Below are 60,948 nucleotides of genomic sequence, written 5' to 3'. Positions count from 1 at the left end.
ATGGAGGAAAAGATTAATCTGAATTGAACCAAGGAATTTGAAGTGGAAAGGAGAATTAGATTTGAACATATCTGATCACATTGCAAGTTTCAAGCTAATATGATTAACAAATGAAAAATGGAGCTAGTGTGCCCTCAAGAAACAAAATTACACAAACTCATATTTTCAGAATTTTATTCTAATTGGTACATTTTCTTAAAGAAACATGTCCTAGGCAGGCTGAGTAGTGTCTGAACCACACTTCCAACCTACAAATGGCAGCTGGTACTTTTTGATGGTGCATTTGGTCCAGTTTATGACTTTCACCCACTGACATCTTCCTCTAACAGCTAAACGCATACTGCTGGTGAAGAAAATGTTTCTCCAATAGGTATGTGAGTGTAATCATAAAAAAGAACCAACCATTAAAGCATCACTCAACATACCTGAAATGTGACTTGTCTTTAGATTCTCAAATTTATGAATACAAAAGAAAAATTATAGTTGCCAGAATTCAGAGGTACAAGAATTGCTATTTTCATTCCTAGTTATCAAACAGTAATAACAGTTTGTTAGAAGTATAGCATAACAAAAAAAACTACAAGCCTTGGCTCATGATTTTACAGCATATTTAAATCAATATTTTGGATGCTTCCTTTATGAACTAATTGGTGATTACAGCTGAAAATAGTCATTACAGGCTTGAAGTTGGTGGGCATATGTGTTCATTTTGGATTCTGTAGGATTTTAAATGTTTTTTGCCTCTATGATGGAGCTTCACTGGCATTAGGAGGACTGGGCTCAAATAACAAACCTGAATCAGGAACGTAGTTGGAGCCAGAGCCAGAACCTGAGCCATCACCTGCAGGAGGTGTTGGGGGTTCATCATCAAAATAGGGATTGTAGTAATTACTTGAATCCTCAGTCATTGGGAATGATCCCCTGGAAATTACTGGAAAACAGGAATCGGGATAAAGGAGAAAGCCGCTGAACGTGCTGTCAGTATCCTGATCTGCGTATAGACCATTGAAACTAGAATCCTTCACTTGTAACCATATCTTGTCCCCTGCAGTAAGATGCAATATCACAGTTTGGGAAGCCTGATCCTGGGTAGCTCTGTTAGCTGTCTTGATAACTAATTTACGATTTTTAAATAATCCCAGTTTAATAGGATTTGTTAATATTGACAAATGGTAACTAAATAGATATGTCCCATTGACTGGGGCTATGTAAACTCCAACTGTTGGTTTAAAGTGTCCCTGTCTGTTGTAGAAGATTATCGTGAATGGAATGGGGAAAAACGGATTTGGTAACCCATTTTCGATATTTCGTCCAGCAGAGAAAGCTGATTGGATGGTAGGAGCACATGGGCCAGGAGGACCTTCTTCACCCTCATTGCCCTGTTCACCTCGGGCTCCTTTTTCACCAGTATTTCCCTGCTCACCCTTTGGCCCTTCATCTCCTTTGACTCCTGTAGTTCCAATTGGTCCAGTATTGCCATGTTCGCCTTTTTCTCCATTTACACAGTCACATGAACCTAGTTCCCCTTGGCTACCTTTCACTCCTTCATCACCTTTGCCTCCTTTAGGTCCAATGCTTCCTGTTTCACCTTTGAGGCCGGGTTGTCCCGTCAAGCCAAGTTCACCCACATCTCCCTTTGGACCATTAATACCTGGATCTCCTTTCAGTCCTTGATCTCCTTTTATGCTCTGGCATTCAGAAGGACATTGACCAGGAACACCTGAATTTCCCTTAGTGCCTGGGAATCCATTAGCACCTGGGTTACCCCTTAGACCTAAAATCAAAATTTGAAAAGATTAATATAAAAGGCATTCGCAAAATAAATAATCAGAAAATGAATTAATTTAATTACTCTATAATTTTCGAAAGAAAAATAAACTATTTTGCTGAAGCTTTTGCTTAATTGGCATTAGGATGTATTCAAAAATGTCTTAACTGTCTCCAATCTGCAAATTTAAACTATAAAGAGAACAGGAAACATTGTAAAGACTGATAGTGGACATGAGCAAATATAAAAAATTGACCAGCAAATTGAAAACTAAAACTCACACGAATTGCTGTTAATGGCAGATCTAATGTGCTTTAGGTCTCTTTCTCAGCAGACATGACTGTACTTTCTCATAGCTCACATACAAGAGAGTTAATGTGTACTTTATTGGTGGGTAAGCATTTTATGTGATGATGGTTTGGCAAAATCATCAGTTTTGCCGCTGAAAGCAGTAGGCATTTAAGAGTGACTGCTACTAGAGGAGTTGAGTATAGGAGCAAAGAGGTCCTTTTGCAGTTGTACAGGGCCCTAGTAAGACCGCACCTGAGTACTGTGTGCAGTTTTGGTCTCCAAATTTGAGGAAGGATATTCTTGCTATTGAGGGCGTGCAGCGTAAGTTTACTAGGTTAATTCCCGGAATGGCGGGACTGTCATATGTTGAAAGACTGGAGCAACTAGGCTTGTATACACTGGAATTTAGAAGGATGAGAGGGGATCTTATCGCAACGTATAAGATTATTAAAGGGTTGGACACGTTAGAGGCAGGAAACATGTTCCCAATGTTGGGGGAGTCCAGAACAAGGGGCCACGGTTTAAGAATAAGGGGTAGGCCATTTAGAACAGAGACGAGGAAAAACTTTTTCAGTCAGAGAGTTGTGAATCTGTGGAATTCTCTGCCTCAGAAGGCAGTGGAAGCCAATTCTCTGAATGCATTCAAGAGAGAGCTAGATAGAGCTCTTAAGGATAGCGGAGTCAGGGGTTATGGGGAGAAGGCAGGAATGGGGTACTGATTGCGAATGATCAGCCATGATCACATTGAATGGCGGTGCTGGCTCAAAGGGCCGAATGGCCTACTCCTGCACCTATTGTCTATTGTCTATAGTAGGCATATAAAAAGGAAGGTAGACACTAGTGGAGTAGCTGTGTTGAGATCCAAGTGCCGGGAGGAGGGCAAGTTGTGAGGCTTTGGCTCAAGAGGCTTCAGTGTAGAGGGCGATGGTGGGATAAGATACGTCTATTTTCTTTTTCCATCGTATATTTTCCTTGCTGTAAACCAGTACAGATGGCAGTTAGGACAGGAACAGTTATATGCTCTTCCTGCTGGATGTGGAAAGTCAGGAAGAATTCCAGTGTTGCTGAGCGGGCTGCTTATGGACCGTGTCTGGGAACCGGCGCAGTGGTTGGATGACCTGTGGATTATCTGGGAGACTAAGATCAACGATTGGTGTTACAGTGAGGTGGTCATGCCTACGGTACGGGCAGGAAGTAGATGGGTGACCACCAGGAAAGGAAGCAGGCCGAGTACAGCAATCCCCTGTGGCATTTTCCCCTTGACCACAGGTATGTTCCTTTGGACACTGTTGGGGGCTATGACCTGTCAGGGGAGAGTAGCAGAGGTCAGGTCTATGGCATTGGAGCCAACACTGAGGTACTGCATGGAAAGGTGAGGACAAGCAGAGCCATAGTGTTAGGAGACTTCTTAGTTAAGGAAGAAGACAAGCGTTTCTGTGATAGCAAGATACTCCAGGACGGTTTGTTTCCTCCCTTGAGCTAAGACTTAGGATATCTCAGAGTGGCTGCACAACATTCTCAAGAGGGAGGGCAAGCAGCCGGAAGTCATAATGTACTACTGTAAGTTAGAACAAATGACATTGGTAGGAAAAGGGATGCAGTCCTGCAGAGTGAATACAGGGACTAGGCAAAAGGTTAAAAAGAAGGACCTCGAGGAAAGTTACCTCCGTATTGCCCCTGGAGCCAAGTGCTAATGAGGATAAGAACAGGAAGATAGAATAGGTGAATTTGTTGGAGCATGGCGCAGGGATTCAGATTTTTCGACTATTGGGAATTACTTCTGGGGTAGTACAGAAAGCAATGTAAGCAAGTTCAGTAGACAGGATAGGCAGTAGCACGGCAGGAAGTGAGGAAGGACTGTTGGTTGAAGTTGCGTTTATTTCAATGCGAGAGGCTTGACAGGAAAGGTGGATGAACTCGGGGTATGAGTAGGTACATGCACATTATAGCTATTACAGAAACTGGGCTAAGTGAGGGATCCGTCTGACAGCTGAATGTTCCAGAGAAAGTGCCACAGGCAAGACAGTGGTGGGGGTAAAAGTTGCTTTATTAAGGAGAATGTTGCAACAGTAGTCCAAGCTGTCATTACTGATGGTTTGTCCAGTGAGGCTATATGGATGGAGCTGAGAAAAAAAAGAGAAGTTCGCCTTGTTGGGAGTGTACTAAAAGTTTACGGGAATTAGAAGAGCAAATATGCTGGGAGATTGCAACCAGCTGCAGGACTAATAGAGCCAAAAACTTGGATGGGACGGAATGTGCCAAATATGTTCAGGAAAGATTCCTTAGGCTATATGTAGAGGGCCCTACCAGGGAGAGGGCAAAGCAGAGCCTACTCTTAGGAAATTGGAAAGGCCAAGTGAATGAAGCATCCGTGGGCAAGCCTATTGTTCGAGTGACCACAGACCCTCGAAGAGTTGAGGGGACTGAGGAACATATTTAAGAAGGAAATCAGGAGTCTAAAAAGTGGGTAGGAGGGAGTTCTGGCTGATAATATTAAAATAAATCCAAAGAGATTAAGGGACAGAGGATAACTAGGGAGAGAATAGGGGCCCTCAGAAACCAAAGTGGTCATCTATGTGCAGAACTGCAGGTGATGGGCAAGGTCATCAATGAGTATCTCACTTTTATTTTAACTGTAGAGAAAAACGTAAAAACTAGAGCATTTAGGACAATTAATGGAGATGTCGAGGACAATGCTTATTACGGTCGAGGAGGTACTTGACGTCCTAGGGCAGTGGTGTCCAAACTTTTTTCAAAGAGGGCCAGATTTGATAATGTGAAAATACCCAAGGGCCAATGCCCACCCCCCCGAACCTTTAACTAATGCGCTCCCCACCCCCCTGAACCTTTAACTAATGCGCTCCCCCCCGAACCTTTAACTAATGTGCCCCCCCCCCGGACCTTTAACTAATGCGCTCCCCCCCCCACGGACCTTTAACTAATGCGCTCCCCCCCCCCCCCGGACCTCGCGTCTGACAATCCGCAGATCGGGCAGCGCTGACCGCCGGGGGATGTAGTCGCCGTCGCCTCTCCCGCTGGGGGGGGGATGCGGCACCCGCCTGACTGACGGGAGTGCCTGCCAATGAGCGTGCGGGGTGAGGAGAGCTCAGCTGCTGCTCTCCCGTCCCCCCGCCCCCCCCCCACACGCCCCCAACCCTGCTGCCGGGAAGAGTAGTCGCCGTCGCCTCTCCCGCTCGGGGGGCGGGGGGGGGGAGGTCGGGCAGCGCTGACTGCCAGGAGGTGTAGTCGTCCTCTCCCCTCCCCTCTACCCCTCCCCCTCCCCTCTACCCCTCCCCCTCCCCCTACCTTCATTCTGTTAGACAGTGCTGGCGGGCCATAAATTATAAATTTTAAGACAGAAGCTGTGGGCCGTATAAAATCTGACCTCGGGCCGCGATTGGCCCCCGGGCCGGACTTTGGACATGTCTGTCCTAGGGAGTATGAAGGTAAATAAACCTGTCAGGCCTGATCAGATATATCCAAGGCCTCTGTGGGAAGCTAAAGAAGAAATTGCAGGAGCCCTGGTTGGATACATAAATCATCGTTAGACATTGGTGAGGTCCTGGATGACTGAAGGGTGGTTAATGTTTAGCTAATGAGCCTAACATTTGTGGTAGGTAAGTTCATGGAGAAGATTCTGAGGGATAAGATATATATGCATTAGGATAGACAGGGTCTGATTCGGGATTGTCAGCATCGTTTTGTATGTGGGAGATCATGTCTCACAAATTTGATTTCATTTTTTGAAGAGATAACCAAAATGTTTGATGAAGGCAAAGTTGTGAATGTTGTCTATATGGACTTCAGCAAGGCCTATGATAAGGTTCCACATGGTAGGCTGCTCTGGAAGGTTAGATCACATGGGATCCAGGGAGAGCTAGCCAACTGGATTGAAAATTGGCTTCATGGAAGGAAGCATAGGATGGTAATGGAAGGTTGCTATTCAGACTGTAGGCCTGTGATGAGTGGTGTGCCTCAGGGACTATTGACCAGTAAGCCTAACAGCTGTGGTAGGTAAGTTAATGGAGAAGTTTCTTAGGGATAAGATATATATGCATTTGGATAGACAGGGTCTGATTAGGGATAGTCAACATGGTTTTGTACATGGGCGGCTACGTCTCACATGGGCTCTTTGCTGTTCATTATTTTCATCAATGATATGGATACTCAATCTGTAAGTTTGACATTAAAGTAGGTGGTATTGTGGATGGTGAAGACAGTTATCAATAATTACAGCAGGTTCTTGATCAGTGTGCAAGTGGGTTGAGGAATAGCTAATGGAGTTGGCTAATGGGTAAGTGTGAGGTGTTGCATTTTGAGAAGTCAACTCATGGTAGGACCGCAGTGAATGTTAGGACCCAGGGGTGTGTTGCAGAGCAGAGGGATTTAGGAGTACATATACATAGTTCCCGAAAAGTAGCATCACTGGTAGATACAGTGGCCAAGAAGTCTTTTGGCACATTGGCCTTTATAAGTCAGGGTGTCGAGCATTGAAGTTGGGATGTTATGTTACAGAACTTAGCGAGACCACACTTGAAGCACCGTTTTTAGTTTTGGTCATCCTGCTATAGGAATGATGCCTTTGAGCTGGAAAGAGTACAAAGAAAATTTACGAGGATGTTGCTAGGACTTGAGGGGATTTATTATAGGGAGTTTGGGCACCTTATTCCTTTGAGTACAGGAGGCTGAAAGGTGATCTTATAGAGGTGTCAAAAATCATGAGGGGATTTGATAGGTTGAATGCACCGAGTCTTTTACTCAGGGTAGGGGAATCAAAAACAAGAGGACATATGTTTAAAGATGAGAAGAACAAGATTTAACATGAACCTGACAGACGTTTTCATTCAGAGCGTATATAGATTTAGCTGCCAAAGAGGAAATTGAAGCTGATACTATAACAGCATGTAAAAGCCATTTGGACAGGTACATGGATAGGAAAGGTTGAAAGGAATATGGGCCAAACATGGGCAAATGGGACCAGCTTAGATGGGACATCTTGGTCGGCATGGACAAGCTGGACCAAAGGGCTTGTTTCACTGCTGTATGACTTAATAAAAGCAACAATAAAAAAGTGGAAATGCATTTAACATTTCAGTGACAGACCTCTACGGCCTTCAAAGCCACGATGTCCTCGAATCCCCTTGAGTCCCATCATGCCTCTTGGACCTCGAGCTCCTTTCTGTCCTGGAATTAAAAGCATGAAACTCAACCCAAAATAATACATAGCAATATTTCAAAAGCTTAAATTTTATTTTTGGTGCTTTTCCCTGATTAGCAATCAAACGTAAAGGAATATATGGGAATTGTAATCAGAATTATATACAAGTGGACCATATCAGAAAGATTATATGCACATCCAGTCTCCCTAAATCTACTGCGATAGAGGAGTGCAGCAAAGGTTCACCATATTAAAACCCGAGATGGTATGTTGTGTGAGAAGAGATTGAGCAAACTGAGCACATATTCTCTTGAGTTTATAAAAATAAGAGGCAATTTCATTGAAGATGCAAAATGTTTGTTGCTTGACAGAACAGAAGCAGAATACATGTTTCATGTTTCCCTTGGCTGGGGTATTGAGAACCAGGGATCATTATCTCAAAACGATGGACTGGTCATTCAGTAGAGAGGCAACTCATTAAATCACTCAGTATATTTACAATATATTCAAAGGAGGGATTGAAAGGACATGGAAGATTGAGGGAGTGTAGAAGTAAAATATCAGCCAGGATCTTTTTGAATAATAGAGCAGGCATGAGTAGCTGAATGTCCCATATCTTTACTTTTAATGTTCTTATCCCTCAATGCCTCAATGTAGCTTTCCTCAGATTAAAACAAATTATTGCAGGCAGTGTTACAGTGGTCATGGGGATTTCAATTTGCAGGTGGACTAGAAAAAAAAGGTTGGTATTGGATCCCAAGTGATCAATTTATAGAATGCCTACAAGAGCAGCTAGTGGTCTAGCCCACTAGGGAACAAGCTACAAGATGACAAGTGGCAAGATTTTTGAACCAATATGTAGATAGTCCAATGAGAGAAAAGCCTCTACTGGATTTAATCTTGAGAAATTAAAACAGACAAGTATCAGTGGTGAGAATTTCAGGAACAGTGATCATAATTCTATAAGATTCAAGCTAATTAAGATGAGGGACAAATATGATCTGCAAGAGTCTTAAATTTGTGGAAGGCCAATCTCAATAACATAAGGAAGGATCTGCTGAAAGTAGGTTGGAAATCCCAACATCCAATCAATAGGAGTACTTAAAAAAGAAGATAGTGCGAGTTTAAGGCCAAAATGCCCCTGTGTAGGTGAAAGGTAAACATAGCAAGATTAGGGAATTCTGGTTGGCAAGAGAATGCTGAGAAGTGAATAAAAATAAAGGAAGCAAATGATAGACATACGGAAGTGAAAATGGCAGAATTCCATGAGGAGTACAGAGATTGCAGGAAAGTACTTAAAAAGTTAGGAGGGCAAAAAAGGGCCTTTAAATATTATTGACAGATAAGGTTAAGGTTGATCCCAGGGTATTAGGAAGAAGAAAGTAACCAGCGAAAGAGTAGACCCCCTTTTGGGCCATAGGTACAATCTGTGCGTCAAGCCAAGGAACGTCGCTGATGTCCTAAATGAATACTTTTCATCTCTATTCATCAAAGTGAAAGACATAGCAGAAGGAGGTGCAAGCAAGGAACAAGATTGTTTTGGATGTGTCAGCATCAGGAATGAGGATATATGTCTCGGGATACAGAAATGTGGATAAATGATAAGATGCACTGTGGGATGTTATGGGGGCAAGGGAGGAGATTGCTGGGCCTTAATGGACATCTTTGTTAGCCAAGGGTGAAGTCCTGGGTCTTTGATAAATTAAAAGATTAAAAGTTGAAAATGGAAATGTAAAAATTGCAATACACTAATTGAAATCAATAAATCTGAAATATCATCTATTTAGACTAGCATGATATCTGTTTAGATATCAGATTACAAAGAGGTCCTTCTGCAGTTGTACAGGGCCCTAGTGAGACCGCACCTGGAGTACTGTGTGCAGTTTTGGTCTCCAAATTTGAGGAAGGATATTCTTGCAATTGAGGCCGTGCAGCGTAGGTTTACTAGGTTAATTCCCGGAATGGCGGGACTGTCATATGTTGAAAGACTGGGGCGACTAGGCTTAGAAGGATGAGAGGGGATCTTATTGAAACATATAGGATTATTAAGGGGTTGGACACGTTAGAGGCAGGAAACATGTTCCCAGTGTTGGGGGAGTCTAGAACCAGAGGCCACAGTTTAAGAATAAGGGGTAGGCCATTTAGAACGGAGATGAGGAAAAAACATTTTCAGTCAGAGAGTTGTAAATCTGTGGAATTCTCTGTCTCAGAAGGCAGTGGAGGCCAATTCTCTGAATGCATTCAAGCGAGAGCTAGATAGAGTTCTTAAGGATAGTGGAGTCAGAGGGTATGGGGAGAAGGCAGGAACGGTGTACTGATTGAGAATGATCAGCCATGATCACATTGAATGGTGGTGCTGGCTCAAAGGGCCGAATGGCCTACTCCTGCACCTATTGTCTATTGTCTATTTAGATATAATCTGATATCTGAGATATCAAGTGACCTTTATGGGATGCGTTGAATGTTAGTTAGTTGGTTTATTTATTTCAGTCAGTAAGGTTGATTGCATACAAGATATATATTTTAAGAAGATGTGGCAATATTGTAGAAGATGGAATTTACTTCATAACTAGATTATAAAATAATGAACAATACATGTTATGAATGCCTGACATATTAACTAATTAAAGGTAGAAACAAAATGCTGGAGTAACTTATAATGTACATGGGGAAGAAAATTGTCTTTGGCCATTAGCAAATAAATGAATGTGAAAATAATAAAATGGAATGTGCAGACATAACTAGTATGTTGAGCACTGCTGACGAAAGTGAATTTCATCCTAAATATTTCAGCAATTTAATTTTAACATTTCCTCATTAACATTTTCTCATCATGTGCATGAATAATTCAAACCAAATGAAAATAAACACAAACCTTTTATCCCTCTAAAACCACCTGGACCCCTAGGTCCTCTTGCTCCTTTGATTCCTTTCATGCCAGTCGAGCCTGGTCTTCCTGCCACACATAATAAAAGATAATGTTGTAAAAACACAAAACATGAAACATGAAACTATACAAAAGCCTTCTCAGGCTTTCTCATATTACATTATATACCAAACTGCTAAAACCTAGAATTTTAATTAGAAAAAAGGTACCTATTTTCTACATGAAATAGCTTATTATGTGTAATGTTGAGCATGATTTAAAGTATTTAAACCCATTTCTTGTGGATGCTTCATCCATCAGGAAACTGGACCAGATGATGATTCACTCAAACAATGACACATTTTCCCATCTTATTTCTTACTTTGTCATACACCGCATGTTAAGTTATTACCATGAGAAATTGGATCAAAAAGTTGTTCATAAAAATCTATCAATATAGTTCTGACCATGTTTTTTAATTCAAAAGATTCACTACTTTCTGAAGTATCATATCATCATATCATATATATACAGCCGGAAACAGGCCTTTTCGGCCCACCAAGTCCGTGCCGCCCAGCGATCCCCGCACATTAACACTATCCTACACCCACTAGGGACAATTTTTACATTTACCCAGCCAATTAACCTACAGACATATTTTGCTGAGCGTTAATTATGAACAACTTTTATGTTTTATCTCCATTGAGATATAGCTGTATCAGCCTGTGGCCCCAACTCTATGAAGGCTTGGAGACACCCAAAGCATTGGGCACCATCAGGCTCACTGCTGCAGGAGCTTGATAGTGGCACTTGGCTCAGTCAGACTATATTAAAATTTGACTGCATGTTCAAACTGGGCCATTAAATCTCCCCTCGTCCCCATCCCAATACTAACTCCACTATGTTAATGCCTTGTTTTTTTCCCTCCACTGTAGTGCTGCAAAGGGATTACTTTCACCTTTGCTGACATACTTGATTGTTTTAGCCACTTGCAGCAACTCTAATTTCAGACTTGAAAATAAGTTTCTAACAAGGACTGACCCACAATAACTATTTCTTAAAGCCAGGAACCCCCAATCTCACAACTTTTGGTGCACCTGAAGGTGTCAGTCGGCCAAAATGTAGCACTCATTTAACACAAGGAAAAAGGATGCAATCTAATCTCTGAGAATAAATCTTACACTATCATCTCATCCCCAACGGCTTTCACTCTTGCCCAAATAAAATAGTCTAGGACTGTAAAGTTTTTCTCCATCCCTTATGTTGTTTGGATGCTTATGACACCAGACTGCTTCAAATTATGATGACTAAGGTGTGTGATTATTTGTGGCACCTGTCATCATATTGAGTATAAGTATAAGCGTGTATACTAATGCCTACTGAAAGCATGTAAAGTAGCAAGTGATGCAAGGTTAATTTGATGCCAATGCTGTCAACTGGAGCTGAACACACCACCGACTCCTAAGCAGCAATATTTAAAGCAGTAATTATCTGCACATGAAGTCATGAAAACATACATCACAGAACCAGGCATTTGGTCCATTGTGTTTGTGCCAACCTTCAAGCACCTATTCACAGGTATTGACAGGTATACCTCTTTGGATGGCCTCTCAGAGGAAAGCAAACGCAGCTAGATCAATAGCATTGTGACTGACACCGTCATACAGTGGGGAGGGTCAAAGTTGAGACAGTGATAGGAGATCCTATAGTCAGGGGCACTTGTAGACATGTGGTTAAGAGAGAGACTCCAGGATGGTGTGTTGCCTCATTGGTCAAGGTCAAGGGTGTCTCTGTTCAATTATTATATGTATTTGTGCCTATGACAAAAAATCAAATAGACATATTATGTCTATTATAATACGTGACAAACAACAGCACACAAAATGTATTCCATTGCGTTTTCCAATGTAATTCTTTGAAATGAATCTATTGAATTTCTAAGTCAGTATGAAAATATAAAGAGAACTTCATACCTTGTATATGTTTTAAATCATAATCTATGGCTAGTACGTCTTTAAAGTTTTCTTTCCTGCCCCTTGTTGTACCTAAACTGTGCTTACATGTATTTTTGCTGCTTTTATTACTGTAGTTATCCCAAATCATTGCACATTGGCTCCTCATCCAGCGCAACACCCAAGATATCTGGATTCTCATCAAATTCTGGCTTCTTTGAATCTCTAACATTTTTTGCTGAAGTATTGGTGACATGCCTATATTTAACTAAGTCCTAAATTCCCAAACCTCTCTTCAAAACATTAACATACACACATTGTAATCTACTGCTGCAATGCTAACTCATCTATGTTAGTCATCACTAACATAGATGGAATACAAATGTTAGGACAAGCTGAACCTAAGCTTGTACTTATTCTATTGTGTACTGTTCTGCTCACACTATAAAAAGAATATAGAGGCAATTCATAAAGAAAGCCCATCAACGCTTCGACTTCCTTAGAAGATTGAGGAGATTTAGTGTGTCAACAAATACTCTCCTGAACTTCTATAGGTGTACAGTAGAGCATATTGACTGGTTGCATCATGGCTTGGTTCAGCAACTGGAATGCCGAGAAACAAAAAGATTCCAAAAAGTGGTGAATATTGCCCAGTCCATCATGGATATTGACCTCCCCACCATTGAAGGGATCTACAGGAGTTGCAGCCAGCATCATCAAAGACCCACACCATCCTGGCCACTCGCTCATTTCACTCTTGTCATCAAGAAAAAGGTATAGGAGACTGAAAACTGTAGTATTCAGATTTAGTAGCAGCTTCTTCCTTACAATCATCATGCTATTAAACACCACAATCTCCAAATATGTTTGTGTTTGTGTGTGTATATTGAACATATGTAGACACAAATACATTTACAGTGCCCTCAATAATGTTTGGGACAAAGACCCATCATTTATTTATTTGCCTCTGTACTCCACATTGGAGGTTTGTAATAGAAAAAAATCACATGTGGTTAAAATGCACATTGTCAGAATTTAATGTAGGCCATTTTTATACATTTTAGTTTCACCATGTAGAAAGCACAGCTGTGTTTATACATAGTCCCCTCATTTCAGGCTACCATAATGTTTGGGACAGGTGTTTGTAATTGCTCAGGTGTGTTTAAATGGCTCCTTAATGCAGGTATAAGAGAGCTCTCAGCGCCTAGTCTTTTCTCCACTCTTTCCATCACCTTTGGAAACTTTTATTGCTGTTTATCAACATGAGGACCAAAGTTGTGCCAATGAAAGTCAAGAAAGCCATTTTGAGACTGAGAAACAAGAATAAAACAGTTAGAGACATCAGCCAAACCTTAGGCTTACCAAAATCAACTTCACATCATTATGAAGAAAGAGAGCACGGGTGAGCTTACTAATCGCAAAGGTACTGGCAGGCCAATGAAGACCTCCACAGCTGATGACAGAAGAATTCTCTCTATAATAAAGAAAAATCTCCAAACACCTGTCTGACAGATCAGAAACACTCTTCAGGAGTCAGGTGTGGATTTGTTAATGACGACTGTCCGCAGCAGACTTCATGAACAGAAATACAGAGGCTACACTGCAAGATGCAAACCACTGGTTAACCACAAAAATAGGATGGCCAGGTTACAGTTTGCCAAGAAGTACTTAAAAAAGCAACCACAGTTCTGGAAAAAAAGTCTTGTGGACAGATGAGATGAAGATTAACTTATATGAAAGTGATGGCAAGAGCAAAGGATGGATGAGAGAAGGAACTGCCCAAGATCCAAAGCATACTACCTCATCTGTGAAACACTGTGGTGGGGTGTTATGGCCTGGCCATGTAGGATTGCTGAAGGTACTGGCTCACTTATGTTAATTGATGATACAACTGCTGATGGTAGTAGCATAATTAATTTTGAAGTGTATAGACACATCCTATCTGTCAAGTTCAAATAAATGCCTCAAAACTCATTTGCCGGCGGTTCATTCTGCAGCAAGACAATGATCCCAAACATACTGCTAAAGCAACAACGGAGTTTTTCAACGCTTAAAAAATGGTCAATTCTTGAGTGGCCAAGTCAATCATCTGATGTGAACCCAATTAAGCATGCCTTTTATATGCTGAAGAGAAAACTGAAGGGGACTAGCCCCCAAAACAACCATAAGTTAAGGATGGCTGCAATACAGGCCTGGCAGAGCATCACCAGAGAAGACACCCAGCAACTGGTGATGTCCATGAATCCAAGCAGTGTCATGTAAATGCAAAGGATATGCAACAAAATACTAAACATAACTACTTTAATTTACATGACATTACTGTGTCTCAAACATTAATGTGCCCTGAAATTGGGGGACTATGTATAAACACTGCTGTAATTTCTACATGGTGAAACCAAAATGTATGAAAATGGCCTTTATTAAAATCTGACAATGTGCACTTTAACCACATATGATTTTTTCTATTACAAATCTCAAATTGTGGAGTACAGAGGCAAATAAATAAATGATGGGTCTTTGTCCCAAACATTATGCAGGGCACTGCATAATGTGTGTGTGTATGTGTGCATGTCTATACATATAAACACATACACATATATACATAACACTCTTGACTCTTGAGGTGGTACAAAAAGGATTTGCAAGGTTAAATCTCTCACGGATTAACAAATTGGTGCATCTTTCTCTTAAAATCTGAACATCAAAAGGTGAATAGAAGTTTTTAACACAAAACATTTTATAAGAACCTCAATGTAGGGTATTTACTAAAAAAAACAACAAATTCATAAGAAACATTGTTTCCAAAAATGGTGAGTAATAGATAGGTATAGTGTAGATTCTCGTAAGGAACACTAAGGCATCAAAGATTAGTTTAGTTTGGAGATACAGCGTGGAAACAGGCCCCTGCACTGACCAACGATCCCCGCACATTAATACTACCCTACACACACTAGGGACAATTTTACATTTATACCATGCCAATTAACTTACAATCCTGTACATCTTTGGACTGTGGGAAGAAGCCGTAGATCTCGGAGAAAACCTATGCAATGCTTTAAGGTAATGCAAATCACATTAAGGTTAGAATACGGTTTGAGGGCAATATAAATGTTGGCCTGTATTACTAGTATATATGCAGTACAGGCTGTCCATGAGCAATGAACAGTCGATTTATAAACACCTGACATTCAAATGAGCTCTCAGAATATTATTAAATTGAGGTCGAATGTACGTATGTATGTTCATTGCTATGCACAGCAGAAATTCTCTCTCTCTCTCTCTCTCTCTCTCCCTCTCTCCCTCTCTCCCTCTCTCCCTCTCTTCCTCCCTCCCTCCCTCCCTCCCTCCCTCCCTCCCCCTCCCTCCCCCTCCCTCCCCCTCTCTCTCTCTCTCTCTCTCTCTCTCTCTCTCTCTCTCTCTCTCTCTCTCTCTCTCTCTCTCTCTCTCACTTTCTTAGCAATCTTATCTGCTTGTGATGCCATTCTTTACAATACTGTGGAGATTTGGTTACCATTTCAAGTAATATTCATGTTTTTTCCAATTTAAGAACAAAATCGACTTATGGATATCCCCAAATAACTGAACCCATTTGTTACTTGAGTACAGCTTATATATCTATGTATTATCTATTTGATCATTAATTCTCAAGGTATTTTATCATTTCAAATCATGTAAATACAAATTGTTTTTTTTTGCTTTTTATATTTGGAATCATTCGTACTATACATTTTATTCTTGTCAGTCACTCACCGTACAAAATTCCATATTTTAGACAGTTTCACATGTAAATCTAGTGACGATATGGTCAAAGAAATATCCATACTGGCTCTTATACAGGATTTGATATTGATATCATGTCAAGTCTTTTTTTTGCATTTGCAATGTATACATATGAAATTATACAATATGTTAAGATTAGTGGGCAAAGTGGGCGGCACAGTGGCGCAATGGTAGAGTTGCTGCCTTACAGCGCTTGCAGTGCCAGAGACCCGGGTTCAATCCTGACTACGGGTGCTGTATGTACGGAGTTTGTACATTCTCCCCATGACTGCATGGGTTTTCTCTGAGATCCTTGGTTTCTTCCCACACTCCAAAATTGTGCAGGTTTGTAAGTTATTTGGCTTGGAATAAATGTAAAAAATGTCCTTAGTGTAGGATAGTGTGAGTGTGCGGGGATTGCTGATCGGTGCGGACTTGGTGGGCCAGGAAGGCCCTGTTTCTGCACTGTATCTAAACTAAACTAAATCAGCATATTAAAATAAATTATTTACAACCTCAAAATAATTCTTTGGGTGAATTTCTGCAGGAGTCCCCCATTCATCCATTTGTAATTTTAACTGGATTGTCATGGAAGCTGAAAAACTATGTAAACACAAACATTCACCTATTTATCCCTTCATTACTATTTTTTATACACTATTGACACAACATAGGTTAAGTTTTATGGAAACAAGATTTTTTTTGGGGGTGGGGACTAGTTCAATTTTACACTTTATTATTTTTTGCAGGGTCTTATGACTGATTCTATTTCACATGAGCTGTTCAATTTTATTGGGACTAGATTAGTTTTATAAGGATTGATTCAGTGTTATAAACTCATAACTAATGAAGTGGTTGCTTGAGTGATGTTTTGTTCATGAATAACATTTGTTAACAAATACATTGCAGATTTATTAAGAACATTCAAAGTCTACCTGGTACTCCAAAGTTTCCTCTGTCTCCTTTATGACCTTGATCTCCTTTTGGCCCTTTACAATGCATACAGACACAGTATGCTGGGACCATATCTGCGTTGAAAGGATAGTCTTGGTTTGGAATGGGACACATGTTATACTCAACAGATGGATCAGGAAGTCCACGACTTGATGGCTGCCCAGTTTCATTTTGAAGAGTACCTTCCGCAATTGTGAGCAGAGCCCAAAGCGTAAATACATTCAACATCCTTAATCTGACTCCAAAACCTGTGGGTGGGTAATATGCAGAATGAAATTTACTTGTACATCAAGTGAAGGGGCCCCATGCAACAAAAAATACAATTCATATGGAACAGGTTAATTTTCTACTAAAGCACTACTTTGTCTAGCCAGTTTCATTGCAGTGCATCTCAAATGATGTCATTTCTATAATCGCAATGGAGAAAGTCAAAATATTTATTTGCTCGTTCCTATATATCACTCTCTATATTTATTCATAACCCCAATTACGTGTCTGCCCAGCCTTTCCCAACATCGGAGGAGCATAGGTGAGTGCATAACCCTCCCATCACCACCGGGAGCAAGTTGACATTTGGCACTTTGGATTTTTAACATCACGCCCTGTGTATTTGGAAACATGAATAGTCTTACATGCCATCAATGGAAAATACAAATTCATTTTCAAGTGAGCTATTAAACCAATGCTTAGTTTTGCTTTACTATTTGAAAAGAGTATCACAATTTTTTGGACCTAATTACAATTAAAGTCCAGGTCCTGCCTCAGAAGGCAGTGGAGGCCAATTCTCTGAATGCATTCAAGAGAGATCTAGATAGAGCTCTTAAGGATAGCGGAGTCAGGGGGTATGGGGAGAAGGCAGGAACGGGGTACTGATTGAGAATGATCAGCCATGATCACATTGAATGGCGGTGCTGGCTCGAAGGGCCGAATGGCCTCCTTCTGCACCTATTGTCTATTGTCCTACAAACAGCAACTGACAATAAACGATCAGTTGATTTGCCTTTGGTTCTCTGAATGGGGAAAGTGAACCAGACCAATCAAAAAAATCTTTCCCCTTCTTCATCAAGACTTATGTTTCAATTTAAATCGTAGACAATAGTATATCTCTCCATTTATTTCACAGCACCTCTGATGATGCAGCATGTCTCAATGTCATATTGAGTGGTCAACCCAGGTTATCTTCCAGAGTAAGATGTGAATACTTAAGTTTTTGACCCAAATTTAAGCAAAACTACCTCAGTGTGTTCCAAATTAAGTTGGCAGAAATCCACCCTGTTTCATTCTGTCGCTGCAAACTGCAACGGCAACCCTAAGAGATTAATTTACATTAAAATTTATGACAAGAAATTGAGGGAGGGTTTAAGTATATGTTTATCTCATAATAATACTTTTTCATAGTCCTTCACAATTATCAGAGAACGCGTCACCATATCAACAATACGTAAGAGAGTGCCTTTCCATGCTGCTAAAATAAATGAGTTATTTCGTGAATTTTTTAATGTGAATTTAAAAACTTATTTCAGATTCCTCAAATTCTCTTGCTTTGGTTTTGTTAAATGCCAGCAGCAAGAGAATAGAATAGCTGCTCAGGTTGTGGCTGTATTTGTTTAGTTTATACTTCTTTTAAATCCTCCCCTCAAGGCACAATTGACACTTCCACAAATAAGTCAGCTTCTGGTGCCTCATCTGAGTGTTCAGTGTTGATTTGAAAATCTATGTAGTGAACAAAAATAGGCTTGTCACTAAACGAAAGCACAGCCAAATTCATCTCCGTTCAGTTGGTCATCGAAGCAGAGTTAGTCAAATTTCAGTTGGCCTAGTATCATTTCAGTACATTACAGTTGTTTCTAATTGAACAAATTAACTTTATTCTTCATTTAAAAGGATATTTCATTTCTAAAACTGACAGGTTAGAGTTACTTTAAAGTGTTTTCACTATGATTTCAGTTCAGATGGCGATATGGCTTCTTGAAATAGTCCTCCTGTATAATTAGCTCTTTGCAAGAAATAGGGCTTGTCAAAATTTTCAGAAAGTTGACTTTCAGTCATTTTTAACCTTCAGTGGAATTCACGAAAAATCAAATTGTTATTTTTGTTAACTTCATATTTCTGGAAGAGGATAATGATATAGTACAATACTAAATTTCTACATTTTCCCTATTGATTCCCAGGACTATCTAAGAAAATTAATCTGTGATCATTCTGAGGAGAAAGTCAATAATTTACATGAGGTTTAAGAATAGTGCATCACAAATTTGTGAAATACTGTCAAAATATTCTGAATGAAGGATTTGAAAATCAGTTACTTTTAAACAGAACCAGAAAAAAACAGGAGAAATCTATTCTGTCAGTGTCTGCTCCACTATTCAGCCCAGATTCCTTGATTCACTTTCTATCTAAGAATCTATTGATCTTTGTCTTGAAAAACTGGCCCTCCATAGCAACTAATGAGTGAAGAAATCTCATCTGACTCCTGAATGGCCGAACCATTCATTTGCCTGTCTATATCACACTGAAGCCTCTTTGCATCCTTTTTACTCTAGCATAAACCTTTGGTGTAATCAGCAAACTTGGACATGTTACACTTGGTCTCCTCATCTAATTTACTGAACAGCTGGGACCCAAGCTTTTTAATCCTTACAACATCCAGAGCCTTCCAACTTGATGACTTTTCTATTCCATCCCATCTATTGTCTGACTATTAACCAATCCATGCTAGTAATTATCATAAATCCCACATGCTTCGATTTTCTTTCAATAACCTTTGGTATCGCCTTCTGAAAATCAAATAAATCACATCCACTGGTTCATCATTATCTATCTGGGTAGTTACCATTTCTAAAATTTATAATAGATTTCTCAAATATGATTTTCCTTCCATACATCCTTAATAATAAATTCTAGCATTGTGATCGAATCTGCAGCTTATTCTACCAGACTTCTTAAAATTTGACCATGCGTGTGATATCCCACATCACAGGGAATCATTCTCATAACCTGATTCATGCAGGAGAACATCTCAAACTTAAGTTTTTGAAAAAAGGAACAATGTTTACTGATTTCAAATAATGAATAGATCATGGGGTTAAAATTAAATAAAGAAAATGTTCAAATTACAAATATCAATATGAATTTATATTTCACATCAATTATAATCTGTTTTTTGGACACACGTAACAAAACATCATGGCAAAGATTGCACCATAGTATTTAAACTCAACTTTCCTCTGTATGTAAAACAGTGTCTTCATTGGAAATTTCCTCACCTGTGGCGCAGATCCCCTGAATTCAAACTTTCTGTTGGATCTGAGATAACGGTTTGTACAGTGCTTGGTTTTATAAACCCTTTTTCCCAGGTGAACATCACAAATTAGTCATTGTTCCCAAGTGCATTATTCAGCATGGCCTAGATATAACAATGAAATAGAATTAGGGTGTTTTTTGAGGTCTTTACTGGAGGAAGTAAGAGGATACTTTATAATCATATCCATTGGGTTCATATTTCTCCATTACTCCAAATTCTTTTGCCTGAGCTAGAGAATAGATCGCTACAAATATTTGATATGGTCATTTGTTTTGTTTGGTTAACACATTTGGGGTTAGATTACAGGTTATTAAGCTTTGCATAAACCACTTTCTGGCCATAGCCTTGGAAAATATAATTTCCCACAGGGGATTCTGTCACCCATTTTCACTGCTAGACAATTGGGGACATAGCACAGGAACTGTAGCAAGATTTATAGTTAAACAAGCAAAAAATGTGGTTACATTTAATTTCTATTATACTAAAGCGTGGATATGGTACAATATGACCTAAATAAAAGGACAGTGACCTTAACAATTGAAGGAATTTGTCACATTCCCTGTGTGATAGTGTGTGTATTTGTGCAAGGTGGTTGGTGGGCGGTGTTTGTGGGAAAGCAAGTCAATGTTGAAAGTAACTTCATTTAAACAGTGGCACTTTCCATGTAAAAACATGCAGTATTATTAGTAATTTGTCATGGATGATATTTTGAAAGGAAAAATAAATATAAAACCTCAATTATTAAGGCAATTGGTCTGTATTTCATCTCACTGCATATCTTATTAGTCTTGTTAAACATGCTTTGCATGTACATCATGCAATTGACTAATGAAGATGGCTGTTAGTTTAGTGAGTTTGGGTAGTTAGCTTTTCTCACCTAGGTCTAGAATAGTTTATCTTGCCGTTAGTTATTCACACGTGGGGTTAAAATGATCTGATTCCAGTATAAATATATAAACCATTTATTGACTAACATTATAAACCATATGATAGACACAAAAAGCTGGAGGAACTCAGCGGGTCAGACAGCATCTCTAGAGAAAATGAACAGGAGACATTGTCTCAACCTGAAACGTCACTTGTTCATTTACTCTAGAGATGATATCTGACCCACTGAGTTACTCCAGCTTTTTGTGTCTATCTTTGGTTTACACTAGCATCTGCAGTTTCTTCCTGCACATTATAAATTATATGGGGTTTTTTCTGCACTTACCTTACCACAGCTCCTTCTTCACCAAAGTTGATTCAGATAAGCTCTCTTTCCTGTTCCATGCAAGATCCTTTTCTTTTCTCCTAGCAACTTCAACTTTAAAGTCTGTCAGACTTACAATTCTGCATTCAGAAGGCTCTATCTACCACAACCTTTCACTCTCAGAGGATATAAGGGAAAATGTAACCTTATTCAGCACTCTCTCTCACCTCCAAGGCACTTTACGATCTATCAATTCCCGGTTCACATTCCCTTAATATGGACAGCCTTTGTCTGCTTGTACCTCTGGAAGAGTACAAACATAGAAGAGACTGAGCACACACAGTGCAGCAGAGTGACTTAATGGGAGAAACACATAAAAACAGCACAGTTAAAGAAAGAACTTACATTTGTATAACATCTTTCAAAGCTTTGAGCCAATTCAAAGCATTTCACAATCAGTTAATTATTTTTGAGGTAAAGTCTCCATTGTGATGTAGAAAACAGAGAATTCAATTTGTTCAAACAGCAACAAATGATAATCAGTCTTTTTGGTAGTGAAAGTTAAAGGATGAATATTGTCCAGGCCACTAGGAATGTTTCACTGCTCTTCTTCTAATACCAGAAGTTGGTGATTCACTTTAACTTCTTATCTGAAAGGTGCAACTTCTAAAAATGTTCCATTGATGTATCATTCTGAATTATATGCTCAAGAGTCCATAGTAACACAACTGGACAATTTGAACCAATTTTTTATTGATTTCATTATAAATAGTTATTTTTTAATGTCATATTGAGATGCCAATCATCAACCTTGCAAGTAGACTACTGAGGAGTTAAGAAAATTACCAACATACATAGTGGCTCTGTGTATAATTGTACAAAATCAATCGGAAACAATTTATATCAAGACATTTTAAGTAAATAATTCAGAATGCATGGAATCTATACAATTGTTTCACAAATATTCCTCAAATCATTTGTCAATATTACATGATTTTGAATACAGTGAAAATGCAGAAACAGAATGAATGATGTGTGTTGCTAATTGGTCCTTAATAGTATTTCTGGCCTTACCACAGGTTTTGAAATATGCACGAGGCGATTAATATCCCTAAGTCTTTGCTGACCTCCCTGGACTTCTTGGAGCCATGCTTGGTCAAAAATGGTCTTGATTTTGCTGCTATCATTTTTCTTCTGCCTCCAGTGTATGAGGGCCAGCCAACTCCACTTTCATTCACTTATTATAGGACAATTTATATCAATTGATGGTTTGTTCTTGTGTCAAAGTCACTCCCAATCAAAGATAAGCCCTTCAACAATCCCAACTGCACTGGGCAATGCTTCCAGTCCCAATAAATTTGCCAGATGATAAGGTTAAAATTAATGATGATAAAATTCTGTTGGTGCTTGTGAATGCTGTATTTTGAACGGGCACATTGTACCATTAGGTACAATGGCAGAGCTGTCCTTTATGAAAAAGAGTTGCACTTAACTGAAGATTTTGTTCAGTGTGGCGTCATCCAGACAAATGCTGAGCAGAATTGAATATTTAGTCAGCTAGCTCTGATAAATCCAGTTTACCTATGAAATTTCAGTAGTTAAATGGCTTTGTGACATACTAACATTAATCATTTTAGGTCACATTACCTATACAGTTTTACACAGATTAAAACTAACAACCTTAATGAGGAAGGAAATAATCACAATTAGTTAGCAAAAGACATTGAAGTGAATGGCATAGTAAAAAAATCTGAAAAGAGAGGGAATTAAGATGAGACTGGTCTGTAAAATGTCCAAGACTAAAAAACAAAATGAAAGTCTTCTAATTAGAAACAGAGAAAAGATTGCTCACAAATTAAATTTTATGAAGAATGTTGCAGTTGTCAGTTCTGGGCCAACACAATATTGAGGTTCTTTAAACATGACCCAACTTCATATTTATATAGAACTCCAGAGTAGGCAAGATCATGGTTTCCTCCTGACCCAAGAAAAATAATTTGAATCTTACCATTTCTGGTCTTCTTCAGGTGTATAGCTGAATAAAGGTCAGTGAAACCTGCAGGAACATGAGGTTTATTTTGCCATTTTGCATTCAGAAAGGCATTAATTCTTCCTTGGCAAGAAAATTCATACCAAACAGGTACCTCATAGAGCTGAACTACATAACCAATTTCATTACCTTTTGGTTGCTCATCCAATTAATTGTTTCAGATACCTTTTGATAACTTAGCCAAGTAACAAAACACATAACGTAAACACTGAATATTCTACATTTATATTTGTTAATCACTCATAAACTGTGATTGGATGTGATCCTCTGTCTTCTCTTCCCTATCTTCAAATCTTGAAAATACTTCATCTGGTCCTAGGCTCATCTTAGTTCTGTATTTCTGAGTTTTTCTAAATTCATTCTATTTACACACGCATCTCATTCAATACTCAATTAATTTGTAAAAAATCTATTATATTATATTTTTTTCTCATAATTTCATCCACGTTTAAATTTCCCTCTTCATCAATAACTGACCCTACCCTCTCCAAGCATTACTTTAATTGCAATTAGATACCTCTGCTAAGTGCTTCTTTTTGTGATGGTATACACCAGTACAGTGTACCGGCACCTCTAAAAAGTGAAACATCATTATTCTGTTTTTCAACCACATAATACATATATTTATTAATCATATGTTTCATCACCATTTTGTGTACATAAAAGCACTGCCCATGCTATTTTTTAATATATTATCTGCCAACTATTTTAAATTTTCCATATTAGTCACACATGATCTTGGTTGCTACTCTATGTAAGGAATAGGGATCAAACTGAATAATTTAGGTAGACTAATATTTATCAGATTAAAAACTGTCATCTTTAAAGTGCTCTAGGATGCTGGAAACAAGTCCAGTAGCAAGTGAAGAGTAACTACAAAAAAGAAACATTGTGGAGTTACTTAATCTCTTTTATCTCCCATGTGTGTTTTTCTAGCCATAACATAGGAAAGAGTGGGAAGCTAAGCTTTTCCCCATTACTTCTATTGGATTACCACTCTGTTTCCACCCAGTAGAGTCCATGAAAATCTCCCTTAAAAAAAAAGTTGCTGCTGTTTTCAGATTCAGCTTGTAGAATTTTAATAAATATATTTGAACAGTCTTGTGTTGGGAGTTTAATAACCAAAATTACGAAATTACAAGAACATTTGTTATTTTAATCTGATCATTGATATTACAAATGTTGCAGGATATTATCTTAATCTCGGGAAATTTTTATTTATTGATTTCCCACGTTCTCTGGAGAGAACAAACATACTTATTAATATATGCTTTGCTCAAACTTTGCCAGCAAGAACTTGCAGCGAATTGTGGCACAGCCCAGACGATCCCATAAACTAACCTCTCTTCTATTGACTCCATTTACACCTCACGCTGCCTCGGCAAGGCCAGCAGCATAATCAAGGATGAGTCGTACCTTGGCCACTCCCTCTTCTCCCCACTCCCATCAGGCAAAAGGTATAGAAGTGTGAAAATGCATACCACCTGATTCAGGGGCAGTTTCTTCCCAGCTGTTATCAGGCAACTGTATTATCCTACCACAACCAAAGAGCAGTGCTGAACTACTATCTACCTCTTTGATAACCCTCGGACTTTCCTTGATCGGACTTTGTTGGCTTTATTTTGCACTAAACATTATTCCCTTATCATGTATCTTTGCTCTGTAAATGGATCGATTGTAATCATGTATTATCTTTCTGCTGACTGGTTAGCATGCAACAAAAGCTTTTCACTATACCTCAGTACACGTGACAATAAACTAAACTAAACCCTACTGGAAGTATGCATGATGTACTGGAGTAAACATAGGTAAAATCCCTTACCTTACACTGGTTAAGTGTTCAATTAGAGACCCAGATCTTAATCAAATCCTAAAAAAGACATAATGCTCAATATTCCTTGATTAGAAAAAAAGTGTATTTGAAATGCTGGCTCAAAGTTTGTAGTCATTTGTAGTCACTTGTTGCCTCAGGAAAAGATAATTCCACTAACCTTACAGTCTTTTCAGTGAGAATTTACTATGAGAAACCAACAACAGAATTCCATCACAATAGGGAGGGTGGAGGTTAGTACAAGCCTCTCCACGTACAATTGAAAAGCTTTAAAACCCATACTTTAACTATCAAAGCTGTTACAAATATCTAAACCTGTTGGGTTTTTTAAAAAAAATTAAGTATAAAATATAAAAATAACATGAACATTTTAAAATTATTAAATCATTACAGCTGTTCTCGTTCATTGAAATTGAGGGGGAATGTCTCAACTTGTTGTTTGTGTGTGTTTCCCCACATAAGCAGTGGAAAATCTCTGCAGCTTCATATTTCCAAGGTGGGCTACATGAATGTCAGAGTGTGCTGATAAAAAGAAATATCACAAACAGTTCATGAAAAATTTAGACATCTGCATTTTCACAGAAACCCCAAATTTGCTGTTAATTTCCAAGGTAAATGTTCACAATTACACAGATAAGTGATAATGAACAGTGAATTGTCATGTCATCGGAGAAGAAGGGCGTGTTTCCAAGCATACAAACAAAAGAATGTCTGAAAACTATCTCTTCGTTAAAGGTACTGACTATATATTGTAAATTGAGTACTTGGGAGATAGTCTATAAACAATGAGGTCAATAATAGTTAGTAATACAACCTCATGGTGTGCACCAAATTTAGAACACTTCAACGTGAAATAATAAATCCAGGGTAACGAGGAAGAAGGTAGACCTGCTCAAGGATAAATGAGGGGATCTGTGCTTGTGGTGAGGGGCTGTTGGCAAGGTATTAAACAAGTAGTTTGCATCTGTTTTCACCAAGGAGAAGGACATAGAGATCAGTGTGGAGAATACTAATATGCAAAGTGGGTTTGAGATTAAGAAGAGAAGGTGTTGGGGCTCTTGAAGAGTATTAAAGTGGATAAATCCCCAGGGCCTGATGGGATCTATCCCAGGTTATTGAGAGAAGCAAGAGGGGAGATTGCAACAGGCTTTATGAAGATCTTGGCATCTTCTCTAGCCACAGGCAATGACCCGGACGGTTGGAGAACCGTTAATGTGGTTCCTTTGTTTAAGAAGGGAAATAGGGAGAATTCGGAGAATTACAGGCAGCCTCACGACAGTATGAATCAAACTCCATTTGCCATTCCTTGGCCCACTTGCTAGGCTGGTCAAGATTCCACTGTAATTCTTCATAACTATCTTCACTGTCTATGATGCTACCTAATTTAGTGTCATCTGCAAAATATCATGCCTTGAACAATCTCATCCAAATTGTTGATATAGATGAAAAAAACAAAGGGCCTAGCACTAATCCCAGAGGTACTTCACTAGTCACAGGATTCCAGTTCGAAAGCACAATTCTGCACCACTACCCTCTACTTCCTACCATTAAACAAATTATGTATTCATTTAGCTAGATCTCCCTGGATCCCATGCAATCTTAATCTTCCAGTGCAGCCTACCATGCAGAACTTTATCAAAAGCCTTTCTGAAGCCCATGTAGACAACGACTATGTCTATAGCCCCATCCTCATCAACCTTCTAAGTTAAATCTTCAAAAAACTCAATCAAATTTGTTAGACCTCCCATGCACAAAAGCATGCTGACTATAACTTGTCAACTCCTGTCTTTCCAAATGAATGTATATCTTATTCCCCAGAATCCTCTATGGTAACCTTCCAAAATGTTAGCCTTACCAGTCGATAGTTGTTAAGTAGAGGCACAATATTAGCTACCTTCTAGTCTTCCAGCACCTCACCTGGGTAGATTACAAACAAATGCTATGAACATAGAAATTTCCAATTTCAGATACGAAAAAACCCTGGAGTTCTCCTCCTGCATACACTTACCTGTTGACCTAATTGCCTTCTCCTTTTGTTCACATTTTCCCGTTCCCCTGCCCTTCATTCCAACCCCATCTGGTTCCACCTACCAGTCTCTAACCCAATTTTCTTTTGCAAATGCTCCATAAAAGCTAAATGATCTATTTATTCACACATTTTACTTTCTGGCTGATAATCAATTCTCAATTCTTTGTATTTCAATCTTGTTAAACAATCTCTATATGGTACCTTATCAAAAACCTTCAGAAAATCTGATAACACTACACCTACAAGTTCCCTTTTATTGATACTACTAATTGCATTCTCAAGAAACTGTAGCAGATTATTCAAATGTGATTTTCTTTTCATAAACACATTGGCTCTCTTCAGTCCTATTATTCTTCTTAAGTTTTTAAAAATCACTTTCTGCATTACAGAATCCAGCATTTTCATTACCACTGGCATCAAGCAATAGTTCCATGTTTTCTTTCTCCCTTCTTATCAAAATAGTGTGGCCCCATTAGGTACTCTCCAATTCCCAGGAACAATTCGAGTGTTTATAGAACTTTGAAAGGTGACAACCAAAACATTTGTAATTTCAAAAAGCACCTCCGTCAAAACTTTTGATGTAGAGCACCGTGTTGATTGTGATCATTTATCAGTTTTCAAACCTATCAACTTTTTAGTACTATCTTATGAACCACCATTCCCACTGGACCGTTGCTTCAGTAATATGTTTGGCATGTTTTAAGTTCTGTGAAGCAAGTTGCACACTAATTGATTAATTCCTCAACCATATCCTTATTCCTCATAACAAATTATCCTCTTCAGTTCAGGGGGCAACATTTGCTCTTTCTGACCAAATCATTTGAAGGTTCAACATCATTTTTTGTTCTTAAACGTGGAATTATGGAAATGTGGAATTGTTTTTGTTAACCACACTCTTGGTCTGCTCTGCCACTCTTGGCAAAGAATGCACACACATCCCAAATTGCTCTTGTATCCTTTTAGAATGTGCTCCCCAGTTCATACTGACTCGTCTAATTTTTCCTACTAAAATGCAGCAATTCGCTCTTCTCAGCCTGGTCCATCAGCTTCCTCCTCGAGTGGCGAATACCAGATTCATGGACATCTGAACGAGCTGACTTATGAAAATATTGAGGTGAATTTTTTACGTTTCCCTTACTTTACAGCCGTTCATCAATGCAATACAGCTAACAGAAACCTAACTAATTCCAAAATGTTTTCTTTTTGTAGTTCTTCTTTATTTGTTAATGAAGAGAGAGGAGATATTAGTTTAACTTGGCATCACATTCGGCACAGACATTTTAGGGCCAAGGGCTTGCTCCTGTGCTGCATTGTTTTATGTTTGCTCTGTAATATGCTAAAACATGCTATAATGCAAATTCAAACTTTAGATTCCTATAAAAGTATCATCAATGTTGTTCTACAATCTACCATTACTGTTTTTATAACATGTTTTTGACAGCGATTCCTCTGTGTTCTGATGGTCTTCATGCTAAGACCATGCTAATTTACAAATGCCGATCAATGCAATTAGTTAAATGTTTTCTTTACTATTTCCACATGCTGCACGACAGTTATTCTAATGTCAAGAATTTATAATCTATCTAATCTTACTTTGCCGAACTTTAGTCACCGTATTAAGCTAATCAGACCTTGTTTTGCTGCCCCAAACCTCACCCACCAATCACCCAGATTTATGTGAACACTTATTGTTGGTTTTCCAAAGAATGACACTTGATCTGTCCTAGATTTGTTAGAAAAAACAGTTCGACACTACTTATGTTTGCTCCTTTGTCACTGTTTTTTGCATTTAAAAAAAAAAGAATGATATTCTATAATATGAATGATAGAAGCGGGGTGATAGCATGCTTAAAAATAGCTTCTAGGACTTTGGAGTTATGGAAGGAATCATAAACAATTGTTCTGATTTTTCATGCAGCTAGAACAGTCAATGTAATTATTGTCTAATGGAAATATCCAGTGTTGAATAGTTCCAAATTTGGATGTTAACCTCCAACACATGGTGCTCACATTCTTAAATTTCAAGCAATAGCGGGAGCACAAAAATGCATTCGAATCACAAAAAGACAAGAGCAACAGAGTTATTGGTATGGTAGACGCAATGCTGGAGTAGCTCAGCAGGTTCAGCAGTATCACTGGAGAAAAAGAATAGATGACGTTTCGGGTTGGAAACTTTCTTCAGACTGAAGGGGGGGAGGGGCAAGGAAATAAAATGGAGGCGAAAATAAATCAGGGCCGGCAACAGATGACCTCAGGAAGGGTGGACCCCATAATGTCCCATTGTTGGCTGGGGAGGGTGTGATGACAAGAGGGATACAAGGATGCGACCAGTGGAACTAGTAGGACGATGTGGGTGGGGATGGGGGAAGAGAAGGGAGGGGAGGGAATGCAGGTGTTACTTGAAGTTAGAGAAATCAATGTTCATAACACTGGGTTGTAAGCTGCCCGTGAAATATAAAGTGCTGTTCCTCCAATTTGCATGTGGCCTCACGTTGACGGTGGAGAAGGCCCAGGACAGAAATGTCAGTACAGGAATGGGAAGGGCAATTAAAATGTTTGGCAACTGGGACATCACATGGGCCAAGGCAGTCTGAGTGTAATTGTTCAGCAAAACAATCTCCAAGTCTATGCTTGGTCTCGCTGATATATTGCCTCATTGACTGTGGTATAGAATATAAAAACTAGGAGGCCATGTTACAGCTTTAAAAAAAAAATTGGTCAGGCCAAAAATGGAATATTGTGTGCAGTTCTGGTTGCCTCAGAAAGAATCTGATTGCACTGTACAGGATGTAGAGGAGATTCACCAAGTTTGCTGATTTGGAGCATTACACTTATAAAGAGAGGCTGGAGTGGAGGAGATTGAGATGTAATCTGAGAGAGATATCTAAAATTATGAACGGGTCAAATTGGGTTGATAGTAAATTTATTTCTCCCATGGTGGGAGTAGATAAGACAAAAAGTGCATTGGTTTAAGTTGAGAGGTAGGACGTATACAGATAGTTTGTGAACAGAGGTTGGTTGGAGTATGGAATCTACTGCCTTGAAGATGTGATGGGGGCAAACTCTCACCCCATTTAAGAAGTACCGAGACAAGTATTTGAATTCCCAAGGCACAGAAGGTTATGGACTTATTGTGAGTAAATGGGATGAATGTAGGTGGGAAGAAGACAGCATGGACATGGTGGGCCAAATGGCCTGCTTCCATCTTGTATGTTTCTAAGCTCAGTTTTACACATTGTCAGTTTCACAAGGTGTCCAAACATTACAATGAGACTTACAATGTTCATGCATACTTTTGATGGAAAGTGGCATAATTGTAATTAGGTTAGAATGCACACGTGGAATGATTGTTCATAGGGAAATCATGACAACATCTAGCCTGTAATATTAATTTGATGGCAGCATTATTATTCTGCACCTAGTCTTATCCTTTACAGTCTTGACCACTGGTGCTTTCTGTGTGGTCTTTGCATGTCCTTCTACATGGGTGTCTAACGGGTCTCTGGTTTCCTGCCACATCCCAAAAATGTTCAGGTTGTTAGGTTTGTGGTCACTGAAATGTGTTCCTGGTATGTAGATGAGTGGTAGAATCTGTGTGGGGTAGCATAGGGGGAATTCATGGAATGTGAGGAGAATAAAATAGGTTAGGGCAAAATTAATATAAAAATGAATGCATGATGGTTAACATAGACTAGTGGGCTGAAGGGTATTATCACTAAAACTTTGCCTTACTGAGATCTGGCCTTGCCTTGCACTTTCCAGAGCATATTTGTACTATCATTATATCATGTTCTTACCAACCACCCCATCCCCATCTCTATCCTATTGCCAATGGTAATACATATGATTGTGAAATCGAATGCTGGTTTTCCTTCAACTTCACCTTCGTGTGAAAGTTCTTTCGCTGATATGTTCTCAACTGAATTTTTAAAATATGCGTTGCATTGTGCTAAATGGAGGATATACATAGCATATGCCTCCACCATAAGTACTCGTAAACCAGAAGGGGTTTGGAAATGGATGTAATGTGGAATAATAGATAGAGCATTAAGTATAAATATAACTTCATTCTCAATAAGTTCACCTCTTCTGGTTTACTAATTGCTAATGGTGCAGGCATGCATTTTGCATATTCTTCTTTCCTTTTAACTCTCACCAATCTAATTTTAATCTCATTTTAATCTCATCTTAATTTTAGTTTCAATCTCATTTTAATTTTAGCTTATTTATCCTTCGGAGAAAAAGCATGTAGATGCATCACTCCCCACCTCCAGTAATTGCTGCTGTCTCCTACTTTGTGCCACCTTCCACAATAAGAAATAGGCAGTGCTTCTGTTGGTGTCAGATAACTTATTTAGCTGATATTTATTCATGACTGCTGCATTTCTCAGAGTGTGCAAACTTTGACAAAGTGCACAGGCCTATGACAGTGCTCCAAATGAGAAGTTGGGGTAAAACCCATGGACCTTACATTTGAGACTTGATTAACAAGGTATATTTTTACATCAGTTTTATGAAGTGAATGGGAGTGAAAAATAAAGTGCAAGGAAACTGCCAGAAATTTAAAATGATTAATAGATTACGTTTTTGAGGATTGTTGAGGGTAGGGTGGTGGATGTTGTCTACATTGAATAGTAAAGCATTTGACAAAATCCCCCACGATAGGCTGATTGAGAAGATTATGGAACACGGGATTGACAGTTATTTGTTTGTATGGATTCAGAACAGGTTTACTGATAGAAGACACAGGGTTGTGGTCAAGGACTTTATTTAGGCTGGAGGTCGGTGCTCCTGTCTTTTGTGATATATATAAATGGATGTAAATGTAGACGGGTTGGTTAGTATGTTTGAAGACGACACCAAGACTGCTGGGGTCACGGACTGTGAGAAAGGCTGTCAAAGCATACAGCAGGATATAAATCAGCTACAAAAACGGTAATAAATTTACAGATGTTAGCAAGGCGACTGGGGTCACAAACGGTGATGAAGGCTGTCAGAGCACACAGTGAGATATAAATCAGATACAAAAATAGTGAAGAAATGGCAGATGGTTTAAGTAACAGGTTTAATGGCAGTAAGTGTAAGGAGTTACACTTTGGAAGGTTGAATGTTTGAAGAAAATATACAATTAATGGCAAGATCATTAACAGCACTGATAAACATTGGGATATTGGGGTCAAAGTCTATAACTCCATGAAAGTGGCAACACAAGTAGATAGAGTGGTAATGAAGGATTATGGTTTGCTTGTCTCCATTGGTCAGGGCATTGAGTATGAAAGTCAGGAAGTCATGATGCAGCTTCATAGGACTTTGGTTAAGCCACATTTAGAGTATTGCATGCACAATCTCTTTTCACCAGTATTTTTAGGTGCCTGCACATATTGAAAAATATAGATGAAATCTGCTCAATTTTCCAGGAGCTTAGCAGATAATTGGCTGGACATGCCTTTACTTCTAATAACAAGGAGCATTTCAATCCACTGAAGCTATTATTTGAAACCACCAGTAACTGTTTCAGTAACTTCAGCCATTAAACCATAAGATTTCATATACTCTGTCATGCCCATGTGCGTGTGATAAACTACAAAGGATAAGAGGGACCATATGGCCTAATCATACTCCTCTGTTGTAAATTATTGGCAGGTAAAAATTGGATTCATCTTGGAAATACCTCGGTCTGACACTGCATGATGGAAACACAGTTGGCCTGAGGATAACTGACACAGGTCACTCCCATAACAACGTAAGCCTCTGGCAACACTAAAAGAGAAGTGTTCCACAGGGAATTATGAAACCTGATACACAACTGGAGCTGAAATTGTATTAGATAAGCAAGCATATCTCACATCAGGAAATGCCTATTCAAATTTCTGGACTATCACAAAGCAACCCAGAATATCTCACTTCATCCAAATAATATTTTCAATTATTGTGTTGAAGCAAATGTTATATGATCGAATTTCTAGGCCCTTAAGTTACATTCTCTAGTCTTCAGAATCAAACTACCCATTGCCTTTAGTTAGCATCCTTTAGTTAATTTCCATCTACAGTATATTCCCTCCATTAAACCAATTTTTCATTTCTCCAAGTAAGTGGTTCATGAAAGCTCTTAAAAATGCTAATGAAAGTTAATTTTGTTTATTTTCAAGATTTATGAATCCATTTAGAAAAATATGTATCTGAAACAATTAGCATCTGAGGACAGATTTCCCCATTGTTTCCTCTACAGACCTCAGTACATTTGTACGTTTTATTTTGGAATTCAGAGAAGGCAGAAATGTTGCCTTTGTTCTTTATAAAAAAGCCTATTATTCACTTAGGTCCAACCAGCATCATTGATCTGACAAAAGTGTCATAGGCTGACACTAGTAAATGGACCTACTTTCAACATGTGCATTGAAGCCATTTAAAGTGTGTCCTACTTTCATTTAATTCTATCTGCTTGTACTAAAGATTTGGCTACAGCCTCTCCCTTCACTTCTTGCTCAATAAAATGGATCACAATAGCATTTTGCAGGTTAAACTAATTTGATATCACATTTTTAGATAATGTATTGTTCATCTCCATAATGCCATTCCATTTACACTGTTGGGTTCTTTGTTAATGATTCCCCCCTCCTGCTAAGCCTTTGTGTTCGTTATCATTCATCCTTTCTGCATAAATTGATTAAAGGTGTGAAAATGATATCCTTATTTTGAAGCTCCAAAGTTGGGTTATGCAATGTCAGGTGGATGACTAATCCTGTTTACACCCGATGAAACTTTGCATCCTAAATCTCTTCTTGTGATTGAAGTGTTTTGTTTCATTTCAACTTGATATCCACCAAATATCACTTGAAGCAAGGTTTCTAGCTGCACTGAAGTGTCCATTGCAACCCCACCCAGCTCCATGGGCTCAGGTTCCACTGTTAATGGATGCCACTTAAAACTTGTCAGCAGTCTTTCAGAAAACATGCCACGGATTATCCATTTCACAGTCCTTTTAAAAAATTTCTTACTGAGTTTACAAATTGCAAAAGTGGATAAGAAGATCACCACTTTGATCATGTACATTTTTGTGGCTCTGTTCCATCGGTTAATGGGCTAAGCTTTCAAAGGAAAAACGTACTCTTTTGGACCATCTGAACAGAATAGTTTTTGCCTAGTATTTTTGTTTCCAATAACAAATAATATGTACATTGCATTATTAATGTCTATGAATCAGATATGCTTTGAGAATATGATAATGAAAATCATTTGATATGTCAATGAATGGGACTGGTTAATTCTCAGTTAGCAGCCTCTGCCCAAATGTTATAAACCATATTATAGCCACGGCTGGAGCCAAAGGGGGATTAAATCCACGCATTCAACATCACAACATACTGCTATCCTGCCCCTCCCTTAAAGTAAAAAATGATGCGGTAGAAATTCAACTTTGGTCACCAAATAGATGTTATGTTGTTAGACACCCATTGTTCACTATTCCCAGTATTAATGGTTCCAAATAATTTGCTTTTGTTGTGATTGACGACTGATTCAAGTTAGAGCAATTTGTGGTCTGATTTTTCCAGGGAAATGGCTAAATAAGTAGAGTCACAAAGTTTTAGAGTTTTAGAATCTCTTGCCCAGAGTAGGGGAATTGAGAACCAGAAGACATAGGTTTAAGGTGAGGGGGGAAGATTTAATAGGATCCCATGGGGTAACTTTTTCACACAAAGGGTGATGGGTATATGGAACAAACTGCCAGAGAAGGTAGTTGAGGCAGGTACTATCGCAACGTTTAAGAAAAGGTTGGACACGTACATGGATAGGACAGGTTTAGAGGGATGTGGGCCAAACGAAATCCAGATACACAGGCCAGTACAGTTGGAAGTAACCTCCCATGTTTGTGTTGTCTCAAATCATAGTTTAGTTAATCAATGGAAAAGTATAAAGTTCCCATAGGTTCCTACTCCAAATGTCATGAGATATTGAGAATAATCACTTTAAAAACAAAACAAAATATTAACTTTACACACTCTTTACTGCCATCTGCTGCACATCTTCGGTTTCTGCACCACCGTCACAATTCTAATTTCCTACCAAATTTGCCTTTCAATTGCTGGGTTTCCAAGACTAAGTTTGATCGGCTCAATTATCAAAAGCTTTTTGGCCTCCATTCAAGAAATCAGGCACTGATGTCAGTAAGTCCTCGTAAATTCTTAATTTCAGTTCATCGGAATAGAAGCTATAACAGTGCTCTTGAATATTAAAAGAATGTGCATTTCAGTCAAAATTATACTTATTAATCTTACAAGGCAGTGATGTAGGGAGGTAATTTTGCTGGCATCAGAAAAAAAAATGAGCCTGCTGTAACATTTATAACAATTTCACCAAAGTTCTTTATCATGAACCCATTATCCCCACTTGATTGATCTACATGTGAAACAAACCTCACATTAGCAAACTAATTGATTCTCAGCAATATTTTGAAAGCTTTCAATTAAAACAAATTAATATGAAGAAGCCATAACACCACATTCTTCCAAAAGTTGGAGATATGTATTCTATGTGGTGCATTTCTGGGTAAGTAAAATAAATAAAAAATAAATATAATTTTTTATCTGTTATAGATGTTATCTAAACACATATTAATTATGCTGCTAATATCTGGAAATATTTATGCAATACCCACAAAAGAGGTAATCCAGCAAATATTAGGATTGCAAAATAACACTGTGACTTCAACATGTTTTCAAACCTGCAAACTTGTAATTTATACAGCTACCTTGAATATTTTTTGGGTGCAGTTTGTAAATCAGCAAATAGCCCAGATGACTGTATTCAGCAAGCTGCACATTTCCTCTGAAAACCTTGAAGGGTATCTGCGATACTCACAGAATCACAAAATGCTAAATTCGAAGCCATCTTCTCTAAAATGCTATTTACCTAAAACCATTTTTTTCAGTATGAAGTGGAGCAATTATTGTGGCGACTGAGATTTTGTGTTTTAAGTTGTCAGCCATGGCACTACCAGCTAAAATGGGATGGTTTAACGTCCCCTCTCAGGATTGAAATATTTAATTTAGACAGAGCAAATGCAAATGCGCAAGGCTATACCTTTGACTAGAAAAACGTGAGAGGAATCAAAAAATAAGTTGTTGAGAAAAGGGTCAAGTTCTGCTAGATGAAGGAGAGTGTTAGTAGAGGGTAAATAAATGGGTCTGTGTTTAAGGAAGAATCAAGGAGCCCTGCGACCTTCTTGGTGGGGAATGGAGGTGTAAAGGGATTGGACATCCATGGTAAAGAGTTAATGTGGGCATAGGAATTGAAAGATATTGAAGTGATAACGAGCGTGTGAGGTGGCTCAGATGTACATCAGAAAGGACGACAAGAGAGGACAAGATAGAATCGAGGTATGTGGTGATGAGTTCAGTGGGGCTGGAGCAGGCAGAAACAATGGGTCTGCCAGTGCAGTCTTGGTTGTGGATTTTGGGAATGAGATAGAAACCTGTACCTGTTGAGGAACTGTAAGATTAGAATCTGTGGAGGAGAAATTGCCAGAAGTGATGAAATCAGTAACTGTCTAGGTGATGATGGCCTGGTGTTCATCTGTGAGCTCATAGCCAAAGGGTAGGTATGAGGAGGTGTCAAAGAACTGGCACTTGGCCTCAGCAAAGTAGAGGTCAGCTTGCCTGACTACAATAACACCTCCCTTTTCGGTGGGTTGATAGAAATATCGGAATTGTTGCTGCGTCAGTGGAGGGCTGTGCATTCAGAAGGGGTGAGATTGGAGTGGGTAAGGGGGTGGGTAAGTCAAGGAACTTAATTTTGTACAAGCGGTTGAAAATAAAAAGATCCAGTGAAGGAAGAAGGACAGTAAGAGGAGTCCGAGGAGGTTGAATGTTGGAGACATTAGAGGAATGCCAATCAAACCCCTCTCACCTGTACCCACCTATCACTTGCCAGGGTTTGTTCCACCCTCACCTCTTTTCTAGTTTTCTCTCCCCTCCTATAATCAGACTTATGAAAAGTAAGACCCATAACATCTCCAGAGATGTTGCCTGACCCACTGAGTTACTCCAGCTTTACTCATTGGCAGTGAAGCAATTTGAGATTCAATTCGCATCCACTCCCTACACACTCGGGGCAATTTTATAGAGGCCAATTAACCAACAAACCCACACGAATTTGGGATGTGGGAGGAAGACAGAGCATCTGGAGGAAATGCATGTGGTCACAGGGAGTACATGCAAATTCCACACCGATGGCATCCAATGTCAGGATCAAACCCCTCTCCTTGTGGCGGCGCTGCCATAGCAGCTGCGGCTTACCTGCGGTCCATTTGTCTTTGTGTTTTTGTTGTTTTTTTGTCTTAATTGTAGTTGTGATGTCGTGTTTTTCTGTTTGTGTACTATGTGTGTATGTGGGGGGGAGGGGAGGAACTGTAAAATTGTAAATAGGTGTCCCTTCCGAACGGAGACCCGACCTTTGTTTTCTGGGCCGGGTCTCCGTTCCTGCTGCGGCCTACCATCGGCCCAACTCCTGGAGCTGGCGGCCTCCAGGGCTCCGGTTCGCAGAGTCCGCAGACCGGACTAACCATCAGTGGAGCCGGCCGTCCTCGGAGGCTGCGGGAGCGGCTGCGACTCGCCTTAGGCTCGGGCCGCGTGGATGCCGACATCGGGAGCTCCGGCAGCGGCAGCGTGTTCGCCCGCCCCGGATCGCGGGGCTTGGGTCGCGGACATTTCACCGTCTGCTGGGCGGGGGCTTCAATGTCGGGAGCCACGACCGCCCCGACGTGCAGCAACAGCAGCAGCGTGTTCGCCCGCCCCGGATCGGACTTATCATCGGCGGAGCCGGCCGTCTTCGGAGGCTGCGGGAGCGGCTGCGACTCGCCTTAGGCTCGGGCCGCTGCGGACCGTCCGGCGCGGCCTGCAACCACAACAGCCTGACTGCGGGAGAAGACGGCAGGAGAAGGGAAAGACATTGTGGCCTTCCATCACAGTGAGGAGAGGACTGGAGGAGACTCACTGTGATGGATGTTTCTTTGATGGATGTTTCTTTTTTTGTGTGTTTTTGGGGTTGTGTAATTTTAATGCCTATTTAATGCTTTTATTGTTGGACTGTGGGTGACTGAATTTCGTCCAATTTGGATGACAAATAAAGCTATCTTGAATCTTGAATCTTGAAACCCAGTTCTCTGGTGCTGTGAATCATTAGCTCTACCAGTTGCGCCAATATGCTTTCCTGAGGGTAACATTTCCAAGAATGTATATTTGTAGGTTCACCACTGTTCATTAGTATCAATTAAACCAGTTATTTTGCAAACAGAGAAACAGAAACATAGAAAATAGGTGCAGGAGGCCATTCGGCCCTTTGAGCCAGCACCGCCATTCATTGTGATCATGGCTGATCATCCACAATCAGTAACCTGTGCCCAACTTCTCCCAATATCCCTTGATTCCACTAGCCCCCAGAGCTCTATCTAACTCTCTCTTAAATTCATCCAGTGATTTGGCCTCCACTGCCCACTGTGGCAGAGAATTCCACAAATTCACAACTCTCTGGGTGAAAAAGTTGCTTCTCACCTCTGTTTTATATGGCCTCCCCTTTATTCTAAGACTGTGGCCCCTGGTTCTGGACTCCCCCAACATTGGGAACAGAGAGGTGAAGAATATTTTGAGAAAAAAGTTACATGTATGAGGTCAGTTAATGAAAAGTAGAAATATTTTGTCAGTATGATAAGGCTGATTTTTTACCTGACCAACCCACAAGCAGGAAAATTGATAAGCAAAGAATTTAAGTTTTGTTTAAATTGGATTTGCATTTGGTATTGTGAAAGCCAGGCAAACCTGCATTTGTGAGGCAACACATCTACCCCAAACCAGGCAAGCATTTAATTAATTGCTACCTTCGATTTGTACCAGCATCTGCAGTTATTTTCTTACACTAATTAAATGCACAAGTCAACTATGGATGGCTTCATTCACAAAATGCTGGAGTAACTCAGCAGGTCAGGCAGCATCTCGGGAGAGAAGGAATGGGTGAAACGTCACCCATTCCTTCTCTCCCGAGATGCTGCCTGACCTGCTGAGTTACTCCAGCATTTTGTGAATAAATCGATTTGTACCAGCATCTGCAGTTATTTTCTTATAACTATGGATGGCTGTTGGCAATGATGAATGCCAATGATGAGGAAATGTTGTATGAGATGTTGGTGAGGCCACATTTAGAGTATTCTGTTGAGTTCTGGGCAGCATGTTTTAGGAAATATGTTGTCAAGCTGGAAAGGGTACAGAGAAGATTTACAAGGATGTTGCCAGGACTCAAGGGTCTTAGCTATAGGGAGAGGTTGAGTAGGCGGGGACTCTATTCCTTGGAGTGCAGGAGGATGAGGGATGATTTTACAGTGCATTCAGAAAGTATTCAGACCCCTTCACGTTTTCCACATTTTGCTACATTGCAGCCTTATTTTAAAATGGGTTAATTTTTTTAATCATCAATCTACACACAATACCCCATAATAAAAAAGCAAAAACAGGTGTTTAGAATTTTTTGTAAATTAATTAAAAAGAAATAGCTGAAATATCACATTTACATAAGTATTCAGACCCTTTGCGCTGATACTCAAAATTGAGCTTATGTTCATCCTGTTTCCATTGATTATCCTTGAAATGTTTCTACAACTTGATTGGAGTTCACCAGTGGTAAATTAAATTGATTGGACATGATTTGGAAAGGCAACACCTGCGTATATAAGGTCCCACAGTTGACTGTGCATGACAGCGCAAAAACCAAGCCATGAAGACAAAGGATTGTGTCGAGACACAGATCTGGGGAAGAGTATAAAACAATTTCTGCAGGTTTGCAGGTCCCAAAGAGCACAGTGGCCTCCGCCATTCTTAAATGGAAAAACTTTGGAACCACCAGGACTCTTCATAGAGCTGGCCGCCTGGCCAAACTGAGCAATCAGGGGAGAAGGGCCTTGGTCAGGGAGGTGACCAAGAACCCGATGGTCACTCTGACAGAGCTCCAGATTTCCTCTGTGAAGATGGGAGAATCTTCCAGAAGGACAACTATATCTGCAGCACGCCACCAATCAGGCCTTTATGGTAGAGTGGTCAGACTCAGTAAAAGGCACATGACAGCCCACAGCTGATTTTGGAGTTTGCCAAAAGGCACCTAAAGGACTCTCAGACCATGAGAAACAAGATTCTCTGGTCTGATGAAACCAAGATTGAACTCTTTGGCCTGAATGCCAAGCGGCACCGCTCATCACCTGGCCAATATCATACCTACGGTGAAGCATGGTGGTGGCAGCATCATGCTGTGGGGATGGTTTTCAGCAGCAGGAACTGGGAGACTAGTCAGGATCGAGGGAAAGATGAACGGAACAAAGTACAGGGAGATCCTTGATGAAAACCTGCTCCAGAGAGTTCTGGACCTCAGACTGGGGCGGAGGTTCACTTTCCAACAGGACAATGACCCTAAGCACACAGCCAAGACAACACAGGAGTGGCTTCGTGACAAGTCTGTGAATGTCCTTGAGTAGCCCAGCCAGAGCCCGGACTTGAACCCGATCGAACATATCTGGAGGGACGTGAAAATAGCTGTGCATCAACTGTATAAAGGTGTACAAAATCATAAGAGAAATAAATCGGGTAGAGTTTCTTGCCCAGAGTAGGGGGATCGGGGACCAGAGGACATAGGTTTAAGGTGAAGGGGAAAAGATTTAGTAGGAATCTAAGGGATTAACTTTTTCACACAAAGGGTGGATGGAACAAGCTGTGAGAGGAGGTAGTTGAGGCAGGGACTATCCCAACATTTAAGAAACAGTTAGACAGGTACATCGATAGGACAGGTTTGGAGCTGGGAATGTTGGCCGGTGTGGGCAAGTTGGGCTGGTTTCCACACTGTATCACTTTATCTGACTCTATGCCTCCAAGTGGGGTGGAGGGGTGTGGGGAAGTTACTCAAACGCATTGATACTAAGCTCTAGATAACCTGACCAATAGTCATTACAATGGCACAAAAATATGCTCACAAAACATTCTCTTTTGCCACCTGTGCTCTCTGCACACCATTCTTACCTTTTGCAGAACTTTTTATTTCCAATTCGGTTTCACTGTGGAGTCTCTAGGTTGCATCCAGTCTTTAATGCTTGCCTGAGTTGCCTACTCACTCTACCTGACCCAAAACCAAGTTAGATTTAGCATAGTTATGGAAAAGGGCAAAGGTAAAATTCATAAAATTCATAACTGAGGGGTGATATATTTTAGTGGATTGAGAAGTTAATTAACAAAAATTGATTAGAAAAAAATGAATGTCAAAGCAATGAGACATATTTAAGAAGGAGATTTAAAAGGTTTGGATCCCCACAAATTATCAAATCCAAAGCACAAGGTTCCTAGCGGAAGAAATAAAGCAAAAGCAAAAAATTATTTTTAGACGGCAAACACTAATACTGTAGAAAGTTGAAGAAAAAAAATCAAAATCATAGGGATGTTTTGGGTCGGGACCCTTCTTCAGACTGAAAGTATAGAGTGGAGGAGAGGTGGGAAAAGCTGGAGGTGAGAAAAGACCAAGACCAATCAGGGTAGGCCATAAATTACCTCAGTCAGGGCGATGCCCAGTAGGCCCATTGTTGGCTAGAGAAGATGTGATCTCAAGAGGAAACAATGTGGAGAACTGCAGAACTGGTAAAATGACAAAGGTGGAGGAAGGGGGGCAAGGGGTTAGTGAAATTAGAAGGTGCTGTTCTTCCAATTTTCGGGTGACACTCTGGCAATGGAGGAGGCCAAGGACAGAAAGGTCAGTATGGGAATGAGAAGGGGACTTGAAATGGTTGGTAACCAGGAGGAACCTGTAGGCCTAGGTGGACCGAGAGTAAGTGTTCAGCAAAATGATCATCAGATCTAATTTGGTCTTGCCAATGTGCAAGAGCCCACACTGGAACACCGGATGCAGTAGATAAGGTTAGAGAAGGTACATGTGAAACTCTGTCTAACCTGAAAGGACTATCAGGGTCCCTGAATGGAGATGAAGGTAGAGGTATAAGGACTGGTGTTGCATCTCCTGTGGTTGCAGGGGAAAGTGCCTGGGAGGCGGTGGTTTCGGTGGGAAGGGATGAACGAACAAGGAGTTGCAGAAGGAATAGTCCCTGTGGAAGGCAGAAAAAGGTGGAGATAGGAAGATGTGATTAGTGGTGGGATTCCTTAGGAGGTGACTTAAATGTTGGAAGATAATGAGTTGGATGCAGAGGCTGATGGAGTGTAAGGTGAGGAAAGGTGAGGACCAGGGGAACTCTGTCCTTGTTGAGTCTGGGGGGAGGGGGAGCGAGAGTAAAACGGGACACAGAGGAGACATGTGTGAGGGCCTCATTTCTGACAGAAGGGGGGAAACCCACATTCCTTGATGAATGAGGACATCTTGTATATCCTAGTATGGAGCACCTCATCTGGGAAGCAGATGCGGCAGAGACCGAGGAATTGAGAGTAGGGAATAGAGCAAGAGGCAAGATTGGAATGAAGAGTAGTCCAGATAGGTTTAAGAGTCGGTAGGTTTGTAATCAATGTCCGTCGATAATCTGTCTCCTGTGATGGAGACAGAGAGATCGAGAAAGGGGAGAGAGGTGTCCAAGATAGTCCAGGTGAATTTGAGGGTGGGGTGAAAGTTAGTGGTGAAGTTAATAAAGTTTATGGGTTCTGCATAGGTGCAGGAGGTAGCCACAATATAGTCTTCAATGCAGCAGAGAAAGAGTTAGGGATAGGGATAGTTAATATGAGGTGCTGTTCCTTCAGTTTGCATGTGGTTTAACACTCACAATAGAGAAGGGCAAAGTCAGAATGAAATGGGAAGGAGAGTTAAAGTGGTGTGCCTTTATCAGTCCTGGGGCCATTGCTGTTTGTCATCAACGATTTGGATTAGAATATACAAAGCATGATTAGTAAGTTTGCAGATGACATTAAAATAGGTGATATCATAGATGGTAGAGATGAATATCAAGAATTATAGTAGGATCTTGATCAGATGGGCAAGTGGGTTGAGTAATGACAAATAGGGCTTAATTCAAATAAGTTTGAGGTGTTGCATTTTGGGAAGTCAAATTGGGGCAGGACCTTCACAGTATGCAGTTGGTCTTGGGGGAGTGTTGTAGAGCAGATGAATCTAGGAGTGCAAGTTCATAGTTTCCTGAAAGTGGTGTCACATGTAGATAGGGTGGTGAAGAAGGCTTTTGGCACATTGGATTTCATCAGTAAGGGAATGCTTATAGAAGATGGAATGTTGGTGAGGCCACACTTGGGAGTATTGTATTCAATTTTTGGTCACCCTTCTATAGGAAAGTTGCCATTAAGGGGAAAAAGATGCAGAAAAGATTTACGAGGATGTTGCCAGGACTTGAAGGCCTGTGCTTTAGGGAGAGGTGGTACAGACTAGGACTTTATTCCTTGAAATGTTGGAGGCTGAGGGGTGTGTAAGATTATGAAGGGAATATATTGGGTGAATGCACAGAGTATTTTTCCCAGGACATAGGTTCAAGAAAGGAGGAGAAAGATACAATTGGAACCTGAGGCACAACTCTTTCACATGGAGGGTGGTGGGTATATGAAACAAATGGTTGGAGGAAGTAATCAAGGTAGTACAATAACATTTAAAAGACATTTAGACAAGTACATGGATAGCAAAGGTTTGGAAGGAAATATATCGAACACAGATAAGTGGGACTAACATAAATGGGCAATCTTGGTCAGCATGGATAAAGTGGGCTGAAGGGCCTGTTTCCATGCTGCATGATTCTATATGGCCAGTGCAGTTAATGTGATTTACATGATCTTCAATAAAACCTTTGACAAGATCCCACATAGATAACTGGTCCAATATGTTAGAACGTTTGGGGTCTGAGGCAAGTTGGCAAATTAGATCTGAAATTGGCTCGGTAACAGAAGATAGAAGCTGATATGGTGGCTTGCATTTCTATTTGGAATCCAGTGACCAGTAATGTGCTGCAGAGTTCGGTGCATGGATCTTTGCTGTTTGTTATATAATTTGGATGTGAATATAAGAGATTTAATTAGTAAGTTTGCGGATGACAAAAAACATTATTGGTATTGCTGATAGTTGGAATGGCATTATTTGGTTACAGAATGACATTGATCAGTTGGTAAGCTAAGCATTGATCAGTTGGTAATGCCAGACGCAATCTAATCCTAATAAGTGTGAGGTGATACATTATAGGAAATCTATTAAGGGTATGATCTGTACCTCAACTGGTAAGACCAAGACCAAAATCCCTAAAACTGGTACCACAAATAGATAAACTGGTGAAGAATGCAATCCTGTATTAGCCAGGTATGCTTACCTTTATTAGCCAATACATAGAGTATCGGAGCAGGTAAGTCTTAGTGCAACTTTTAAAAAGTATCAGTTAAGCTACAGCTAGAATAAAATGTGCATTTCTGGTCACCACACTACATGGACTGAAGAGAGTGCAAGGTTTAAGATGAGGAGTAAGGGTAAAAACTGCTCCGCAATTATTCTATGACATATTCAATGTGGTTAAGCAAAGAACATCAGTTTACTCTCAATCATCAGCAGAGTGATGGGAGATGTTATTGACAGTGATATTATATGGCATTTACTCATGTAATCAGATACATGCAGCAAGAATGCTTAACAAAGTTGCTTGATTTTCCTATCCCAAACTGGAAAGGAAATCCTGAAGTATTGGTTTATTTAAAGAACAAGCTTTTCATCTGGACCATGGTATGTGTAAATGTCATCAAAGTCATCGCACAGATAACAAGCTGACTACAGTGTGCCAAGTTATGCCTCAAGAGACATTCACTGGTGTGAATATTGGTGCAAATATTAGCAAGTTTTCAACTGTTGATAAACTCAATAAGTATTTTTTTCTCCGTCAAACCATCTTTGTAGTGGGCATCAAACAGTTTATCAAAGGGGAAGATTGAGGGTGTGATTTTTAGGTTAAAAATAAAGAATGCCGAGAGAAACAGAGAGAGAAAATCAGCTGAGGGGATGTGAGGAAAAGTATTTTCACCAAGATGGTGGTTGCAATCCCAAATGCATTACCTGAGGGAGTGGAGGTAGATTTTGACATACCATTTAAGATGCATCTAGACAAGTAGTTGAATAGCCATGACGTAGTAAGCTTTAGACCAAAATGCTGAGAATATGATTTATATGGATAGGTGGCCAGCATGCCCTCTGTGGGTCAGAAGACCTGTTTCTATGCTGTATGACAATGACAGAAGAATCATAACTAAAGGATCTTCCATTTTAAAGGAATTAGTAAGATTAGAGGGGAGCTGGTCTGGAAAATCCCTGTCCTAAAGGGTGGTAGAGGAGAAACTCATATCATATATAAAAGGTATATGAAGGAACTGCAAATATTGGTTTAAACCGAAGATAGACACAAAATGCTGGAGTAACTTAGAGAGGCAGGCAGCATCTCTGGAAAGAAGGAATGGGTGATGTTTCGGGTCAAGGCCCTACCTCAGACTGATGTCTGGGGAGAGGGAGGTACATAGATAAGGAAGTGTATAGACAAGGAAGTGTAAGGTGTGAAAACAGGACAAAGGGAATGAAGCCCAAGGAACGTGTAGAATAGATCATTGTTCGTTGGGAGAAGGTTAACAATAAAGCAAACAGAGATAAAATGTAGTCGGAGACAGTAAGAGTGGTCAGAGAACTGGGAAGGGGGAGGGATGGAGAGATCCCTATACCTCCCCCTTCGACATCATCCAAGGACCCCGACAGTCTTTTCAGAGGTTCACTTGCACCTCCTTCAACCTCATCTACTGTATCCACTGTTCCAGGTGTGGACACCTATATATCGACGAGACCAAGCGCAGACTCGGTGATCATTTCACTTCACCATTGAACACCTCCGCTCAGTCCTGGTTGCTAAACACTTTAACTCCCCCTCCCATTCCCACACTGACCTTTCTGACCTGGGCCTCATCCATTGTCAGAGTGAGGCCCAGAGCAAGGAATAGCACCTGCTATTTCACTTGGGCAACTTACACCCCAGCGGCATTGAGTTCTCTAACTTCAAGTAACCCTTGTTTTCCCTCTCTCTCCATCCCTCCCCTTTCCCAGTCCACCGACCAGTCTTACTGTCTCCGATTACATTTTATCTGTTTGTTTTGCTGTTAGTTTCTCAAAACTAACAATGATCTATTCTACACGTTCCTTTAACCTCATTCCCGTTGTCCTGTTTTCATACCTTACACTTCCTTATCTTGGTACCTCCCTGTCCCCTGACATCAGTCTGAAGGGTCTCGACCTGAAACATCACCCATGCCTTCTCTCCAGAGATGCTGCCTGTCTCCCTGAGTTACTCCAGCATTTTGTGTCTATCTTCATGTATAAAAAGTACTTGATTGTGTGTGAATTCAGTACTGGCACTTACTGGGGCAAAGATAGAGAATAGAATTAGGATGGATAATTCCTATTCGACTGGCACAGTCACTAAGGGCAACATAGAGACTTACACAACTGAATGAGGCTACAGGTTCCGCCAGTTGCCACCCTGTACAGGTGAGTTTGAAGGTGACGGTGGTTCAGGCTTCATGTCCCCATTGCTGAGGTGGGCAGGTGAGCAGCCTCACCCTCCAGGGGCGAATGGTTGCCACAGGTCTCTGTCGATTGCAGTGAGATGCGGCTCGCCTCCTTCCCCGGGGTCAAAGGTCGCACAGTGCGCGAGGTCAGGGGCCGTCCTCGGGCAAGGTGCCCTCAGTGTCAAAGAATATGTTCTTTACCAGACCGCTGTCGGCAAACCCCTCACCGGGCGCACGGAACTAACGACGCACACCAGTGCAAACATCGCATGTGAGATGTACGACTTGGGGAGGGAGTCGGGGAGACAGACCGCCAGTGGTGGGAAACGCTGGCGGTTGGCACCCGATGCCCTTCGCATTCTGCACTTCCGCCCCCTTCCCGGGGGGCGGTCCGGTCTCGCGCTCGCGCTCCCGCCGGTGCGCGCATCATCCGGCGCGAGCGCGAGACCGCGACCCTCCCCTTCAGCCGGCGCGCGTAACTCTCGCCGACCGTTAGTTTCAACGGCCGGACGGCCGCGCGCCGCCGCCGCGCCTCTCCGTCTATCAGCGGGCAGGGCGCGGGGGAGTTTCCAGTCGTTCCGCTGCTTGACCGCGGGCGGGCGGGGAATTCCCCCACACACCCAGTCAGCTGAGAGCCAGAGGCAGAGCGACGAAGATACCGCATACACTGGGCGGTTGACGATGCTGCCTCGCCAACCGTAAATTCCGCACAGAAGCAGCTTAAAGGAGGAGGGGAGGGGGAAATTCAGCCCTCCAGGGAAGTCCGGCGCACCCAATATCCACCTGTTGTGCTGTGCAATCGTCCTCAGCTGTGCGTATTCTATCCCCCACTATAGATGGTGTGGATTTTATTGCACAAAGTAAGAAGGCTTGTACTTGAACACTGAAAGGGCGTGAGGAATCTCAAGGAATATATGATAGAAATAATATCCCTCACTTCACTAAAATAAGGATTAGAGTGGCTGCAACAGTAAGGGCGTTTGGCTATAGTAGAACAGGCAAAGGTTTTCAACAGCATGGCATGCCCACAGAACAGTGGCTGTCATATCATGTCCATTCTGAAGGTAGACACAAAACGCTGGAGTAACTCGGTAGGTCAGGCAGCATGTCTGGATAAAAAGAATAGGTGACGTTTCGGGTCGAGACCCTTCTTCAGAAACTCGCTGCGCTATAAAATCAGCGCTTGACATTGATTTTTTTCTTGCGTCAACTTCAAGAAGAGTAAGGTAACTAAATTAGTATTGTCAACTTAGTCAGAATATTTAACACCATTAGCTTTTGTAGTTCTTTTAATGCGATTATTTTTTGTTTGTGTGAACTTCACAGAGTAAACAGTAACATAGAAACATAGAAAATAGGTGCAGGAGGAGGCCATTCGGCCCTTCGAGCCAGCACCGCCATTCATTGTGATCATGGCTGGTCGTCCACAATCAATAACGCCTGCCTTCTCCCCATATCCCTTGATTCCACTGGCCCCTAGAGCTCTATCTAACTCTCTCTTAAATCCATCCAGTGATTTGGCCTCCACTGTCCTCTGTGGCAGAGAATTCCACAAATTCACAACTCTGGGTGAAAAAGTTCCATCTCACCTCAGTTTTAAATGGCCTCCCCTTTATTCTAAGACTGTGGCCAACATTGTTCTGGACTCGCCCAACATTGGGAACATTTTTCCTGCATCTAGCTTGTCCAGTCCTTTTATAATTTTATATGTTTCTATAAGATCCCCTCTCATCCTTTAAACTCCAGTGAATACAAGCCCAGTCTTTTCAATCTTTCCTCATACGTCAGTCCCACCATCCCAGGATCAATCTCGTGAACCTACGCTGCACTGCCTCAATTACAAGGATGTCCTTCCTCAAATTAGGAGACCAAAACTGTACACAATACTCCAGATGTGGTCTTACCAGGGCCCTAATCAACTGCAGAAGAACCTCTTTACTCCTATCCTGAAATCCTCTTGTTATGAAGGCCAACATTCCATTAGCTTTCTTCACTGCCTGCTCTACCTGCACGCCAACTTTCAGTGATTGGTGTACAAGGACACCCAGGTCTCGCTGCACCTCCCCCTTACCTAACCTAACTCCGTTGAGATAATAATCTGCCTCCTTGTTTTGGCCGACAAAGCGGATAACCTTACATTTATCTATATTATACTGCATCTGCCACGCATCTGCCACGCATCTGCCCACTCACTCAACCTGTCCAGGTCACCCTGCAACCTCCTAACATCCTCTTCACAGTTTACACTGCCACCCAGCTTTGTGTTATCCGCAAACTTGCTAGTGTTGCTTCTAATTCCCTTTTCCAAATCATATATGGTAAACAGTTGCGGCCCCAACACCGAGCCTTGCAGCACTCCACTCGCCACTGCCTGCCATTCTGAAAAGGATCCGTTTACTCCTACTCTTTGCTTCCTGGCTGTCAACCAATTTTCTAGATTAGTGGGCAAAATTAGGGCACATGGTATTGGGGGTAGGGTAGGGTAGGGTACTGACATGGATAGAAAGCAAAGAGTGGGGATAAATCGGTCCCTTTCGGAATGGCAGGCAGTGACCAGTGGGGTACCGCAAGGTTCGGTGCTGGGACCCCAGCTATTTACGATATACATTAATGACTTAGACGAAGGGATTAAAAGTACCATTAGCAAATTTGCAGATGATACTAAGCTGGGGGGTAGTGTGAATTGTGAGGAAGATGCAATAAGGCTGCAGGGTGACTTGGACAGGTTGTGTGAGTGGGCGGATACATGGCAGATGCAGTTTAATGTAGATAAGTGTGAGGTTATTCACTTTGGAAGTAAGAATAGAAAGGCAGATTATTATCTGAATGGTGTCAAGTTAGGAGGAGGGGGAGTTCAACGAGATCTGGGTGTCCTAGTGCATCAGTCAATGAAAGGAAGCATGCAGGTACAGCAGGCAGTGAAGAAAGCCAATGGAATGTTGGCCTTCATAGCTAGAGGAGTTGAGTATAGGAGCAAAGAGGTCCTTCTACAGTTGTACCGGGCCCTGGTGAGACCGCACCTGGAGTACTGTGTGCAGTTTTGGTCTCCAAATTTGAGGAAGGATATTCTTGCTATGGAGGGCGTGCAGCGTAGGTTCACTAGGTTAATTCCCGGAATGGCGGGACTGTCGTATGTTGAAAGGCTGGAGCGATTGGGCTTGTATACACTGGAATTTAGAAGGATGAGGGGGGATCTTATTGAAACATATAAGATAATTAGGGGATTGGACACATTAGAGGCAGGAAACATGTTCCCAATGTTGGGGGAGTCCAGAACAAGGGGCCACAGTTTAAGAATAAGGGGTAGGCCATTTAGAACGGAGATGAGGAAGAACTTTTTCAGTCAGAGAGTGGTGAAGGTGTGGAATTCTCTGCCTCAGAAGGCAGTGGAGGCCAGTTCGTTGGATGCTTTCAAGAGAGAGCTGGAGAGAGCTCTTAAGGATAGCGGAGTGAGGGGGTATGGGGAGAAGGCAGGAACGGGGTACTGATTGAGAGTGATCAGCCATGATCGCATTGAATGGAGGTGCTGGCTCGAAGGGCTGAATGGCCTACTCCTGCACCTATTGTCTATTGTCTATCCATGTCAACACCCTACCCCCAATACCATGTGCTCTAATTTTAGTCACCAATCTCCTGTGCAGGACCTTATCAAAGGCTTTCTGAAAGTCTAGATACACTACATCCACTGACTCCCCTTCATCCATTTTACTTGTCACATCCTCAAAAAATCCAGAAGATTAGTCAAACATGATTTCCCTTTCATAAATCCATGCTGACTTGGGCATCCTTTTACTGCTATCCAAATGCACCGTTATTACCTCTTTAATAATTGACTCCAGCATCTTTCCCACCACCGAAGTCAGGTTAACTGGTCTGTAATTCCCCGTTTTCTCTCTCGCTCCTTTCTTGCAAAGTGGGATAACATTAGCTATCCTCCAATCCACAGGAACTGATCCTGAATCTATTGAACATTGGAAAATGATCTCCAATGCGTCCACTATTTCTAGAGCCACCTCCCTGAGGACCCTGGGATGCAGACCATCAGGCCCAGGGGATTTATCATCTTCAGTCCCATTAGTCTACCCAATACTATTTCTCGCCTAATGAAAATTTCTTTCAAGAGATTCAAGATTCAAGATAGCTTTATTTGTCATCCAAAAAAATGATTTTTTTTGGACGAAATTCAGTCACCCACAGTCCAACAATAAAACATTAAATTAGGCAGATTACACAATAAAGCATTAAAATAGGCAAATTACACAACCCCAAAAACACACAAAAAAAAAAGAAACATCCATCACAGTGAGTTTCCTCCAGTCCTCTCCTCACTGTGATGGAAGGCCACAATGTATTTTCCCTTCCCCTGCCGTCTTCTCCCGCAGTCAGGTTGTTGTGGCTGCAGGCCGCACCGGACGGTGAAAGGTCCGCAGCGGGCCGACCCAAGCCCCGCGATCCGGGGCGGGCGAACACACTGTCGCTGCCGCTGCTGCTGCACGTCGGGGTGGTCGTGGCTCCCGACATTGAAGCCCCCGACATTCAGTTCCTCTACCCTCCTAGATCCTCTGTCCTCCAAAACATCTGGGAGATTGTTTGTGTCTTCCTTAGTGAAGACAGTTCCGAAGTACCTGTTCAACTCTTCTGCCATTTCCTTGTTACTCATAATAATTTCACCCGTGTCTGCCTTCAAGGGACCCACATTTGACTTTGCTACTCTTTTTCTCTTAACATATCTTAAGAAGCTTTTACTGTCCTTCTTTATAGTCTTGGCCAGCTTCCCCTCGTACCTCATCTTTTCACCCGTATTGCCCGTTTTGTTACCTTCTGTTGTCTTATGAAAGTTTCCCAATCCTCTGGCTTCTGGCTACTCTTTGCTGTGTTATACATCTTTTCTTTTAGTTTTATTCCATCCCTAACTTCCCTTGTCAGCCACGGTTGCCTCCTTCTCCCCATAGAATCTTTCTTCCTTTTTGGAATGAAATTATCCTGCGTCTTCCGGATTTTGCCCAGAAATTCCAGCCATTGCTGTTCCACTGTCAATCCTGCTAGGATCCTTTCCAGTCTACTTTGACCAGCTCCTCTCATGCTTTCATAGTTCCCTTTGTTCAACTGCAACACTGACACTTCCGATTTAACCTTCTTCTCAAATTGCAGATTAAAACTAATCATATTATGATCACTACTTCCAAGCGGTTCCTTTACCTCGAGTTCTCTTATCAAATCTGGTTCATTGAACAACACTAAATCTAGTACATGTACAATCATGATAAATTCCAACAATAAAGACAAGAACATGTGCAAAAAAATCAGAACGATCAAGATTGTAGTGCAATCCAATGTTGTGAAAAAAAAATTAAAGTACAATAATAGAATATCCAAATGAGGTAAAGGTATGAGTAAGGGTACATGGCAGCATTTCTGAGAATGTGGTGTGAAAGAGAGATTCGTTGAGGAATCTGATAGCAATGGGGAAGAAGCTCTGCTTATGTCTGGACATCTGACCTTTCAAACTTCTGGATCTTTTCCCAGAAGAGAAAAAAGGAAATGTCCAATGCGGTATGTATCTTTGACGGTACCTCCAGCCTTTCTGACGCAATGCCCTCTTAAGATGTACTGGATAGAAGAAAATGATGAGCCTGTAGTGAACTGGTCTGTGTTCACGACTCTCACCTGTTTTCACTCTGTCAATCTACTGTCGGATTCTACTTTCTCAGGCATCTAAAGCTAGGATACAGTTCGATTCACATTGGACTTGGATGAGGACATTGGACTTTGTCTATGGAAGTTCTTCTTATCAAGTCCACATCACAAGATTAGAAATTGTTCAACCAGTGCTGAACACACTTCTCGGCGTCTACATACAATGGTTTCTTGTGCGTAGTGGTGGAAAGATTGGTGGAAACAGGGCCACGACGTGAACACTCTTTCCTTGACCCGGTCCATGGAACTGATGTGCTACAATGCACTACACTGCTGAGAACTATGATCTGCACTCTCTACCTTCCCCTTTGCTCTATCTATTGTACTTGAGTGTGAACTGATTGTATCTATGTACAGTATATCTGGCCTGTTTGGATAGCATGCAAAATAAAACTTTTCACCATACCTCGGTACATGTGCCAATAATAAGCCTAAAACTAAACCCTTTCTTTATACATACTTTGGTCTCCTTTGCTGATTTTTTTAAAAAAACGTTTAAATTACAGAAATGTGATACTGAGTGTTTGAACATATTCAGATGACTATCATGTTAGGAATATATTACACAGGGTAGGCGTGTTGGTGTAAAACTGTGGTCACTTCTGAATGTAAAAACAATAGGAAGTAGGTCTTAGGTTTGTCAGTAATTCACTGTGGTTCCAGGAACTATGAGAACGGAACCATTGCATACCCATAAACTCAGTCTTTCCATTTCGGATTCGGGTGCCTTCTAGATCAAAAACTTTCTCTCCACCATGGGTATATCTGAAGTGCTCACTATCTGTACTCACTGTAAGTACAATATTTCATATTGATTAGTTTTACTATTTGTTATGTTTGCTTTTTTTTTAATAGCGTTCTGTATTATACAGTGCCCTCCATAATGTTTGGGGCAGACCCATCATTTATTTATTTGCTCTATACTCCACAATTTGAGATTTGTAATAGAAAAAAAAATCACATGTGGTTAAAGTGCACATTGTCAGATTTTAATAAAGACCATTTTTATACATTTTGGTTTCATCATGTAGAAATTACAGCTGTGTTTATAATGCCTCCTTAATGCAGGTGTTAAAGTTCTTGACCTTGTAACAAATAGACAATCACGCTAATTGATCTAAAACACAAAAAGCTTACCCACTAACGCCCAGGCAGGAAGTGGCAGAGCCGGCTACAAGTATTTTTATTTATTTTTTTAAATAAAAAAATACTTTATTCAAGTAATAAATATTTACGAAACATCTTCTTTTCAAAAACCCCATCCGACATTCCAGGAGGTTACACGTTCAATGCAGATATTCATTTCCAAATTTACACAGAATCCCTTATTTGGAGGGGCGTCTCCACCACACCCTGCCCCCCCATGTCCAGCAGCGGAAGGACCCTAGGCTGTGGTCCTCCCCCACAGAGCCTTGGCGTTGGCTGCACCAAGTTTCAGTGCGTCCCTCAGCACGTACTCCTGCAGTCTGCAGCGGGCCAGACGGCAACATTCCTTGACGGACAGCTCGCTCCGCTGGGAGGTCAACAAAGCTCGGGCAGACCAAAGAGCGTCTTTCACCGAGTTGATGACCTTCCAGCAGCACTCGATGTCAGTCTCCGAATGCGTCCCTGGGAATAGTCCGTAGATCACAGAGTTCTCAGTGACGGAGCTGCTCGGAATAAATCATGACAGGGTCTCCTGCAAACTTCTCCAGACTCTCTTTGCAAATCCACACTCTGTGAAGAGGTGGGCAACCGTCTCCTCTCCATAGCAGCCGTCCCGAGGGCAGCGTGCGCTGGTAGTGAGGCTCCGGTGGCGCAGGAAGGATCTGACTCCCCTCACCGCCAGTCAAGCCAGGTCCTGGTGCTTGTTGGTGAGTTCTGGCGATGAGGCATTTTGCCAGACAAGCTGGGCAGTCTGCTCTGGGAACCACACCAAAGGATCCATGGAGTCATTCCCCTGCAGTGCCTGCAGGACGTTCCGTGCTGACCACTACCCGATGGACTTGAGATCAAAGGTGTTGGTCCGGAAGAACCTTTCCACGAGCGACAGATGGTGCGGCAGTGTCCAGCTGACTGGCAAATTGCGTGGCATCTGCGCCAGACCCATCCTTCGCAACACCGGGGACAGGTAAAACCTCAGCAGGTAGTGACACTTGGTGCCCACGTGCCTTGGCTCTATGCTCCGCCTGATGCAGCCACACACGAAGGTGGCCATCAGGATGAGGGCGACGTTGGGCACGCTTTTACCCCCATTGTCTGCCGACAAGTACGTAGCTATACTTGCCAGATCTGAGCACCCACTTCAGCAAAAGCAGGGGACAGCTTTTTATTATGGAGGTGACATGCAAAATCCACAAACAGATGGCTTTACCATATATGGAATAAACCTGCTCCAAGTTAGCTATCTGAGCTAAATTTTCTGCACAAGTTCCAGTGCTCAAGGTACATAATAGTGGTATACAATAGAGGCAATTATCACATTGGTGTAATAAGACATGAAGGCAGTTTAGGTCCTTGTTACATTCGGATGTCCAACCATGTACACAATAGAGGCAATTATCACATTGGGGTAACCAGACATGAATCGCAGACTTCGAGCAGTCATTGCAAGCAAAGGATATGCAACAAAATACTAAACATGACTACTTTCATTTACATGACATTGCTGTGTCCCAAACATTATGGTGCCCTGAATTGGGGGGACTATGTATAAACTTTGCTGTAATTTCTATATGGTGAAACCGAAATGTATAAAAATGGCCTTTATTAAAATTTGGCAATGTGCACTTTAGCCACATGTAATTTTTTCTATTACCAATCTCCAATTGTGGAGTACAGAGGCAAATAAATAAATGATGGGTCTTTGTCCCAATCATTATGGAGGGCACTGTAGTAGTATCCTTCCTTTGTCCCGCCCCCTGACATCAGTCTGAAGAAGGGTTTCGACCCGAAATGTCACCCATTCCTTCTCTCCTGAGATGCTGCCTGATCTGCTGAGTTACTCCAGCATTTTGTGAATAAGTAGTTTTCTCTAAATCATTCATTTTCACAACACTTACATATACTTTATCAACCATGCTACTGGCAAGACATTCCATTATCTGATAACAATAAGTTTAAAGAAATTTCTCCTAGCTTCTTTTTATTTTTCCCAAAGTAATAGTTTCCCCATTCCCTGTGTCAAAGCTCATCACAATACTAAAATTCTTTAAACTTCTTGTTTTCTTATCAGTTCTCATGAACATAATCCCAGTAATTTGTCACTTCTTATAAGAAGAATATTCTAGTCTAGACATTCTAATAAATCCATAAGATATGCTCTAAATGTTTTTATATTTTCAGTAAATAAGCAAATAGGTCAGTGCTTGGCTTTGGTGGTGTAACGTGATATTTATGCAGTAATTAAGGTCTGTTAAACCAGTAGGCAACTGATTAAGAGGCCTTTCGCCTTTCCTTTGATTTGTAGTTGTTCTGCAACCTGTTTTTAATTTCCATTTAATTAGTTTTTTTCAGATCCATAGTTTAATAAAATGTATTTCAAAAAATAAGAAAATCAAGCAGAAAGTAAGAAAATCAAGCAGAAATTGAACATTAAGAAACTGTCAGGAAAATGATTTGTACTATAATTCACAGAGAATGAAGTTTATTCTGTTGGTGTAAATCAAAATAAAAATTGTAGATGCTGGAAATTTGAAATATAACAGAAAATGTTGGAAACACTCCGCTTCTTTTCCCACAGGTGCGGATTGCCCTAAGTATTTCCAACATTTGTTTTTCTTTCATTCTGTTGCTATTCAATAGAAAAGTCGAAAACAGGATTCCCCATATTTATATTTACTTCGTGGAGGAACTCTTGGTGGAGAGGAAGGTAGTGAAATCAAGGATTGTTGAGAATGGGACCAGCCATAGGCAACAGTTAGTCATAATTAACAATGTCTTGAATAAAACTGGTGAAAAACAGGAGAGATACCTCGGCCATGATTGAATGGCGGAGTAGATTTGATGGGCCTAATGGCCTAGTTCTGCTATCGCGTATGACCTAATCAAACTGGTGAAAAAGAGGGACATCAGCTGTTCGAATATGGTCTGAGGAAAACAATAAATGAAGGGAAAAAAGGAGAGGAGCATCTTAAGTGTATTCTGGAGAACAATCCTGATCAGCATATTTCAAGTTCACTGATGTAGACAGTTTTGCTCTACTTTGTTCTGGGAAATATCATACCATTTGTCTAGTCATATGGAAAGAATATCAATGTGGAAATCACCAATGTAAAAATCATCAATTGGTGATTTCTGCCCCTGATAAAATGGAATAAAAACTCAGCAGTCAAATCTGTAATTGAACAGTGAGATGTCTTTAAGGTAGAGGTGGTTCAGTTGTGTTCTAGGTACATTCCCATAATGGAGGAGATTAGGGAAATGAATACCAGAGTTCCCCGGATGACTAAGAAAAAGTACAATTGAGCAGCGAACAATGTGAAAAAAAGTTGATTACATGAAGTTTGTGGCAGGAAGTAATAGAGGAAATAAGAGCAAAGAGAGGGTGTAAGAAAAGTACAAATGGCAATCCAGAAATATGCTAGACTAGCTAGATTTCTCATGCATAGAGCATGTTCAGACTTGATAAACTGAATGGTTTCCTTTTGTACTGTAAACATTCTGATTCTGAGAACTGGGCAAACATTCTGTTCTTTTTGGCCCACGGTCATGCTCTAGATGAAATGAGATAATCCCATCTTCATGTTTCATAGCTAAGTGTATGTGCTCCAACCTAGGATTATAAAAATCCCAAACTATCAGCTCATGGCAGAACATTGCATGCATGAGCACCCTAATACAGTCCTAAGAGGGAACTGAAAGATAAATAAATCATAATGCCTGTGGAGCTAGTAAAATATATTTACCCTGTCTGAAGTAATTGTTCTGCTACCCCAACTCATTTTTGCTTTTGATGTCCTCAATTTTAGAAACTTCTATTTATCTACCAATCAATAATTTTCGTCAGGAAATTTTGAATTCTGAATTCATGACCTATGTAGCCATGAAGACCGTTGAAAGACGTGCTGGCCCAGCTGAAAAACATCACAAACCCCCTGCTGAACCCCCTGCAGTTTGCATACAGGGCCAATAGATTGGTGGATGACGCAGTCAACCTAGGCCTTGCACTTCATCCTCCAGCACCTAGACCGCAAGGGGACCTATGCCAGGATTCTGTTTGTGGACTTTAGCTCTGCATTTAACACCATCGTGCCAGAGCTACTACACTCCAAACTCTCCCAGTTGACTGTGCCTGAATCCCTCTGTCAGTGGATCATCAACTTCCCGACAGACAGGAAGCAGCATGTGAGGCTGGGAAAGCACATCTCAGACCCGCAGACCCTCAGCATAGGAGCACCGCAAGGCTGCGTACTCTCCCCTCTCCTTTACTCTCTCCACACCAACGACTGCACCTCCACAGACTGCTCTGTCAAGTTCCTCAAGTTTGTTGATGACACAATCCTGATTGGACTGATCCAGGATGGGGAGGAATCTGCCTACAGATGGGAAGTGAAACAGCTGGCGTCCTGGTGCCATCGCAACAACCTGGAGTTCAATGCTCTCAAGACAGTGGAACTAATTGGAGACTTTCGAAGAGCTCCCCCTCCCCTGCCCCCACTTACCATCAACAACACCATACTCACATCTGTGGAGCCATTTAAGTTCCCTGGAACCATCGTCTCCAGGGACCTTAAATGGGGGGGCCACCATCGACTCCACAGTTAAAAAGGCCCAACAGAGGATGTACTTCCTGCGGCAACTGAGGAAACACAATCTACCACAGGCAATGATGGTCCAATTCTATACTGCTATCATTGAGTCTGTCCTCACCTTCTCCATCATGGTCTGGTTTGGCGCAGCCACCAAGCACGGTATCCGGTGGGTGCAACGGATCGTTCGCACAGCTGAGTAGGTTGTTGGCTGCAATCTTCCCCCCATTGACGAACTGTACACTGCAAGGGCCAGGAAGCGAGCAGGCGAGATCATCTCTGACCCCTCTCACCCTGGCCACACTTTGAAGCACTTCCCTCTGGAAGACGACTCCGGACTGTCAACGCAGCCACAGCCAGACATAAAAACAGCTTTTTTTCCACGAGTGATAGTTCTACTCAATAACCAAAGTCTGTGGTTTCTTTTTTGCTCTGGTTTATTTTCACCCACGTGTTTAGACCGTAATGTTGTATCCTTATTGTTTTGATGTGTTTATGCTTTATTCTTAATTGTTAACTGTATGTTTGTGTTGTCATTTGTGAGCGGAGCACCAAGGCACATTCCTTGTATATGCACATACTTGGCCAATAAACCTATTCATTCATACATGCATTAATTCATTCATTCATTCATTTTCTTGACCAAGTTTCAAATTAATGGTAGTTAAATCTTCACAAGAAAGTTATTCATTTATATTCTTGGATGTCTTCCAGAGTTCAAGATCTCAAAATCAATTTAACTCTCAAATAAGTTTCTGAAGATAAACAGCAAAACCTGTAACAATGGCAGCAGGTAAGTGTATTACATAAGAAGTCAACAGGGGGATCAGATAGAAAACTGAGTGGGACATTTTTTCACATTCTGTAACTGGGCAGTTCATTGGAAGATATAGTTATTTTAAAGTCAGGAACAGATGTTCGTTCCTTCCTTACATTATGCTCGATAGATCAGGCATTGGGATATAAATTCATCCCAGATGTACACCATTCTACATACACCAATGTAATACCAAATGTGTTTCATTGACTGCTTCTGACATTGAGTTCCATTGATTACAGGTGAACCAAATTCAAAAGCACAATTCAGTGCACATGCTCTACTATATGGTGTGCTTAAAGCATGTAACAAACCAAAAAAAATCTACCCCACTGTATTTTCATGCTGCAGGACTGTGCTGTACATTGGGTCAGAAACTGTATGTTTATCTGTTGAATATATGGTGATGTTCTACTCCTCAATGGTTGATTTGCTCTTGCTTAAAAGTACTCAAGTAGATGAGATATCAGCCAGAGACTGTTACATAAGGAGCAAACGGTTAGATGCAATAGTTATAAGATGCTTATTGATTTTGTACCCATTAAGCCTCTGGAGTTTAGGTATGAAACTATCCACCCATCCAACAAATCATTGTTTCTAGCAAGTATTTTAAGAATATCCCAACTTTTCCCTGGCTTTTACAGTTCAACTATTGGTTATGTTGTTTGTGGGCATCTAGCATATTCCAACATTGCTGCCATCTATGATGACATTTCATTCATTGTTCCTCTGAACCAAAAAAAAAAGACTTTTGACTTCTTGTTGGCAATTTCAGTCATCATGCCACTGTCTTCATTTTGACTTTCACCTCCAAGCATTGATTCCTGAATGACATCACATTGATTCCTGAATGACATCGCACAAATCAGTGATCGATTTCGCTACCATGTTTTGTACAGGACAGGATTGTTTGCCAAATAATTAACCTGTAATCCAAACAATGGGCATTTGTTTTGCCTGGTATCTCTGCCTCAAACAAATCTGACATGATTTTGAACGGCAGAAGCAAAAAACTCCAATATCTAACTCTGTGGACTTTTAGAGCATATAAATCTGTCCATGGCGACACATACACCACGAGTGCAAGGTTATAAGGTAAGGGATAGATTTAGATATTACATTGTGAATTTAAATATTTATCCATGGAATCTAACTTCTTCCATTGTTCCAGAGACGAATGGCATGATCAATATGAAGCTGAATGCGCAGTCAGGGAGCAGCATCATCTCACCAGTTATTTTGAAGTCCAGTATCAACTCCATGCCAATCACAATTAATGTGGAATGCTTGGACAGGAGTGGTCAGAAAGGTAATGCCATACTATCTGTAGCGGCTAGCTTCTCGTCTATCAATTAGCTGCCACTTGCATAGATCGGGTGAAACGATAAGCTTTAATGACTCGAGCAAATATCAGTAACAGAGACCTCGACATTTGAATAGTTAGTCATCTTTATTTGAAGGCGCGATAAACATATTGGCATATCTCTTGTCATCGACTGGTTATTGATTTGCTAGGTAAAATTCCATATCTTACCACAGTCTATGCGATTGATATACGAACTGCCAGATATAACTTCGGTAGAAATCTGTATTAATCTTCTTGTCAATAAGATCTACAACTGATTACATCTTGGCTAATGAATCTTTTGGCGGAGCCTTTGGCTGAACCTCTGTCAGCACCTTCTCGGCTCACACACGCCCAACACGTACCCAAACTCCCCGCACTCTAGCTCCGCTCAGCCCATACGTAAGCATCGCATTAACTCTATAGTGTCCAAACTGCAGCAGGATACAAGGTAATAATATTAATATGCAAAAATAACTAATAAACGCAAAATAACTCCTACACTATCAATACAAACAATCACCAGCAGAGTCCAAAGCTGTTAACAACAGGTGAAGAAAAGAAAATACTTGTTGGATATCTTTAAAACATTGTGAAGTTAAAAAGAAAATTCCAAATTACGATTACGGTCGGTCTTCGGCAGAGGCCGTACCTTTGTACCCCTG

At 40.9% G+C, this 60,948-nt stretch overlaps 1 protein-coding gene across 4 annotated transcripts; it reads right to left on the bottom strand.

Annotated features, from left to right (window-relative positions):
• Positions 1–214: 214 nt before the first annotated feature.
• LOC144599211 (uncharacterized) lies at positions 215–47,078 on the bottom strand. 4 transcript variants are annotated; one of them, XM_078409967.1, is made up of 9 exons: positions 46,630–47,078; positions 41,206–41,302; positions 23,253–23,300; positions 21,472–21,547; positions 20,015–20,154; positions 16,730–16,996; positions 10,093–10,173; positions 7,163–7,243; positions 215–1,774 (listed from the first exon to the last, which is right to left on the bottom strand). In XM_078409967.1, the coding sequence occupies exons 6-9, from the start codon at positions 16,974–16,976 to the stop codon at positions 744–746; spliced, it is 1,440 nt and encodes a 479-aa protein (XP_078266093.1). In that variant the 5' UTR covers positions 16,977–16,996; positions 20,015–20,154; positions 21,472–21,547; positions 23,253–23,300; positions 41,206–41,302; positions 46,630–47,078; the 3' UTR covers positions 215–743. The 4 variants fall into 4 exon arrangements, with proteins under 4 accessions (XP_078266093.1, XP_078266094.1, XP_078266092.1 ...); XM_078409968.1 differs by having other exon boundaries at positions 21,472–21,600; positions 41,206–41,298; XM_078409966.1 differs by having other exon boundaries at positions 41,206–41,298.
• Between the last annotated feature and the right edge of the window lie 13,870 nt (positions 47,079–60,948).

Source organism: Rhinoraja longicauda, chromosome 13 (genome assembly GCF_053455715.1).
Source record: "Rhinoraja longicauda isolate Sanriku21f chromosome 13, sRhiLon1.1, whole genome shotgun sequence".
In the NCBI taxonomy this organism is placed as follows: domain Eukaryota; kingdom Metazoa; phylum Chordata; class Chondrichthyes; order Rajiformes; family Arhynchobatidae; genus Rhinoraja; species Rhinoraja longicauda.
This window is presented reverse-complemented; position numbering and strand designations above follow the sequence as displayed.

Coding starts and splice junctions, on each gene's coding strand:
- LOC144599211 (XM_078409967.1), bottom strand. CDS start 16,976: ATGTTGAATGTATTTACGCTTTGGGCTCTGCTCACAATTGCGGAAGGT. Junction 7,244..10,092: donor TGGTTTTAGAGGGATAAAAG/GTTTGTGTTTAT, acceptor TTTTAATTCCAG/GACAGAAAGGAGCTCGAGGT. Junction 1,775..7,162: donor TGGCTTTGAAGGCCGTAGAG/GTCTGTCACTGA, acceptor TTTTGATTTTAG/GTCTAAGGGGTAACCCAGGT.